Below are 71,018 nucleotides of genomic sequence, written 5' to 3' on the forward strand. Positions count from 1 at the left end.
GATGGAAGAATAAGGACTAATTTCTCAGTGTGTCCTTGGTCTGAGTTTTGTATTGTTCTATAAAGAACCAGCCTGAAAGTGTTTGGTGTCGTAGCGTGGCCACTTTAATGCTGAATTTGCAGGCAGCCTGTAAAGGAGTGTCTTCTTTCATTTTTATTTATTATTTTCTCCCAAAGCCTGTGTCCTGTCAGAACACTGCACCTGTACTTGCTTTTTGCTCCAAAGATAAGAGTATTCTGGCATCTTTCAGGTCTCTAAAATAGAAGTCTCCTAGAGAACCTGCTGCATGGGGTGATAAAATACAATCTGATTTTACCTTTCCACATTTCACATGCTGTCCCACACAATTCTCACTCCCAGAGTACCTCTTAGTTGTGGCTAGTTTGAGACATGCTGGGTAGCACTTTGCTAAATGAAAAGTCCCACTAATTGAGGATAGAAAGGGTACTTGTCAAGGTGTGGAAAGAGCCATGAAAAAGACCATTTATAAAGGGGGGAGAGCAATTAAGCGACCAGTCAGTTTGTGTCTCCTTATGTCTGTACACGGAGTGTGCTTTGACCGGTATCCTCCTGTGTGACCTTACGGAATGCCTGCGGAAGGTCACTGTGACATCCCTTCCCCTAAAGGGTGGGATGTCACAGCCACGTTGGTGGTTGAAGCAGGGGAGTGCTTTAGAAAAATCCTTAAGTCCTTCTGCTCAAATTCCTCCTCTGGAGATGACTTTGCTTTTATGACCTGCCATTTCTGTGCCTGTACCTGAAAGATGTGTTCAGAAGCTGAAATTTCCATGGTGTTTAACCCCCTTGTGCCCTTTGCTTTCCTGCGTCTCTTGAGCCTGGACTCCAGCATGGAGCAGGTTAAGAAAGAATGAGAGTGGAGCAGGTAGGGGTGGAGCAGGGTCTCTGGCCGGTGTACATAGGTGAGGCAGACAGGCAGTGGCTCTGTGGGGAGGCACAGGGAGTAGTGGGGTCAGCTGCTCAGGTGAGGGTCAGTGTTTGATGGGGAGCTGTCAGCCTGGAGATAGAAGACAAGGAGGAGAGTGTGTGGGTAGGTACTGGAAGAGGAGGGAGAGGGGTAGGAGTGGGGCGACATGCTAGAAGGGAAGGCGAGTGACAGAGAGGCGGCCAGGCAGGGCTGCAACGAGGGCTGAAGAGCCCGGACTGGGGGAGCGAGCCCAGGCGGGTTCGTGGCAGGGGAAGTGGGTCGGGATAAGGCGAGTAGCGAAGGCGTGTGGAGGGCAGGGGGTGTTTAGGAGGGGAAGTGGGCAGGTGGCCGGGCAGGGCTAGGCAGGTAGGTGTTCCCGAGGAAGTGGGCGCGGGGCCGGAGGAGGGTCAGCGGGCGGGGTGCGGTAGGGAAGCAGCTTTGGGGCTGGCGTGGGGCGGGCTGCGAGGGGCTGCGCCGGGGGCGGGAGGCGGCCGCATCCGAGCCGTGGGGCAGCCCAGGGGCCGCGGTTCCCGGCAGGGCGGCGAGGGGCGGGCGGCAGCCGGTCCGATAAAGGACCGGGCGGCGTCCGGCGCGGGCAGAGCAGAGCGGCTGCGGCGGCAGAGATGGGAATGCTCAGCCTGCCCGGCTTTCTGTCCTGCGGGAAGAAGAAGGTGAGGCGGCGGGGGGAGGCTGGCCAGAGGCACCCGGGCAGGTGTGCGAGAATATAGGCAAGTGTGGATGCACCTAAGCAGGTGGGTTGTGGAGGTGCCGAGGTGGGCGTAGAGGAAGGAACTCGGGCAAGCAGGGTGCAGGTACGTCGGCAGCTGTGGGCAGATATGAAGTTGTCTGGGCAGGTGAGATCCAGACAGGTAAAATGGGATGAGCACCTGGGCATGTGTGAAAGACACTAGGACAGGTGCTTTTTAAAGTGGGCATACAAGTATGTGCTGATGTAAACATCTGAACAAGTATGGGGGCATCTGGGCATGTGCAGGGGCAGAATAGGGGAGTATCCTGGAGCTGCCCCCGGGAGCTGACAGCACAAAGGACTAAGGCAGGAGTAGGGCAAAACTGTCTGTGGAGGTGTTTGGGCTTGCTGGTGGGACCCTCTCTCACAAATCTGTGCTGTCCTGCCAGGGATCAGCTGGACTGGCAGCCCAGCTGGTTATGCCCAGCCTGTCCAGCTGCCCAGCCATGTCAAGGTGCGTCTCTGGACAGAGAAATGAGGATAAGACTGCCTTGCTTGCCTGGTGGGTGATCACAAGCCTTCCTTCTTCTCTTCCAAGGACTTCAATTTGACAAATGAAAAAGATGCCCACTCCAGTGACAGCGATGAGAACTCAGAGCGTGGCAACTGGTCAAACAAAGGCGATTACCTGCTGTCCATGGTGGGCTATGCTGTGGGCCTGGGCAACGTCTGGCGCTTTCCCTACCTCACCTACCAGAATGGAGGAGGTACCTGTGCTTGAATGGCAGGGTTGGGTGGGCACACCTTGCTATCCTGAGGAGAGAGGAAGACAAGCTCCAAGGGCCAGCTGTGAGGTTGGGCATGTTCTGTCAAAGCTGGATGAGAGCCCATTCATGGGAAAGGGGAGTAAGAGGCATCTATGTGCTTTTTACATACCAACTGAGAGGGGAAATTGTATTTAGTTTTAATTGCAAATTTGTACCTGAGAATTCCAGAACTCTTCTTATTTACTCACAACCAACATGCACCTTTTTGTCCATGTGCCTATATCCTCTACTTGTCTAAATAGCTATTCTCCCTCCCCAGTGCTTACCTCCTGGTAAGTTTATATGTCAGGATATGTTTATAGAGAACAGTTGAATCCCCTCTGCACTTCTGTTTTTCCATGCAAACAATCTAAGCTGGCATAATTATCCCAGCTTAATAATTACCCAGATCGGATACTTGGGAAGTGTGAGGGAGAGAGCCTCTACCTGCTCACACAATGAACTAGTGGCAAAGCCAAGTGGAGGCACTGGCTTCCCTGGCTTGTATTACAGAACTTTATCTACTTGCCAGGTTACCACCGGTAATTAAAGAGAGTGTAAATAGTAACTGCAGAGAACATACTTATATGTACCTATTTTCTCTGCCTAGCAGTCTTTGAAGTCAAATTCGGGACTGTAAATGCAGCACAGCCCACACAGCTGCACATGGAACATAAGGAGGCATTCTCAGTACAGAAGTTTTATTGGCGCGAGCTTGACTGGTTTGCATTACTTACAGTTTTGTTGAAGAAAATTGTGAAAACAAAATAAGTTGTGGCGTCGGCCCTTGGACTAGATCTTTTTTCTTATCTGCTGCAGCAGAAACTTTGCATTTAAAGCACATTTGTGCTGCCCCTTGCCCATGATTGATAAAGACAATTGTTACATCCTTGTTTCGAAACACAGGAGTAATCCAGTTAATTCTCTGGGACAATTTGCTTCCTGAAATTACATCAGGTATTTGCAGTTCCTTGCAGAACTGGGTCCTTGATTGCTTGAAATTCACTGAACACGATGAGAACAGATTCCTGCAGGGATATTGGGTTGTGTTTATGAAACGTGCTCTTGCTTTCCCTGTCTTCTGTGCACACACAAAGAAGTGTTAGTCCCTTTCACATAACAGGGCACTCATTGATATCAGGTTAACACGCACTTTTAAATGGACTTGAACAAGAGCCATCCTCAGATGTTGTTTGACACAGGACTTGGCCAGCCATAGAAAATAATCTTCATGCTTTGATGTCCACTAGCTGCTTAACACGGCTGTTGCAAAACACAGCTAAGTACACAAAGGAATGGTTCTGTTCCTCTTTAAATTAAAAGCTGGAAGATTTAATAGAAAGTGGACAAGGCTGGTGGTACCTACAGCTGAGCAGTGTTCCTGCTTGTATTAGAGCACATCTTCAATAGAATTTGTAAAAATAATTTACTTTCTATAAGAGAAGCCATTCTTTTTAAATCAGCAGTTCTGACAGTCTGTTTCTCTTCCTTACAGGTACTATTTAGTCTTACAGAAAACAGGACTTAGAAACAAATCTCTCTATTTTGAAAAAAAAGCCCCTACAGTGGGGTATTTGATCAGGGGGAAAGGGGGGGGGTATAAAATGTGATAAAACTGTGGTGAATGCTGAAAGATGCATTGTTTTCTCTGTGTGTGTGATTGTGTTTTTTCCCCCATTTTTTGCCTCCTTCTCTCAGGTGCTTTTCTAATCCCCTACACCCTGATGTTGGCATTAGCTGGCTTACCCTTATTTTTCATGGAATGTTCCCTTGGGCAGTTTGCCAGTCTAGGGCCAGTTTCCATCTGGAGAATACTACCATTGTTTCAAGGTTGGTTTTGTTATGTTTCCTTAGATCTTTTTTATTCCAGTAATAAACTGTTGTGAATTAATAATTTCTTCATGAAGTTACTAATTCTGAGACACTGATAACCATGTAGCAACTGTTCCCAATTTTACAGGGTCACTGTTATGCTCCCAGGTACATACTTCCTCATTATTCAGTTAATAAACAGATGTTGATTAAAGATTTCCCCAGAAAGGTTCTTGGTTATGAAAGGTTTTATCAATGATTCTCCCAGTATTAAGCAGCACATCACCCTCACTCTAGCTGTCCAGGAAGAAGGAAATAACCCTGTTTTGCTGTGTGAGGGGAAAACCTCAGTAAAACAACTGGTGTTCTGTGTGCAACAGATAGAAAATAAATTCTAGAAGTTGACTTTATCACTGTTCCTTTGCTTCACATCCAGTGTAGCTTGCAAGGCAGTTCTGTGTTGGATGGACTAATTCTGTATTTGGCTGCCAGTGCTGGCATAGACACACGGGTCTGGGTGTTCAGTGCAATACTGTGCACAATCATCCAGCAGCTGTCTTGGGAGTCATCTGCTGGTGTGATAAAATAGCCTAGACTCTGGCTTTGTAAAGTGAGGTGCCTCTTGAGATAAGAGAAATCGTTGCACTCTGTAGTGGTCGTTTGTCTCTGTGAGGGTTTGCATTTCATAGGGAGATTTGTTTGGAAACAACTAACCATGTGCTTTACTCACTCCTGTACATCCTGGTGCTGTGCCATGGGTGTAAAGGACTATGCAATGGTTTTGTTTGTCTTAATCTACCAGAGGAGTTAATGTAGGAACAAGGAAGTTTCTTTCTGATGTAACAAGAATTTTGCTTGTCACCTACAGAAACTGGTTGCCCCAACATTTACTCTTTTTGCCAGTCTCTGTTCCGCAGCACAAAAACCTTTCATGAAAGCAGTGTGTTTATTTTTAAAGCAAAAGTCTTTAAGCACAGCATATCTTTTATTTGTCTCTGAAGACAGAAACTTAAATATCATTTCTAAAATGATTGGTACAGTTTGTCAGGCTTTCCCAAACTCACAGAACAAAACTCATTTTAACAAGGGGGAGAACAGTAATACTGGCACAGATTTACTGTAGTTAAAAGCATTAATTACAGTGGAATCTTTAAAATGGCTTGGGCAGTCCTAGTACAGTTTGTTTTATTTTACTAAGTTTCCCTCTGAACTGGGAGAGAACAAAATACTGAATTTCTCCTTTAGACTTTGCAAATAGTCCAATTTTTCTATGGGCCTGATTCAAATTCTGTTTCAAAACCATGTTTGAGAGGGTCAGTTTGGATCACATCCATCATTTAATGGGTTTAAGATTTCACTGTTTGTTTGCTGTTAAAAATATTTTAAAACCAAACAAAAACCAACTTCAACTTCTTCCCAAGTAGCCTTTTAAAAGTCAAGTGAAGGCTATTTGTTTTGCTGGGGTTTTTGTTGTTGTTGGGTGGGGTTTTTTTGAGTTTGGGATGGTTAAGACATTGTGGTTTTCTCTTTCCTAGGAGTGGGCATCACAATGGTCATCATCTCAACATTTGTGACTATCTACTACAACGTTATCATTGCTTATGCACTCTACTACTTATTTGCCTCATTTCAAAAAGTGCTGCCGTGGTCAGACTGCTTTTCCTGGGCAGATGAATTCTGCAGCAAGACACGAATAGGTACCATATTTACCAGATAGAGTTTAATATAACTGGTTTTGGTAATTGTACTGTTTTCTGGGTGAAGGTTTAGGAGCAAGACAGCTACCTGTGTCGTCAAAAGTCCTTCCTTCAGTTTTGCATCTGAACACACAGGAGTGATGCTTATCCACTTCCCTGCCAGTTCTGGGTGCTTGGGAAATCTACAGAGAACTGGGCTGAAATCACCTTATTGGATCCTTTTTTTCTCCTTTAAAACCTCAGTTTTTTTCTAGTACATACAGTCCCTGGAAATACTGCATTCCCATTTCATCAGGCTTCGTGGCAAAAAAATACCTTCCTCCCATGAGACAAGCTACTGCAGTTTTTATCGAGGTTTTTTCATTACCCCTTGCCTTCCCTGTGGCTATGGTAATCCTGAGCACCACTGAGCACTGGTTTCACACTTCATTAACTTTATAACATACCTCCACATTATTGTTGTGTTTGGTGGCAGATGTAAGGCCAACGCTTGTTATCTCACCGGTTTCCATATCAGACCAGTTTAAGGCAAAAGGTGAGGTTGGTGAGGTAATTGCCAGTTAGCAGCTGGAAATGTCTTGCCAGGTAACCGGTGATTATTAAAATAACAAGGACAAGATCAGAACGGATTACATTGTTTACAGTATTAATGTAAATGTATCTCAACTATATATCTGAAAATCTCTTCTAAGATGCTTTATGTAACAAAAAGTTGATGATTACTTATTGGCAAAACAAAAAATATTTCAGTCCATAATTTGTAAGTGCTGGAGGAATACAAAACTGGACTGAAGAAGCTGTCCTGAAATAGGCTTCAACAAGATTTTGCAGTAAATGCTGATATGTATGCTGATAAGGTGTTCTTTATTGTATGTTCTGGCAAAAAATTCCCAACCCCAGTTTCCATTCCTCCAACCCTGCTCAAAGGAAAATATTTAAAGCACTCTAATAACCCCTTTGCCACAATAAGATGAATACCAGATACTAGATGATCCATGTGTCACCTTGGTGTGGGACAAAGGTTTTCATAAAGTAACCAAGGCTACAATTTTAACTGTGCTTGGTTCTGATTTTTACAAGTATCCTTGAGGATAAGTAAAACGTGGTGAGCACACCAGATTCTTGGTGTTTTGATTTACAGTCAAGTAGTGAAGTCACAGCTGCAAGTGACATTTCAGGTTTGTTTCTAAATATTGTTAGCAGGCAAACTGAAGCTGTAATTGCTTAGGAAACATTTGCTGTAATAGTCTGTGGTTTTTTGGTTTTTGGTTTTTTTTTTAATAATAGTCATCCCAGTGTTATTGATTCCTTTTTCTTTATTTTAGTAAGCGACTGCAACATAACCTTGCATGGGGAAATCATTCATGCAAACTACTCGTTCATCACAAGCAACAATCTCACGTGTATAAATGGCACGATAAGCTACAAACCGGTGCAATTTCCCAGTGAGCAATATTGGAAGTAAGTAAATACTTTAAAGGAATTACTAAAAATACCTTTTTATGTATTGTGGTTTTGGATGTACCTTTTATTTTTGTCTTATCTTGCAGTCCAGAAAAAATGTAGTCAAGGGACATGGGCATGCAAATCACTAGAGAGGGGACTTAAACTTTAATTGATAAGTTTGGCCTTTATAAAAGATTATTATATATAGAAAGAGAAGCAAGTGAGTCAACCTTTTACCAACTGAAAAATACTCCAATTTAAAGAAGTCCTCTTCTCTGGAGTCCTGGTAGGCACTACTTAGCATCTTTACCTATAGCATATACTTTTATTTTTCTCAGGAGTTACTGTATAAAATATATTCACCTTATTCTGAATCTGGGCCTGTTGTGAAATTGCTGTTTCTTTATAGCCTCATGGTCTCAATTTGCCTCATGCTCCCTGGGTTCCTGGAAACTGATTCTTATGGGCTCTTCTCTTGCTGTCAGAATTTCATGATTAACACATAATATCTGAGGTGGGCCTTATGGGAGATGTATGGAGAGATGAGAGCTGGTAGGCTTCAAAAAGAGGGGAAAAATACAGTTAAATATACAGCTTTTCAATGCCAATCATGCAATTCCAACTGCATACTCTTGGAAGAGGCTGCAGAGTCTTGTAATAGCACCACACACCAGCTCCCTTTTTCCTGAGAAGTAGCTGAAGAGGAGGTGTGTGTATGCTGCTGTCACCTCTCCTCATGGGAGCATTGTGTGCTTTCAGCAAAGTGGCTCTTCAGCGCTCGAGTGGGCTGGACGAGACCGGCAGGATTGTGTGGTACCTGGCTCTCTGCCTCCTCTTGTCCTGGATGATTGTTGGAGCTGCACTGTTTAAAGGAATAAAATCTTCGGGAAAGGTATGTTAGGAAGAGCAAGGAGATGATTTTTGGCCTGATTCTGCCCTTCCAACGTTAGTTGGACGCAGAGAAGTTTAGCACAAGGTAGGATGCAGTCCTAACACACCCGCCTCTGCTGGGCTCAGCATTTGGCTTCACTTCTGCTCCTCAGCTTCATAACTGTTACATAAAATAAGAGTAAGGTGCTGATTACAGTCATTATGTAACACCTAGGCCTCAACTCCACCAGGCTGCCTGTATTTTGGGATCTTGCTGTCGTGCTGGTGATTCCAGCTGAGTTTTGGCAGTTAACCTGGGCTGTGTGATGGAACTGTGCATGTGATGGCACACATGGGCACACGCCCTGGAAACACCTAGTGAGATTATTTTGCACTTCCAGTCTGGTTGAGATGTTTGCACAATACAGGTCAGGTCCTGTGAACAGATGTGTGTGTGCAGGTTCCTGCCAGATTGTGAAATGTTGTTTGTTCCCAAGAGTTGAAACGATTTTTAGGGACAAGGTACTTAGATACTTGTTTTCAGAATCTGTCTCTGCTGAGCTTCCATTTCCACATGCTGCAGCATGGTTTTCTGGAGTTTTTCTTGGGCTAGGCTGACTTCAGGCAGGCTGACTTTCATCCTTCCTCACCTGAGACCCTTTTCTTGGTTTTATTCCTTCCTCCTCATACTCTTTTCTCGCCTTCATGTTGCATCACCATCATTTAGTTCTTCAGCCTCAGTTGCCTTTGTTCTTTCACCTTTTCTGCACAGATTTTTTCCCCCACCTTTCCTTCTGTCATTGTGCCTTTCTGTGGTTCCTTGCTGCCTGCCTTCCTCTGCTCAGTGTGACGTCTCCTCCTGTTTTGCTTTCTATTTGGAGCTTTCTGCCCTTGTTTCAGTGCTTTGGGGTGGAGCATCTGTGCTTTCCCAGCCTCAGTTATTTGGCTGTATGGCTCCTCTTAATCTCATGTTCTTTGGGTTCCCAGCAGTTGGCTCTTCCTGTTGTCACTTCATTTCTCACACAAAGGCAATCCTCTTTGGAGAATAAGGTAAGGCTTGGAAGAATCTAGCTGGGCAGGAACAAGACAGATGAAAAGCAGTGAGAATTGTCTATTCTAGGCATCCAAGCATGAAGGAGATCTTCAGAAATGTCAGACTCATCACATGATGGTGCAGTGCTCTGGCTTGGTGGAACCAGCAGTACTGGGTCAATTACCTGTCTGCGTAACACTGAAGCTAAGACTCAAGAAACCAGAGTATTGCTGAACATAGCCAGTGCGACAATAACTCTACCGCTGGCTTCAGTCCTACTGCGCTAGATCAAACAACAGACTAGGTCTGTGGTGTTGAGAGAACCTAAAAGTACTTGTTCCCAGTAAAGAAAGCTTCTAGAACAGTGACTTAAAAATTTTTTTTGGTTTTGTTTTGGCCTTTTTTTGCTGGGGCAGGGTGGGGGGGGGAGTAGCAGGGAGCTCATCAGGAAATAATTCCACCCTGGTTACCTAGTTTTTCCTGGCTTTCAGTTTGCAGTTGCTAGAAGCACTAGCTAGGAAGAGAGGAAGAGACATCTGGAGCAGCTGAGTGCAGGCCTCGCTACAGCAGTAAATCATGTTAGAAAAATGCATTTCTGAAACTGGTCAAGTGCTATCTGAAATGTGGATGTGTGGCTTGGGCTTTTTGCTTCTGCTGGAATGCAGCTCCAGAACTGGCTAAGCCAGATGGTTTGGTGGTTGGCATGTGTTCACTTCCCTGGCTGCCTGTTTTTCTTTTGTACTGGCAGATCTTAGCCTAAAGCCTGTCCAGTCTTCCTGCATGGAGGTCTATGGATCCCCTCACGCCTAATGTGTGTCCCTGCCCATCTTTCTGCAGGTTGTCTACTTTACTGCACTCTTCCCATATGTCATCCTGCTCATCTTGCTGGTGCGAGGTGCCACCCTGGAAGGTGCTTTGGATGGCATTGAATACTACATTGGGAGACAGTCCAACATCACGAAGCTGATGGAGGCAGAGGTGAGAAGTAGCATCAGCCCAAGAAGTGTGACACACTTCTGTGGTTCTGTGGGCTTGCTTCTTTTTTATTCAGTCAGGTGCTTCATGTCCTGCCCTGTATTTTGCATCAGCAGCTGGTTGTGTAAAAAGTCCAAGCCCCTATTCCAGCTACTCTCAAACTGAAAGATAGTCACCTTCTTCCCCCTCCCTGCCATACCAGTGATGACAACTGTGCTATTGCCTCTAAACAGTTCTTGGGGGTCATGCTGGAATTTCATCTTAGCAAGACCTGCTGAGAAAGTTCTTGCTGATAATTTTAAGGTACTTTATCAGAAGGCTGAAGGGATCCCTGAGTTTGAAATTCAGGCTGTGCCTTGCCTGGGAAATTAGCTTGGGTAATTAGGTGGACCAGGAAGGGTACCTTGTGCAAAGAAAGCTGGGACTTATTTTGTTCTGGCTTATGCCAATATTATTTCAGTTTTATCAAAAGCAAGAGTTAGTTGTGATATTTATTTGTGGTACTTACGTGAGTGCTTAGCACTAATTGAGGGGCTGCATCAGAGGCAGAAGTGGTTTGTCTGGGTCACACAAGTGGGAGGGTACGTGGAAATTCTCACTCCTGCAGCCAGCCCTGGTTGTCCTTATTTGTTGTCTCTGTGCCAAGATTCATATCTCAACAACCCACCTATGTGAACAAATTGAATCTCTTCTTCAGGGCTAGCCCAGTAAGATTTAAGTATTTGGCAACATGCTTGGGATGTGACCTTTGGAGATCATGGAGATATTATTTGTGATTGAGACTGCAAGGTCACCAGCATGCTATATTCTATCTTCCCTAAAATTTATATGAAATAAATTAGATATTCAGGCTGAATGAAAAAAAAAATACCCTTGGGCTTCAGTGGAGGGAAGACTTAAATGTTTATGATAAGTACTGCAAGTAATACAGTAATTCTCATGTTCTTATTTTTGGTAGGTTTGGAAAGATGCAGCTACCCAGATATTTTACTCCCTGTCTGTGGCATGGGGCGGGCTTGTTGCTTTGTCTTCATACAACAAGTTCCACAACAACTGCTACTCAGATGCCATTCTAGTTTGTGTAACCAACTGTGTCACCAGCATATTTGCTGGGTTTGCAATATTCTCCATCCTGGGACATATGGCATTTGTGTCTGAGAGACCTGTCTCAGAGGTCGTGGATTCAGGTAGGCTGATGGTCACGCTGTTGGTATTGGGACTTGCATTGACCAAGGCATGACAATAACATCATTCTTTTCACTGCATTTCAGGGTTTGATCTGGCCTTTGTAGCCTACCCAGAGGCTCTCTCCAAGTTACCAGTTTCTCCTCTGTGGTCCTTCTTATTTTTCTTCATGCTTCTGCTCCTGGGCCTTGACTCCCAGTTTGCCACCATAGGTCAGTGGGGTTTTAAGTGACTCATGGCTTTTCAAATGACTATTGCCTTTCTTAATTGTGCTGCTCAAACTCCCTACTTCTTCCTTTGCAGAAACACTTACAACCACCATTCAAGATATATATCCCAAAGTGATGAAAAAATTAAGAATCCCTGTAACCCTGGGTCTGTGTACACTGCTCTTTTTTCTCGGGCTTATCTGTGTTACTCAGGTAAGAAATTAAGATTTTTTGGTAGTGAGTTTAGTTATGCTGCAAGTGATGAACTCAAATCAAAATACCCTTTCCAACTGTTCCTGTCTGTGTGGATCAGTCTTAGAGACTCTTGAATTTTGACAGTGTGCCTGGACACGCGAGTAAAAAATTCCCAGGGGGAAGCTTGAAGAACCTAAGATTTTCTGTGATTATTGAACTGAGACATGCTTTTAAATAGAAGGCCTGTACAAAGCCTGTGAACTATCAGACTGATTTATCATTCCTCAGTTCAGGAATTTATTTGTGTAATCACAAGTACATGCATACAACATGTCCGCGGCACAGTGGGTACTGCTAATAAATGCTGATGGGATCTTTTTGTTCAGAACTCGCTACCAAACAGGACAGGAATTGAGAAATGGCCTACTCATGTAATAAAAACAAATAGAAACATTAGCTCATGAGCATCTGTAGATTGCATGGTTACTTCTCCTGTGTGTATATATATAAAAATAGTCATACGGAAAAGGAATTTTAAGTATACTGTGTAAAATTTCTTGAGGCAATTGCTTTTAAGGCTATAAAGGTTTACTGCAATTACTCCATCTAGAAATGCAGATTTATGTGTGTAATTAGACTGCGAATGTGAAGGAGGTAATTGTGGTGAGTAGTCAGTTGTATGGTCAAGCAAAGTACGTAAGTCATGAAACAGGATGGGGGGGAAGCTTGCAAGGGACTTAGTACACAAGAGTGTGAAATGGCTCAGAGATTGTTTCTTGCTCTGTGATCCTGCTATTGCATGCTTGTGTTTAAAGCTGAGCTTAACCCCATGGAGAAGTTGTGCATGTAGGAGGATAGAAGCATCCCAGAACTGATAACTGGTATAGCTACTGCTGTAGCTCAGTGTAAGGACTTCAGCACCAACTTTATTCCTGTAAGCTCCAAATTTAAATCTTGCTCTCAGCTGTTTATATATGCTCTGCATATACATAGATCTTGGTTTTAGCATCTATAGTATTTTGCTAGATGTGCTTTTCAACTTTACATAGAGGGATTTAAAGAAAATAATATTCACAAATCTTTACTTGACCTGGAGAACTGTGAACTTAAAAACTCAGAGTTGTGATTAGTTAAATTGTCTTGAACAAACGCATCTTATATTTTTGCGTAAGTATGTTACTACTCAAATTTTAACCTTTAATGTTTGTTCTGCAGGCAGGAATTTACTGGGTTAACCTAATAGATCATTTCTGTGCTGGATGGGGAATCCTTATTGCAGCTGTCCTGGAGATAATAGGCATCATCTACATTTATGGTAAATTATTTCCATTGAAAATACATAAATAAACTAAGCAATCCCAGGAACAGTGTATATCACAGAGTTACAGCATGGTTTTGGGTGGAAGGGACTTTAAAGATCATCCCATTCCAACCCCCTGCCAGGGGCAGGGACACCTTCCACTAGACCAGGTTTCTCAAAACCCCACCCAGCCTGGCCTTGAGCAGTGCCAGGGATATTAAATACTAATTAGTGCAATAAAGAATTTATAACTTAATTGTCTGAATAATAATATAATAATAAAAGCTTTAATAATTAATGCTGAACTGGAGAAACTTTCCTTGATCATTGCCTTTCTTTGATCACTTTTGAGTATGCCCACGTGCAAGGGAGGCACCTGCTTTACAGTGAGCCGCATAATTGTCTTCCAACAGGAGGAAACAGGTTCATTGAAGACATTGAAATGATGATTGGAAAGAAGAGCTGTTTATTCTGGCTGTGGTGGAGAATGTGCTGGTTTTTCATCACTCCTGTGCTGTTAATGGTGAGTGCACATGACTGGATTGTGTCAGTGTGACAGAACTCAGTAATTTAATATTGAAGAGGTTTCCGCGTGAAGATTCAGGGTTGACTGCCCAGGCTCTGTGTATAAAAATGGGGCATAGCTGTGCCAGTGAAGTGAACTATGGGCTGTCTCTGCTTTCTGATACATTCCCTCCTCCTTTGATCCTCTCCAGGACAGGCTGGAGCTTGAGATCAGTTACTAGTGAGCTGGGTCTACACTCCCAAGGACTAACACGGAGCAACTAGATCCTCTGTCTTGGCAGTTGGATTATCTTAATTTTAGACAGAGATTGGTTTGAAAACCTTTTGAGGGAAATCCCATTTTTGGATCAGATGTTCTGCTGTTCTCCTGTCTGAGCCCTTTTAATGTCCTGTTGCATGTCTGGTTTTTCTTACTCCTGTACTTACTAATTGTGAGTGTAGATGGTTGGATTATGTTACTGTGACAGAATTTATTAACATCCCCAGTCCAGGAACAGTGGCAAGTCACTCTGGCCAGCACATTACCTGTAATCTGTCCAGACTATAGTTTAGAAAATGCTGCTAAAACTATCAGATTTTCAAAGCAATATTTGCCAATTTCTAATCTTAGATTTGTTCCTGTATTCCTGTAAGTAGTGGAACACAGGAACACATAAAACATATAGAGAAAGGTACTGGGCCCAGCCAGCAACATATGTATTATCCAACATAACTTGATCTCTGGGTTCTCTTAAAATCTTATGCTTATACTTAGTGTTAAGGTGCATCTCAGTGTCATTTTTCAGTCCTGCCCTTCAGTCTTGCTGTTCGGTGGTGACTGAACACCAAATCTGCACGACTGTTCTCACAGTCAGAAAGCAAGATGGAACTGGTCAGAACTTGTAGACAGCCCTTCTTTTTATTAAACCAGCTTGGAAACAGTGCAAATTTAATGTTGCTGGAAACCTGCTTTTCTCTCTTATTGTTTTTGCCATTTTTTCCAGACTATTTTGGTCTGGTCTTTGGTCACATTTTCACGTCCCAGTTACGGCTCAGTGTTATACCCAACCTGGGGAACTGCTGTTGGCTGGTGCATGATCATCTTCTGCGTCATCTGGATTCCCATTGTTGCTATTGTAAAAATAGTTAAAGCTGAAGGAAATCTTGTTCAGGTAAGGGCAAAAAACCCACTGTCATAGCCTCAAATATTAATTTCTTTGGTATTATCAGGACCACTTGTGCTTTCTTCTCCAACACATTTACTATTTTGACATGTTTTTCAACTGGATTTTTAGACCAAAACATTATCTTTGGTAGTTGCATCAAAGGTGCATCTACCCTACCATGTTATGATAAGAAGAAAAAGTCTAATCCTCTGGGAGTGCACACACACCATTCAAGAGTGATTTTTTCATCAGTTCTGTGGCTGTTCCAGCTCCTTTAAATTCTCTGAAGAATTTCTATTGCTTTCTATCCCGATATAATTTTCTGGAGTTTTGCCTCACATTGCTCACAGAAACAAGCAAGTGACAGATCTGAGATATTCTGCTCTTGGTGAGCTTCCCCAAACAGTTGTGTTGGTCACAGCTTTTCCTGTTCTTTGACTTCCATGTCCAGAACCCACTGACCCCAAATATATCTGGAATGATTTTAAACAACTTTGGTGATTTGCCATTTGTTGAGCTGCAGTGCATATCTAGAGCTATAATTTTACTGAATTTTAAAAGTAGCTTGGATTAAAGTAAGACATTAAATATGTTTTGGTTTTGCTTTCCAGCGCATTGTCAGCTGCTGCCGGCCTGCAGCAAACTGGGGCCCCTACCTGGAATGTCACCGAGGGGAACGATACAGCCACATTGTAGATCCCAAGAAGAAAAAGGAGCACGAGATTCCCACCGTGTCTGCTGTTGTATACAAGCAACAATGAGATGGCTCTTTGGATGACAGTTTTTTAGCATATTATGTAGGTTTTGTCTTTTAACATTGGAAAGGGACAAGGCAAAAAAAAAAAAAAAAAAAAAAAAAAAAAAAAAAAAAAAAAAGGCAAATCAACCCTCCTGCCCTTTAAAATCCAGCCCCCAACTGAAAGCAAGTCATATTATTTATTTTTAGTGCTTTAGTCTTTGGGGAGGAACATGTCCATTAGGCACTGAGATCTCACCAGATATCTAGGTTGAGAGGGCAGGATAATACATTGCAGGATCCCCAGGCTGCTGGACTGGGTATGCTTAACCCCATCCAACTGGTATCCAGCTGGACTGCAGTTACTGGTGTGGAGGAGAGTAAAGACACATTCTGGTGCTCCCCGGCTGGAGGCCAAAGGTGCTCTGTGTGTGTGTGTGCCCTGAGGTGCAGTTGCTGCCTTCTGCTGTGCTCTGCCACCCCAGTGGCGTGCAGTCAGCAGGAAGCAATGAGTGTGCTGCTGCCTGGCACTGCAGCTCAGGGAACATGAATAATTCTTCTCTGTCTAAGCCTTGCTCAGTGTGCTGTGAGGCTGCTCAGGATTTGATGTTGAGTATGCTCTGTGTGTGTGTGTTGTCTAAATAAACATAAATATTGAGTGGCAAAAAATTGCCATCACAGGAAATGAGGCTTAAACATGGTGAAAAGCAGTCTCCTTTCTATTTCTCATTATTCCCCTTGGGATCCCTAAAGAGCTATCTTCTCTGTCATGCCCTCTGCTCAGTGCTCATCCGTCTTTAATTCAAAAAACCTCATGTTTCCATATTCTGTCATTAGGCTCTGCAGAATGAAAGCGTAACCATTGAATTCGGGTTTTTCTGCTCTCCTACTCTCATCAATGCTTTACCTATCAGGTTGTTTTCTGCTTTTTTCACTCAGATTTGGGTTTCTCCTTCCAAAGGAGACCCAAAGTGCTTTTTTTTTAAAGATTCAAACAGTGTTATGGTAGGGCCAAAAGAAGCAGAAGTTTACTTAAAGTGAAGGTTACAACAACGTTGTAGTGCTGTTATTCCAAAATTTGCTGAAATCATGAGATTAATGAAAAGTTACGAAGTTTGTAATGCAGTTGGGAACACAGACGTGAGCACCTCCATAGGAGGGGGCTGGGTGAAAAGAACCTGACTTCACTTGTAATACAAATGAATCCTGATAAACAGGGGGAAAAAGGACTATGGAGAGAATGAATACATTTGGTGTGCAGAGGAATGTCTCTCACTGTGATAATGGTTCCTTGGGAACAATGTAGCAGGGTGTTCAGTTGTCACACCTTCTCAGGGCTTTGTCACTTTTTCTGGACATGAAGGAGCGTGGATACTGGCTTTCGTGCCCAAGCTGCGTACCTTGGTCTATGTTTTATACTGTTTTGTTTTGGGGTTTTTTTGGTGACAAATCAACACTTTGTGGCAAACAAAATGTGATTTTTTTTTTTTTTTTTTTTTTTTTTTTTTTTTCCTGTTTTTAATGATTTTGGAACTGGCAAATAAAATGTGATTTTCTGTTTTCAATGGGTTTGGACCTGGAAACGTTTAATGTTGTGTGTGGAGTTGGTGACCAAAAATGTTTCTATGATCCTAAGCCTTTGAGAGCTTGAATGGGAAAGATTCAACCTCCAGGAAGTCTTGTCTTATAAAGTGCTAGAGTGCTGTTTTGGAGTGGGCTCAGAAAGTACAGAAAGTAATTAAATGGGAATTTATAAAAAGGACTGTGGGATTTGAGCCTGTACTAGAAGCTGGTAAAGAGGACCCTTTTCCTGCACTCCAGCTGCTCTAGAATCATGCTTTAGCCAGAAAAGAGTGCTGTCAGTAGCCTGGAGAGGCTGGGAGCAGGAGGGAGGCTGAATTGCAAAGCTGTGGTGCTCCATCCACTGGAGCTGACAGCAGTTCACACCTGGGAAGGGACAGACTTGGGGAAGGAGGGGGAAGTTAGTGAAGTAAGGAGTGAGAGTACTGAGATGGTAGGGAAGGAGATAGGACAAACCAGCTTCAGAAAGAATTTAGGAAACTTTTTGCAAAGGAGATGCTGAAGGCTCATATCAGCCATGTAATGCCCTGTACACAGGGCTCACTTGATGCTGCTTCTGCTCTGGACTTGTCTTATGGGCTTCTAGGAGTTGTTTTCATAATGCTGCCCTACCAAAGCCCCCCCGAATGACAAATGGAGTGGGAAATGGCAGCTTTACCTGGGCTGACTCTGCTTGGTCGAAGTTAGGCTGACTGATAGCAGTCACAGCTACTATAAAAGGTTTTTTCTTCCTCAATGAAACAATCTCAAGAAGGCTTGAGATAAATTTCTTGAACTAATTTATCAGTGCGTGACAACTCAGCCCATTATGAAAGAGTAAAACTGCATCTCAGAGAAGCATGGAGTCAGTGTGGAGGTGAAGTGTATGTGTGCATCTTGAATGTGATGTGCAGCAGACAAAGCACCAAAAGATGGCCTGAGTGTTAGAATATGCTCTGCTCAACAAACAAATAAAAGGAGCCAGACTTTTGCATAGCAAAAATCAATGCTGAAGAGCAGAGACAATCCTTAGAAATAATAAGTCATGATGAAAGGGACCAAGGGATGGCTATTCACTATTTCTAGCAATTTTAGAACCAGATAAATGATGGGAACTTAACTAGGTGTTAGCTTTGAAGTCACAGGAAGAATATTTTGCCCAATGCTCAGTCCAACTGTAGAGCTACTTCTCAAAAGGTTTTGGTTGCATGGCTTCAAAACCATTCAGAAAAAACTAATTAAAAAGACCAGCTTTCAACAAGATACTACTTACTCCTGCTTCAGGAGCCTTTGAGAATGTTATGCAAATGGTTCTGTAATGCTTCTATGGGTCTTATGCTCTTCCCTGGTGTCTAATCCAGGTTGGTGTCAGGGACAGGATACTGGCCTGCCCTGGACCTGTGGTTTAATCTCATATAACTGTCCTGGACAGTAAACTTCAAGCTATAAGATTCATATTTGCAAACTTTAACTCGTTTACAAGAAAATGAGGATTGTTGCCAAGAGAAATGCACTGAATTTTCTCTCGTGTGTCCTCTGCCAGACACAAACAGATTCACATTCAGTAGAGTTTGGATACAGTTTCATCTGGACATCTCCCTGTATTGCACAATCTCCTGAATTCCAGACTTGCATTATTTTCCTTCAAGCAATCAGTAAAGCAGAACTTCTGTGCAGACTTTCTTACTATAATTTTAAAAAGCATGGAAACCCATGACTGGCTTTGCTATGGCAGCCTGAGTTCCACTGGGTGAAACCAGCAGCAAGCGCCAATGATGCCAGCTTCCTTCTGCAGGAGGGATAATTGTTCTCTACCAGTGTAAATAAAAGTAAGGTAAAGAAAGACAATTCCCTTTAAAAGATGAATTGTGGAGTTTTCAAGAAAGCAGAGAGCTCATGTTCACCACTACCACCTAAACTGGATGCCTGCAAGGCAGCTTGTAGCCACACATATGTTAGTAAAATACTACCAGCATGAAGACATATAGAATTTCCCCAGCTGTTATGTGGCCAGAATGATTAAACTCGAAAAAATGACCACCAGGAATTTTGGTCCTTAGTTTTACTTTGCTGAGTATTGTTCAAGTACTTCAAAAGCAGAACAGGAAACTCCAGGTAAGAGCCCAAAGAAGAAAACACACGTTATGTGCCCAGGACAAACTGGGAAGACAGACGGCAATGTGGGAAGGAATAACAGAGTGGTGCAAGATGCAGCTGTTGATCAGAGAAAGGAGAATGCTTCAGGGAAAATCTAGAAATACGTAGATTACTGTGAATTAATGGTGGTTGTTTGACAAATACTAAAATAATGAGAGGAATCTGCCATATTCCATCTGCTCAGATAGAGCTACAGGGCTATGAGATCAAATTAAGGTGTCAGGCAAAAAGGCTGTAATGAGCGACTTTGCTGAGACATTAACCAGACTCTGGAGATGGTGACCTGGGAAAAACTAGTGTGAGGGTGAGTCACTGGAGGGATCCTGGGTTCAGCTGGAGGGTCTGAGGTTGGGCAGCCCTGAGTGCACTGCTTCTTGATCTTGGAAAGGATCATTTGGGATGTTTCCATGAAAATCAGTTTGGAAGGACTATTTTGAAAATTTTCATCTAGGAAACTAGGTAGCAATTAGATACAAAATTAATTTTGGCTTGCTTTTTCAACAAAACTATTAAAAATGTTCCCATGAGCATTTTTGTATAGCTCAAAAGGTTTCTGGCAAGCTTTGGCTAGCTTGTCTTCCTCAGGTGGGGATACAAGAGCCTGGATGTCAGTGTGGAGCTATGGGGCAGAAAACATCCAGCCTTGTTTTCATCACCTGCCTTCCAGGCTGGACAAAGCTTGTGGCTGTGCTATGCCTGTAGCCAACTCCAGGCTTTGTTTAGGTGAGAGCTGACCATGCTGCTGTGGGAGACCTGAAATCCAGACTCTGTGGTTGCTAGTAGACCCCTGCCCTGAGTTGCCAGAGAGTCTGTTTGTTGTCATCAAGCTGTCTGCTTGTGCTGGGATGATCTGGGATGGTGCTCCAGCCATTAAGATGTTGTGAAACTGTACACTCAATTTTGGAGATGCAGACTTTGATTAAATCTGGGATTTACAAAATAAAATCAAAAGGAATGGGAGTTAAGGGGGAAAGGGCACAAGCAAGAAGAGATGTCAGTAAACTGGGAACTAGGAGAGTTGGACTTTCCAGCCCCTGTCTTGGAGTTTCAGCAGGGCTAACTTCAATAAAAGAACGAAAAGGCACAGGCATTGGTGGAGAAGCACCTCCACCTGCTTTAAAAGCTGTGCTATTCTGAAGCTCTGAAATGCTACCAGATATATGCTGGGATCTGCACTTTCACCAGTCACAGCACTTTCTGAGAATGTGGGCTGGCCAATGGCATTGTCTCACTGAGGGAGGTTTAATAGAGGCTCCTTCTGCACCCCAAACCCTTACAGAACTGGCTAGTGCTATACTTTGTCTACTAGATGTATTTTTCCAGCTTTAAAGCTTATACTTTTATGAAATATGAATGTACATATGTTCATTTGCTCCTTCATTTCACCTTCCTGAGGGCCACTGATGGTGCTTCAACCATGCCTCCCCTGTATGTGTGTGTATGATGGATTTTTGCCAATGTGGCTGAAAGAGGCAAACCAGCCTGTTCTCTGTGCTTTCTGTAACAGTCTGGACTGCAGACATCCAGCGCCCCAAATCCCTGCCTGGTGCATGAGTGTGCAAATGGCTGCAGGAGCACGGGTTGCTCTGCTCTTGCTGAATCCCTCTGCTGACTCTCAGTATTCCTGTTCTCCTGGCATTAGGAATTTTTTTCTTTGTTTGGTTTTAATTTTACAAAGAATATACAAACTATTTTCTTCTTTTGGGTCTAGACACTGTCTCCAGTGTAGAGAATCAAGAAATTTCTACATTTAAACTCTGTTGCAGCAACATGGTCATACTGATTCCAGTTAACAACAGCAGCGTGGCTTAATGGCTTGAGTCCAGGCACGGACTTTGGAGCTGGTTGCAACAACAGAGTCACCTTTTCATCCTGGAAGTGATGAATGGCTTAGGCATACTGGACAGGAAAATAAAACCTGTCACTGGAAGACAGATGAGGGCAGTATTTCCCTGTAATGTCAGGACATGTGTGTTCCTCTCTGAATAGGTTTTCATCTTATGTTGGGTGTTAGTGTCTAAGCTCCTTCCAGAGGAGCCTTGCCAAATGTTCTGGTTCTTCATATAAAATTTGGGATCCACGTTGCTGGTGACACATGCAGAAAGTATAGGAAAAGCAGAGATTGTCTTCACAACTCTGAGAACTCGTTTATGTTAAGGAGGTTTGCTCTCCTTATCTGATATTTTCTTTAGCACTGTTTTTGTTTGTGTTTTGGGATTTTTTGGGGTGGGTTTTTTTAATAATTATCTACAGTGAATGGTGTATTTCCTGTTTCCCTGATTTTTAGGAGGAATAGCTACAGTAGGCAACAGGGAACTCTGTTAAAGAAATGACAGCGCCACAGAAGTGGACAAAGGTCCTACCTTTGTGTGTTGATGCTGTTGCCTCTATCTCTGTAGTTACCTTGTATCATGACCAGGCTGAGGATGATATTTAACAGTTGGGGCAGGGAAGGGACTGTCAGGACTGATACTATTGGTCCTGAAAGGCTTTTCCCAAAGATCTGGCTCTGGTCTTTGCACATATCACCAATGTATACAGACCCTCTATTATTCTTGGGATGTTCAGAGTTTGTTCCTCTGAGCCAGATAATAGCCACAGCATTCCCACAGCCAAGGTGACTGTAAGACCAAGCCAGGCATGGTTAAAATCTCTCCCTCCTCTCACTGCAGTGCTGCAATGGATGAGTTCATATTTTATCTCTTGGGCTTTCAGCTGACAGTTGGATCCCCCGGTCCTGTTCTGCATGTGGCAGATGCTTGTCCAAGCACAAAGATTCATTAGCCTGTATTTATCAGCTCTTGCCAGGGAAATGGTGAATAATGAGGCCTGGTTCAGGTAATGAAATGATCTTCTCACATCTGATTACATTGCTGCTTGTTATTTCCTCTATGTGTAATTTTGCTTCTCTGGAAACTTGTTTTGTAAACACTAATGACTGTGCAGTTGTGGCCCGAAGTTAAACCAGCGTTGTAGGAGCCTGGAGAGCTTTGTGGCCTGGCTATTGGCTTTACTGCCTGTGCTTCCTCAGCTAATGGGAGGGTGAAGACAGCTCCTGCCCCAGTGCTGGAAGGTACAAGGAACTCCACCAGAAAAGGTGCAGCCCTTGGTGTCCATCAGGAGCAGCTTATTCCCTTTGTTCAGGTACCAGTGCTGTGATTCAGCCTGACTGCCCTTCTTCTCTGGCACTGAGTTTCTCAGAGAGACATCTACCATGATGCCTCTCCATCAAGAGAAAAAGACACATTTCTCTAATTTCTTCCTTTATTCCTTTTCTTCTTGAGTAACTCTCTTAAACAAGCAGAGCACTGCAGGCTATTCCAGATGTTTTATATGAGAATACTGAAACTGTTTTCTCTCTATTGGAATGATTTTTCTTGTACATCTTAGAATTGTATCTGCTTTTTCCATGGCAGCATCCATTTGGCAGCTTGGCATCGCCCTGAGTTCATCAAATGCAAGTTACAAATCCTCATCCTTAGACCCGAAGACTTTGTCCTGTTTATACAACATAAAGGGGTCTTCCAGTTTTCCTAGGCAGTCTTCTCACTGACCTCTGTGTGAGCTTGGTGACACCACCCCCACTTTAGCTACTTCTCCAAATTGTCTTTGTTTGTGGAACCCCCAGTTCCCCAAGGATGGTATTTGTACCAGTGAGAGATGTTTTTTTGAAGGTTAAGCAAATGAGACGTGCCAATCTAATGTGGGTAGCACACTGGAAACATCTCATATATCAATGATCATATATCATATATCATACATCTCATAATCAACTCTATTCTTGAGTAAATCCCTCCTTCAGTAAGACAGCTCTTTGCCATGGGTTGTGTATGTGTTTCCATGACGTGCATAGTCCAAAAAATGCAGGACAGTTTTGAGTTACTGTTGAAGAAGTGAAGTCCTGTTTATGGAGGATGTAATTTATTTTTAAGCAGCTCCTGGCCCCCTGTAGTCATTATTCATCTCCTCAAGATGAGTCTCTCATTTCCCTCCTCCTCATTTTTGCTTTGCCAGACTACATGGGAGCAGCAGGAGCTGCCTGGGATTCCCTTGTACCAGGTGCTGCACGAGCAAGGAGCAAAGGAGTAACCAGCAAGAGTGAAGTCATCCCTGAGCATGCAGGCAGACACAGCCAATGGTTTAACAAGGCAACAAGACAACACTCCTTCACCAAAGTCCCCAGGCCACTATGCAGAGACTTGTGTGAGAGACTTTCACTCTCCTGCCCTCCATGCTCACTTGGGTGGCCATACATCTCTTAGGAGATCTGTTTCCCCGTTGTCACTTTGGACACATAAAAGTTGCTGGACGCAAACCTACATGTAGGTTGTGTTTCACCCAGGAGCATTTTATGGTCTCTTTAGGAGGATTGTCAAGAAACAGTTCGAATGTTTGTTATGGTTGCTGTGTTGTTCATTGCTGGTGCAAATTACGCCCACAGCAGTGCCTCCCACTGTGTTACCTCAGATACATTTGCTCCTGTATTGATTACATACCTGTTGAGCCAGTCACTGAAAGAGAAATTTAACCCCACAATGGAGGGGGTCCTCGTGATATCAGCCAATTTATTTGCCTCACTGACAGTATATGACTTCTCTGCAGGAGCAGAAAAAAATTTAAGTCATCCTTGTATTAATACAAGTGCAGGGAAAAGAAATTTCCACACAGAATGGTTCAATCCTTTTAAATTAGAAGGTTTTTTCCCCTCAACTATTGACTAATGGACTGAAAAATTCCTAAATGCATCTGTTTTTGAAGACAATGCCATTTTTCTTAGGAAAGAAAATCATTAAGTGACAAGGGAACAGCAAGTCTGTCCTTGTCAACGTGTTTCTCTGGATCAGCTGGGGAAACAGGTGCGGAAAATGTTTAAACAGTTCTCCAAACTCTGAGTCAAAATGTAAACTGTTAAGATTCTGATGGTTTTGTTTTCTTCACGGTTTCACACATTTTTGCTCCACAGTCCAATTGTGCATCATTCCAGAAATCAGTGACCTGGTACAAAGCTCATTAGTGCATTATTTTCCCTAGTAATAAAAGCTGTGATTGCATCACAATACCCCAAATATTTTGGATGATTTTCCATGGGTCCTGTGATCTTTGCTGGTCACATTTAGCTGCTCCCTCATGATGAAGTTGCGCTTGGGGCTACCCCATGTTTCAGCACATCCATAGGCAGATGCTGTACATGTCAAGTTGCCCTGTGCTGGACCAGCACGTTTGTATGATGTACTGGTTTGGCCAAATTTAGAAATATATCCTCTGAGAGAAGGCAGGTTACCACCCCTCCCCCACCAGGTTCGGGGAATATAAATTTTCCTCAAAGGGAAGTGAAAGAGATAAAAACTATTTATTTAACAAACACACGGGAAAAGGAAAATAATGCTAAATAACAAAATCTTTCCCTGTGGAGAAAAAACCTGGGAAAGTGTTGGAGTTCTCCCTCTGGTCTCCTTGGAGCTGGGGCTTGGCCCAGGGCCAGGCCCTCTGTGCCCAGTGGAAAGTCCTCCTGTTGTGTTCTGATATGGAAGCAGTCCAGTGGAAAAGGGGAAAATCTGGAATTCCAGGGAAAGGAAAAAAATTCAACTCTCAGTTTCTCTCCGGAGAAAAAGAAGCTAAACCACTGGCCAAAAAACTGACTCGGGAAACAGAAAGCCGGGTGCTTCCTCCCTCCCCTGCTGCAGCTATCTCTGTGTGACCTTGAACAAGCTGCAAACTGCTTTGAAAATGTTTTGCTCAGTTTTTCCTTCCCCCTCTCAGGCTCAGTTTAAAGGCATAGAAAGGCACAAAGTCAATTTCTGGGCACAGGGCAGCAACATGGGATACACATCACAAAGTCATCCCAGGACATATGATCATCCCAAACCCTGGGAAAGGTCAGACTGGGGCTTTGCCAGAGTAATGACTAATTTTTCTTTTGCTGCCATGAGCTTTGTCCTTCTGACATGAGCTGTTATAAACCCTGCACTCTGTACCCAGGACACTTCAGACCCATCCCAGGTTCCTTTACAGTGTTTGCTTGCAGAGATTAGTGACTCTAGCTGCAACTCACAAGCTCTGCTGAATTTGTCTCCTGTTAAGACAATTCTTCACTGCATTCCTGTGTCCAACAAATATTCTATTGAATCTTATCTAAAAACACAGAACAGATGGAAGGAAACAAAGCAAGTGTGGCTTACGGGTCCTCTTGTCTTACCTTTCCCTCTTAAGAGACTGATATCAAAAGGCTCATATGGTGTGAATTAGGCAAGATTTACCAGAGACAGTGGAGTTTGGGCTTGGTTTTGTTTGTTTATTTATTTAAATATTATGGTTTAGTATCTTATTTATGGTTTCTAGGCAAGATTTTTCAAATGGTAGTGGTATTATAAAATTAGGAGGAATAGGGACAACACTGGCAGAAAATGCAGGATCTCTCAGTAACTGGACAGAGGATTTTTTTTTTTTTTTAAAGCAAAGCTGAAGTTTAACACACAAAAAGGGTAAGGACTCCTTCATTGTTTTGTTTCATTGACAACACTCAAGATTATAAAAAATATGAATCCAAATGTCCAGAGTTGATTAAAGCCTCATGCTGGAGCTTGTGTAAAGAACCCTTTACAAATCCTCAAATTTTGGTTTAGTTGTAAGATGATGTAACTATTCCTTTGATTCGACTTGGCCATGGTGAAGAACAGTTAAGGCATTTTTAGTTCTTGGGACTTGCATTTGAGTTTCCTTAGGGTAGATTATTCCCTGATATGGGGAGGAGATGACTCATCTGGAGAGAACTGAAGCCCAGAGAGTGCCGCTCCCTGGGGACCCTGGAGAGGAGGGACAGCCCTTGGGCTGAGAGTCTGCAGGTGAATGAGACATTTCAAAGCAATTAGTTTCTCTGGTTGTGTTAAACTGCTGCTGGAGAACATCCAGTTGCATGGAAAAACATTTCCTGACTCACTTAGAATTTCATGAGCCACAAGCCCATCCACGATTGCTGTTTATCTTGTCTAGGAACCAAGACAGAGCTCTGCTTCGTATTTAATTAGATGGAGGAAGGCAAAGAATTTTAAGATAAGATTATCTTCGCCATCACAGCGCTCATGTAAGAAGTTTTCATGGCATGCAAACCAGAGTCTGATGGTAAGCCATTTGTTTTTGAGGACACTGAAAACAGCCTTGCAGAGTAATACTTTTTTTGTTTGAATACTCATATGAATTCTTTTCTGTATCTGAGTAAAAAGGTTAGTTATGTATTATTATGAAAACGAACAAGGAGGTGTAAAGAGATGTGTGGGAACCTGGGGCTCCTGGAGGAATAAACACATTCATTCCTATGGCTGTTGAAAGCAGCAGAAGAAAGACAAGTGAAGAGAACCTGAATCCAAGTTTCTTATTGCTGCAATAATTCTGACAATAATCAGAATTAAGGCACTGGGAATAACAGTATGAAGTCAGCCAAAAGCCAGAGCAATGGAGTTTTACAAACAACAATTGAGTTTATATTGTGGTCTCTCAGTTCCAGTTCTGCAAAGGTTTTTAAGCATGTTTAGGGACTGGCTGCTAGTCCTTGCTGTGGAGGCAGCTGAAATAGCAGAGTTTGAGGTGGCAGAAGGGGTGTGAAGACGATGCAGAACCAGGTTGGAGTCCTGTGAGGTTTTCTGTTTAGTTTAAATCTTCAGTGTTGACACCAGCGTGCAACAAGTGTTGCAGCCACATACCACTCTCACACAGAAACCAGAAATGTCACAAGTCTGCACCACCACAGCTGCAGACCATCCTCTGCTCTGTCTGAGCTAGTCTGATCCTTTGTGACTCAAAACCCTTCAGATCAGTGCTCTCCCCTTGCAGTGAGGTCAGAGGAAGCCTGGGCAATGTCTGTAGAGCTTGTCAGTGTTTACTGTACTGTCCAGGGCTTGCTCATGAGTTGGGGTCCTGCTCTTCTCCCAGCAGAAGGATGTGGAAGGCAGAGGAGATGGTGCTTTAGACTCAGTTTTGCTAATCCTGTATCGCTGAACAAGTTGTTACTCCTATTCAATAAACTCCCTACCCGTGATCTTAATGCCTATGAAATACTGGCTGCACTTTGGTAATGAGTCACGGATGGGTATCAAGTGATGGCTTGGTATGGGGAGTGACATCCTGGGGATGTGTTGTAACCTGGGCAGAGGGGATGTGCATGCACTGGGATAGGCACAAAACATCCCTAAGGAGAACTAAGGTCATCAGGCTGCACACAAATCTACCTTGGTCCAAGCGCATTCTGCATCTCTCTGCTGTTCAGAAAAGGATCCAAGTTGCTCTGGGCCGAAGGGAGATCCACAGTGCTCAAGGGAAAGCTGGAATTCCTAACACAGAGGTGTCTATAGCTTTCCTGCACACCAGTAAAACAGCTCATCATTAAGCATTCATGGTGCCAGACAAACAAGTAAAATTCAGGAACAAGTAACTGCCTTTGTGGCTTTGTGAGGATGTCTGTGTCTTTGCACTTCCAAATGCTGGCATAATAAATCCTGAAGTGCCTTTTTGCTCCCAGCCGACATGATTAGTACAGCTGTTAGCTGGTGTGTCTGCTAGAGAAAACAATTGGCAACCCCTAGGTGGATAAGCACCAGAGGCCTGCAACCCCCATGATTTTCTCCCCTTTTGAGAAACTAAGACATAAAATAAAAATGTTCTTTTTTTCCTCTTCAAATCCATAACCAGACATGATGTAAAGACAGTCACTTCTGCAATAGTATTTCGGAGAGTGCCTGTTAAAGTGAAGATGCTTTAATGTTCTGCACAGCTGGAGCCCCTATGGGGTCAGGCAGGTCCAAGTGTGACACAAGCACCAAGGCAGCACATCCCATCCACTGCCCACAGCCCCTCCTGCCTACCTGGCTTGGGGATCGAGGGATGTCCAGATGTACAATGCCTCTTTTCCACACAGCAGCTCTTCTACAAGGTGAGAAGGGGGGTTGTGGGAATGTTCAGGGGTGCTGACCATAAACTTCAGGCTATAATTGCATCTTTCCTCATACCTATTTTCCCACAGGGAAATCCTGAGCAGGAGACAAATATCCTCTCTGATTTTACCAGCTTTCCCTTCTGCTTTTTTCAACATAATCACATCCACTGATTTCTGCTTGTTTGCAGGTCTTGTTTGCAGCTGGAAGCTCAAAAACATTATTTATTTTCTGTATGGATTCCTAATCTGGAAATGGATCTAATTTGTTTTACCAAATTACAAGTGAATTAAGATGAACACATTGTGTTACATCCGGATACATCATGGTGCTTTCATGACAGAGGAAAAACCACGTTTGTCACTGCTGTTATTTTCTTCTTTCCTCAGTATCATTAACTCCATGGTTTTTCTTGGGGCAGGAGTTGAGGAGCCAGAGCTCCTGCTCTGTTCCACAGAACAGCTCCTGCAGCTGTTCCACATCTTTCATCATTTCAGCCCTTTAAGAATATCCCTGCCAACACTGGAAGTGCTCTTCCCTTGTAGTCCCTCCCCTTGCTCTTAGACACACTTTGATTATCTGCAATATTGCAATTGATAGTATTACTAAATAGTTCTGAAAATTTTCCTTTCGGCAACTTCTTCCCTTTTGAATGGAATTTTTTTCCCTACCTGTAAATTAGCTTTAGGGCCTTGTATGACTAAGGAGAGTAAATACCCCACAGTTCCAAATGAGACAAGTATTTTGCCTTTCCATTTCCTCACCCATCAGGAAGAATTTTGTGCAAAATGCAGGAGAAATGTCAAAGTGATAAAATAGCATTTGTTGTGGTTCAGTCTCTGGTTAGATCAGCTGGTGTTATGGAAAACATTCAGCACTATCCTGACTTTGTGGAGGGCAAATATTTTATAGGTACCACTACTTCAATGACAATTTTACTGACTGACAAATACTACATCAGCTGAGGTTTTTGTTATAGTTTCTTAGTTTACTGTTTTAAACCTGAAGCATATCTGAAGTATATTTCTTTGCTAGGAAAGTTTGCAGTCTGGATGTGAGATGGACTCCCCATACTGCATTTATAGGTAAAGACATCAACTTTAGTTTCTTGCCGCCAAACCACATTTATTCTGAGATGCAGTAAACACTGCTCCTTTTCAGAAAATTTGTCTAAAGCAACTGATTTGCAAGATTATTTTGTGAGAATAGTTAAGATCTCAGCTTAACCAGCTGTGGTAATTAGCACTCACTAAGCCTGTCTTTGGAGAAATACAGCACACTGTCTTATTTTAGTTCTTCCATAATAAGGACTGAGAAAATAATGTAAATAACCATTTATTTACATGCTCTCCTGAGCAGCTCCTTGGGATGGGGAGCCTGGGGCAGTCTGGGCTGGGTGTGAGCTGCCACAGTGGTGATTTCTGCCCGCCCAACTCCCAAGGTGTGTCATTTTGGTAAACACGGGTGATAAATTTAACTCGTCATCATGACGTAAGCAAAACCTGTTGTCAGTCAAGGTGGAAGTGTATGCTACTCCCTTCTTACAGGAAGGGCTATTTTTACTTTAATAACTCATAGAGCAGCCTCCTGGGCTCCTGCCCAGGCTGATGGGGCAGTGGTGGTCCAGGGTAGGATGCTGGGGAAGCTGCTTGGGCACGCCTTGCACTGTGGCAGCAGGTGGCTTGGCTGGTCCTGCGCCCTGCCAGAGCTGCTGGCAGCAAGGCAAAGGATGCCCAGGACATGGCTTTGCAGATAGCTGACCCAGGTGGGTAGAAAGCCTTTGGTCACTGTTTCGTGCTGCAGCATGGAGGGAAAGGGTATTTGCAGGAAAGGGTGAGAAAATGACCCTCATTCTCATCGTGGCTGAGCTACTGTGGTGCTTTATCTCCTGGGGCTACAAATGTTCCTGAGACAGGGAACACACCCAGAGCTCTCACCAGCACAGTGCACAGCGGTAAAGTTTTTTTTGTGTTATATGGTTGTCCTCCTATGGCAGCAAATACCAACGGATATTTCATGTCAGGGAATATGTCAATAAAAACAAATAAATGTTCCTCCTCTTACCCAGCTGCCAGGTCCAATGCTGACCATTGCATGTCCCTGCATGTGCAGGGCTGGTGCAAGCAAAGGACTTACTCCCCTCCACTTCCTTCTCTGCTCCTTGCCAGGTTACAGCCACAGTTGTGTGTGCTTGATTCAGGCAGTGCTCTGGATTACAAGGCAGGGAGCAGGCATGGGCTGCTCCCAGATGGACAAGCTTCCTGGTATTGACACAGTTTCTCATCTTAACCTGCACAACCACTGTCTTGGTTGTGCCTTTGAAGACCCCTCACCCTAGGAAAGTTGGGCTACATGAGCCTGCCTGTGCTCCTATGGGATGGCTGGGGGTCTCCAGTATGGGGCTGTGCCGTTGCCTTCCTTGGGATGGAGCCTGTGCTTTTTGCAATCCAGTATACTGCTTGCTGCAGATTTGATTCTGGCACTTGCTGATGTAGCTCTCCTGGTCTCACTGCACTTTGTGAGAGAAATAGGAGAAAAAAGAGACTAAATTTACCTGGGCCAAGATTTACAACTGGAATTTTTCAGCCATTCACAAGTCCTGGCATGCATGAGCAGGTCTGGGGCCAAGGCACTTACTGTAATTTCACCATCTCAACATAGGCAGGAGGAGATGTTCCCCATGCCCTGTTCTGTAGCAGCAGTGATTTCCTTCCAGGTGAGTAACAGCAATGCAGCAACAGGCAGGGAGTACAGGATGCTGAGAGTGGGGACATCTTCATGTCCGTCTCTTCCTGCCTGTCCTGGTCACCACTGGACATTTCTCAACCCAAGTCCCACATTTGCAAGCACAGGGCACTGTAGTGTGACTTCTTGGGTGCATGTTGGGGTTTTAGGAGTTCTCCCTCCATTTTCTTTTTCTCTTAAAGAATTTTCCCTATATATTTGTCCCAGGGGGACAAATTACTGGGTGCTTAAGAAAAACAAAAGACCTGGCCATGGAGAGAGGGGTCCAACTGGCTACTCTCTTTCACCTGGGGTTTTCTTGTGTAGGGTGCAGGGATGCTGCAAGGTTTGAACTGGGAAAAAGAGTTGGGTACAGCCCCTGGTGGGCGGGTTTTTCTCAGCGTTCGGAGGGAGAGGAGGGTGGCCACAGTTGTGGAGGGAGTTTGTCGCTGCTGCAGGCTTCTGCTTTCGGCTGCCTTCCTTCTACCATGAGTGGAGCTTGCTCACTGGAGCGACTGTTACACTGGGGCGCTAACACCCTACCTCACTAAAAGAGGGACCTTTTCACCATCTGCTCAGGTGCCTCAGGGAAAAGCCCGGGATTCCCAAGCTCGCCTTTCCCTGCCCCACTGGGACCCAGGCTGCAGCCACCCTGCCCCCACCATTGGTTTGAGTCTTTGCTACTCTGTAGCCCCGCACACCTGGCCTGCCAAGACCTCCCGGGGTTCCGGTCGCAGGTCCAGAGTTTGATACATCTTGTCCACCACCCAGGATTTGTGCTCGTCCCTGCTGTTCCAGCCTGCTGTTCCCGAGGGTCTGGCCAGACACTGGGATGGGCTACCCAGGGGGTTTGTGAAGCCTTTGTTCCATCCCTTCCCAGGATCCCAGGCCGCCATTACCGTGTGCTCCCTGAGCTTGCTCCAGAGTGCCCCCTACAGCCGCGGGGGAACCATTGCACCTGCCCTGCTCACCGGGAGCCGCCAGCGCCCCTTCCAGCTGCGAGCGGAACTGCACCCGAGCGGAAAGGGCCGGACAGCCGAGAAGGCTGGGACTGGGTTTGTAGTTTTGTTTGTTGTTACTGCCAGAGTTATTGTTGTTTGTTTGCCTGTTTATCCATATATATATATTAGTAAAAAACTGTTGTTCCTATTCCTCGTATCTTTGCCTGAAAGCCCCTTAATTTCAAAATTATAATAATTCAGAAGGAAGGGGGTTGCATTTTCCATTTCAAGAGAGATTCCTGCCTTCCTTAGGAGACACTTGTCTTTCAAACCAAGGCAACCTTTCAAACCTCCCTGGGTGTAAGTACTGGGTGAGTAGTCTCAGCTACCTTGCAAAGGCCACTTGTAACAGGTGTGCACTGCAAAAGCCACTGTTTGAGCTAGCCATCGCTTACCTTGTTTTTCAGGGTGTCTCTGCCACTGTCCTTGTTGTTGTCTGTTATTGGGCTTGTTTCCATCAAGAGGAGCCAGAGTCCTTTTCTCATTGTGCTGTTGGTGACAGCATGCAAATGGCATCACCATGGTAGCATGATGGGGTGTAATGTATCATCATTAGAGTAGTGTGGTGCCCAGTAATGTGGTACCCAGCTTGCATGAGAACAACTGCCAGTCTCTCACCAGGCTGCATTTTAGCAGACCTCATCTCTCCATCAGTGATTTTAAGAGAAACTGTTGAGGAGTTAGCTACTTGTGCTGCTGGCAGTTTGCTTAACTCACTAGTTGGGCCATTTAAAAGCAAGATGCTCACAGGGTAAGAGGATGCTGTGGGCATGGGGACTTCAGCCCCACATCATTTACCCCCTTAATCAGGAAGTTTAGAAGAGATTTTTAGTTTAAAACCTACCAAAATTAAAGAAAAAAAAAGTCAAATTAAATAAGCTGCAAGTGTAACAAAGCAGCTCACACCAGCTGCTGAGTCTTTTTGACGTTAGAAAGCACATTTGGCTCTCACAGAAGAGAAGAGTGTAATTTTGAACTTCCAGTCCTTTTCCCTCTGTAACAACAGCTCTTTTCCCTTCTTGAAACTTAGCTCACTGCTTTTTACAAAATCTCTTACAGGTAAGGAAGCTTTCAGGAATGAAAGAAGGCCTACAGATTTTGATTAAAAGGTCCTGGTATGGTCAGGATGCTTTAAAAAGGAGGACATTCCCAGGCACATATCGTAAGTGGATCTGTCAGAATGATTCCTTTGGCTGCGAACACACAGATTGAGACCCCAGTCTACATCACCCAGAACTGAACTCATGTGGTGGGGGTTAGTGCTTCCCCATGCTGGTGTCCAAAAATAACTGTAAATAATTGTAACATTGCTAGCCTGAGCTCAGCAGTTTCTGTGCCAGAGCGCGAGGTGCTGTGATCTTCCAAGAGTGTCTCGTAAGCAAAGCTGCTCACCAGGATCAGCCACACACTCACACACGCGTGCACACACAAACGCATGGGTAGCTTCAGTAATATGGGTTGATGGCAAAGAGCCAGGAAGGATCGTTGCATAGAGTTCCACAGGTGGAGGTTTATTGCATCCACACCAAGGAGTCCAGAGGCAAAGACAGAGAACAATGGAGAGTCCAGGTTTATGTACAAGAGTGGGGCGAGCACCAGAGACCAATGATCTGAGGGCACGGGGGCGGTACAAAGGTGGGACTAGGAGATGGGAGCCAATGGGGAAGCTCTGGGGGAGTGGCGAGGGACAAGGGCCAATGGGGGGAACCTGGAGTGGAGAACTTTCTAGGACATGAAACGTATAAGGTAGCAAGGGGGTGGAGTGGCGAACGGCCAACCAGGAATGCTGAACTGGGGTACATTACCGTGACAAAATAAAGCCTTCTGGGAGAGGCTTCTCTTCTCACCCTAACCTAGACTGAAGTCTCTGGTACTAGTGATACCATGATGATGTTTTTGCCTTTTCTTTTATACCCCTTTTATGCCTTTTTACAACTTCTATATTCTTAGCGCTTTTTGCCTACATTCTTCGACTTGTTTGTCAAGCTAGGAGACTAAACATTTTAGAAGCTTTGTAATTAGGGATCAGTGTGCCCCAGACCCCAAGGTCCTCTCCAGAACACATTCTGTAAACTAAGATAGAACCATCCAGGGGAAGAGTGCTTGTGGAGGGGGGCTCATTCAAGCCGCTCACTGGGGAATTTTTGATAGATATAATTAGTAAGACCTATAATGTTAGACCAGGTCTTTTGGGGGTGTGCACTGTGGTGTGCACTGAGGTGTATTTGACCTGGACGTGTGCACCTAAGGATCCTTAAAATACATAAAAAGGTAAAATCCCTTTTTCCCTTCTAACCATGTTTGCCTCTTGATTTTAAGACCAGGAAAAGGCATCACTAGGGACTGTCTTACCCGAGAACTCTCTTTGTCCCTTGTACCACAGGCTAACCGGTCACCACAGTAACTCTTGTAACTTTTTGTCATTCCCTGTGAAGTAAACTGGATTAGCTTAATTTAGTTATCATAAATTTCAGACTAAGCTGAAATGTCTTTTGCAAGTCAAGTGGTTTCGTAACTCAGAAGCCACCATGGTAAGATATCATTTACTGTCAGTTTTCACATGCTTTGATAGGTTTTATTGATTAGTGATTAATAATGCTGCATAAATTTTAATAAGAAGTTGGGGCTATATATAGTTGTGGTGACAGACATGTGCAATGAGTTCCTCCTTTATGGGTTGTGGTTTCACCTCCTTGTAGAGATATTTCATTAAAAGATTGTCACTTAAATTTGGAGCCCTAATGTTTCTGCCTTGTGACATCCTGGGTCTTCTCCAGCCATCCTTCCCCTTGCAGGTGTGAGTAAATCCATGGCTGGATATGATTTCATGGATGGCTCACTGTCATGCTGCAGTTTCTTGCAAACATGAATTGTTGGTTATATGCCAGGAGTTACTCATGAAAGGTGGTGGAGATTTTCCAGTGATGGATGGGGCTGTTCAGCTGCTTGGGAAGAAAACTCCTGGATGGTGCAGTTGTATGCTCTGACCCAGTCAGCCTCCCACCACAGGCAGATGCTCATGGGGCTGGTGCCGACTGCCTGGCAGAGGCCGTGCTGTGGTGGGCTTTTAATTCCCTGAGGGTGGCATTGCCTGGTCCTGGTGGCACAGTCCCAGTGTCTCCTAGGGCTGCACAGCGCCCCATGGTCTGCCCTGCAGCACCCAAATGTCGGTCTTTCATTATTACAATGGAAAGACTTTCCTGTCCCTGTCATTTTACAGGCATTCACTCTCACATGCAATAAAAGAATACAGGAGAGCAGGATTTTTTAATCCTGTTATTACTGATGACTTTTGGGAGTAGCAATACCCCACCTAAATATTTTCCCCACAGGCTAATTTTTTCAGTCCTCTAAGCAGCTGCGGAAAGAGAAGGCTGAACTCCATTGTACATTGACAGGAAGTTGCTGTAAGACTTGAGCATTCATTACCCTTCTCCCCATGATCCCATTTCACACATGCTGCTGCAGAATGGAAACCCTGCTCTGTCCTCCACAGGTCTGAGGTCATCAACACCGCAAGGAACATTGTCAGGATAAAGGTTTGCTACATCATGATTGCACTGACTGTGCTGGGTTGTGTGACCATGATCATCACAGGCAAAGAAGTGAGTTTTGTTTCTGAGGGAACTGGTTCACCTAATGTATGGTCTATGTATGTTCTTTGGAAATAAGCACGTGGGTGACAGGTGTATGTATGCACAGGATCTGTATCACCCCTTCTCCAGAGGAGACATTGGCATTGGGAAGCACAACCTACTGATTAATGTGTTCCTTCTGACCCACTCTGCCATAAACCTATGCAGTGCTCTATATGATGGTGTCTCAACAAGAGGTTGGGCCAAAGGTGATGGAGTAGCTCAGACAGTGTCAATGGCACCTGGTTCTGTCTGGCATCTGTCAGTCATGAGGTTCCTGTGGTCCTGCCTGCCTAGCCTGGATGCCACCATGGTTACCAAGAGCTGTGACCCTTCTCCCTATCCCATCCCACTGCTGGGTCTCCAGTTTGACTTGCAAGTCCCAGTGCACCTGTAAACAATTTACAGTACAATTCTCCTGCTAATCAGAGCTGCAAATGCTGAAAATGTGGGATAACAAGGAAACAGATTAACTTCTATCACTGCAAAATATCAAAAAGGACAGTGAGGTGTCAAAGGAAGTGGTGCAAATGTGGGGAAATTTAGTGGTGGCAACTGTGCGCATGCAATGATTTCCACCAAACTGTTTCCAGGCTGTGAAGAAGGATCAGACACTGCTAAGGGTGAACACAGAAAAGAAGGCCAAATGGAGGGCTGAAGTGGAGAAAGATCAGGAGGCAGCTGTCAGGAAGTCACAATGACTTGGAACAGATTAATTTTAACAGAAGGAGACAAATGATTTGCACATGTGGCATATGGACCTGTCTTTGTTTAACTCTATAGAGCTTTTTCACTGGCACTCTCTCAGAGCAAAGACTCCACTGCTTAAAAACTGCTCCATGTGAACTGGGAACCCCCTGTGGAAACTCCAACTGCTTTCTGTGGCTTCTGGTCTTTGGCACCAGGTTCATCTGATGTACAAAAATCTCTCTAAACTGGAAAATGTGGGAAGGACAAATGCAGGACTCCCCAGCTCAGGATCAGCTTTTCAGGGTGCTGCTGGTACTCAGGTCTCCTCACAGTCAGGAAGGACATGGCCCCACATCAGGGAGGATCACATTCTGTGCAATGCCTCCAGGGCAAACAGCCTTGGCCAAAGTGACCTAGAGCAGTGGGAAAAGCAGTCTGAAATATGTTTTGCAACCACAAAGACATCAATTATCTCTCTGTCTCAATTGTTTTTAAGCCTGCTGCCATCACTGTCCCCTCTCCCTTCCACCAGCACCTCGTGGGATGCTGTGGCAAGGGGAGAGGGGGGGCATGAGCATGAAGAGGGTCTGGGAAGATGGAAGAATGTGAACAGACCCTGATGACTGATTTGGGCCAAAAGGGGCTTTAGGCCAGAGGAGATGGTGGTGGTGTGAAGTGCTTCCTGTGGGGCAGCCCAGGGAATCCATGCCTGATGCAGGGAGCCTGGTCTGGAGACATCTCTTGTCCTATAGCACCTCACTGTCTTTCATCTTCTGCTTCCAGTCATTATCATGAAAGTTGTCTAGCACTTGCTTAGCTGTGATTTTAGTCCAGAGTAATTGTTAATACATGGTTTGCTAAAACTGAATTCTTTTAAATCATCATAGTTCATTAACTCATAATAAAACAGCTGTCCAATTACATCTAAAACAAACACATCTCTTCACAGCTTCATTTAGAGTGTCGCCAAACTCTCTGGGACGATGCTTAACAGATGAGAAAAATCCTAATGAAATATTCAAAATTACATTTTCATGGAGTGACTTAACTTCAAGACAGGCCCCAGTTCATGCCTATGGGTGCTGATGCTCTGATTCCCCAAGTGTCACCTGTAACCCTTCAAGACCTGTAACGCTGGCTGGTGGAGCTGGATGTGCTGCATGGAGTACCAAGGGACACAGCGTGGCAAAACCCAGCCAGTCTTACCCCAACTGCTACAGGAGATGCTGTAGCCGTGCTCAGCCTTAGTGCAATGTCCTGAGCATCACACTGGTGCTTGGCCCTTCCAAGGTTTATTACTTGGAGCAGTCGCACTCCAGGGGAGTCTGGAAGCTCCTGCTCAGGTCTCTGAGGTTTATTGTGTCAAAAATCATGTCAATTTATTGCTGAAGTGTCACTGCAGAAACAAGCTGCTGGCAAAGTTGGGCTGGGGCACTGGCAGGTGGTCAGCAGTTGTTGGGCTCTGGGACTCCATCTTCTGTGCCTGTGGTCTTTGGGCATTTTTTTTCCCTCTGGTGCTCCTTAGGTGTCGCTGTTATCCCCAGAGAGATGGCAAAAATCACTACATAAGTCCAGGTCAGATGGTATGGCCGAAGCAGAGCTAAGACCATGTTTAATGGAAAGCTTTATGGAAACTTTTATAGTGTCGTTTGCAATAAAGAAATTACATGATTGGCCTATTCACCCACCACCTCTCAAGGTGATAGGTTGAGCAGTATAATGCCCATCTGTAAATATTGTTTTTCCATGTACCCAAAACAATATGCAGTTCTCATAACAATTATGCAGCTGCCAAGAGTTTATTTTTCTCTAACTGCTTTCTCATGAGAGACTGTGTGAGAATGAAAGCTTCTCACAGGAAAGCTGTGAGAAGATTGTGAGAAGCTGCAAGAAGCTCTCTACTAGCTTTTAGTATCCATACTTAGGAGCACTTCTCTCCATGCTGCACACTTGTTTAGGGTGGGGCAGATGTCCCAGCTTGCAGTCCTTGTTTATGACTCACAGCCCCATGCAGTACAGTTCACCAAAAGTGATGTCTGGTCCCTGTAGTATTCCTCACAAAGCACATCTCAGGGAAGTGAAATAGTGGTCTAGGACAAGTACAGAGTGAACAAGTCTCTGCTGAGAAAGCACTTTTGCTTCACAGGTAATACGGGCTCTTTCATTTTATATGACCTGGTTTCCTTGGTTAGTGCAATAAACTGCAAGAATTACCTCAAAGTTAGTGTTCATTTGGAGATAAACTAGAAGAGCTTTCTCAGTCTCTTAGATGTTATTTTTTTTAATTCTAAAATGACTTTCATGTGCCCTTTTCAGAAGGTACATGTAGCAATTAAAAGAACCATTTTCATGCTTGTAAACAAATCCACATCCATGTTCTGAGCTTCCCTGCCTTAAGCAGGAATGGAGATGACCATAGCAATATCTAAACAACAAGAAAATTAATTGTGACTTGTTCCACTCTCTGCTCTGCACTCCCTTCTGCCTAGGAAAAAAACCTGCTTCAGTTGTGAGCTATTATCAGATCCTCCTAAACAGCTGTGGTCTCTGCCTACAGTGCATAAAGCTGCCACATTACACACAGTCATTAAGAAAAAATCAATTCCTCCTCCATGAGCCACTGGTAGTGCATCATCTGAGTGACCAGATGACCCAGGTGCTTTTGGGCTCTTATAAAGAGCTGTGTAGGGAAAGACCCTTTACCAGTGCCTACATGATTATTCATTTTAATATCATAATACTCCCCAAAAAATCAATTGGATTGATCTCTGGCTTGCACTTGGTCAGCGGTGGGTGGCTGCCGGTGTAGCATAGCCTCAGCTGGAGTCTCCCCTGTATGAACAGGACATGCCTCTCCAACACTGGGACTTACCACTGCTTGTTAAAATCTGTTTCCATCTGTGTCTGCAAAGTCCTTTGACTCTTCTCTTGAAAAGCCTCTAATTAACATAGACTCCTGAATGTATAATTGGCTGATCCTCAGCACCTTACAATTGTGGGTTTCTTTATTTCCCCTCCCATCTATACTGCTTCAGTCTCACACCTGATCGTCCAGGCATTTAAAAAGGGGATGGGAGGTGTTATTGGGTAGGAGCTATTCTTCCCTTTTTAATAAGGTGCCTTGTGTTTTGCCAGCCTGGCCCTGAGGAGAGGGGCTGGCTCCCTTCTGAGGCAGGGGATAGAGCTGAGAATGTGCTGGTTTGCTATGGTGCTCAGAGAGACCAAGAGTGAATACTTTCAACTCTCATGCCTTGTTTACTGCTCTATTGGGGGGAAAGGATGCTTCTTCCCTTGCAGAATTTTTTCTCTTTTAATGAACTCTTATATGGCAATGGTTCACAACATACTGGTAGTTGGTGCCACAGAGATTTGCATTACAGTAACAATTATTGAGAAAGCTTTTCTGTAGTAGCTGGAGATCTAATTCTACTTCCATTAAAACCAGTGCTGCAGTTCCTCCTGGCTGTGGATTAAGGTTATCATCCATGACTTTTTGAAGTTTCAGTGATTTCCAGAGACTCAGCTTCCCCAGGGAGTCAGGCTGCTGCAGGGCAGAGCTGGGTGCGCTGAGCTTTCTTCCTCCAATGTGGTGAGATCAAATTTTTATGAGGCTCTGCATCATGAGCATCCCAGTATGCCAGAGGAAAAAAGTCTGAGCTCAGGAGATCTCAGTCCCTTCTTTATTCATTTTACCTCTTGTTTTGACCTTCTCAGGGTGTTTCTAGTGACACTTCATTTATTTCCATCTGCTGTGGGCATGTCTTCTCCAGACTGGTATGTTCCTCCACTTGAGAAGGATTTTTTTCTGTTTTTTCTTGCCATTCAGAAAAACCTAATTTTAAAGACTGCCCTGTTCTTTCAGTGCTTAGTCTCCCACTAAGCTGAGAAGCTGCTGCTTGTTTTAAGTCTAAATGCGCCCAGCTTCAGCTTCCAGGCATTGAATATTGTCTTCAACATGGAGTATAAAGCTTTCAACCCAACTCTTCCCTGTGTGTTACCAGTCACCCCTCAGCTGTTGTTTGCAGTTGTATGGCTGCTATGTTCAAAACACCTGGAGTTTCTAACCATTGCCTGGTGGGTATCATTGGCTTACTGGCCATTTAAGTGATTGACACTATAGTGAATTTATTCCTGTATCAAGTGATTTACTACATTAGCAGCCTCTTCATAAACAATCCAAATGGATTGCTTTTGATGGTTTTAGCATAGAATCAATAATCTAGTACTCTTTGCAGAAAGAAAGGATGTAAAAGCTTTCTAGACTTTACTGACTGCCCTGGAAAATTAAAAAACACAATGGCTATGCATCCGACAGTGGCTCTCCTCTGCCTGTGCCCAAGGCATCAGCACCTGCGTGAGCAGCATGGCCAGATATGCCTGCAAATCTGCTTTTATTTCTGGGACTGCCAAGGATCAGTTCAAAACAGCTTCAAGGCTAAAGGTCTCCTCTGGGTGAGATGCAGTGATAGGTTGGATCTGTACAGGGACCTGCTCCCTCTTTGTCTTGGGGTGACTTTATGATGTTGTATCCCCTATTGCTGCTCTATGCCTAGACATGATTCCTGTGCCTCTTTGTGTCTTTAAAAGTGGGTGTGAGAGAAAGGAAAAAAAAAAAGCCAGATGAACTTTGCAAAGCAGTTTTGTGCTCAAGGACAAAACTGGCTGCTGGAGAGCAGAGGAAGCATCCTTTTGCTGCTTTTCAGCCAGCTTTCAGCTTGGTTTTCTCCAGAGAGAGAGACGGAGATTTAAATAACTTTTTTTCCTGGGACTTCAGTTTCTTCTTCTCTTCTGGAACTGTTGAGAACACCGGAACTCACTGGGAGAGCTTTCCACCAAGGCCTGGAGGGGCCTACATTGAACCCAGCTCCAGGGAAAAGAGAAAGAGAGACCACACCCACAGAAAGGACTGAAATCTTCCCAGGTTTCTCTTCACAGCAAGAGGTTTTATTTTTTAGCATTATTCTGTTCCAGTGTGTTTGTTAAATAAATAGGTTTTTTTTCCCCTTCACTTTCCTCTGAGGAAAATTTTTTTTCTTGAACCTGGTGGGGGAGGGATGGTTGTAACCTGCCTTTTATCAGAGGACATTTTCCTCCAAATTTGTCTCAAATCGGCACACAAAGAGCTTTCCAGCTTGGAGCAGCCTCCTGCTTTCTCCCTTGCTCAGCATCTTTGCAGCAAGTTAAGTGGTGGCTGCTGCCACCACTGGCACTGGGATCCTCATGACTACCATGATGTCAGAGCTGGCTTAAACACCACTATCCTGCTTGGATTTGGTATGAAGTCGTTCCAGCCCAGCAGGAAAGCCAGGCCAGGGTTCAATAATTTGAACTAATTAATGAATCATTCATTAATGCATTGAGATAACATTAAAGCAATTTTCTGTAGGTTACGGGTGTTCTGGGGTCCTGTCGGGACGGCCGGACGTAGACGGTGATGGATGGAGACGAGAGATCTCTATAGACAGGTCTTGGGACACAGCCGGTTTATTGTAAAGGGCGTGGGTATTGGGGCACTGCTCAGAGCTAGTAGACTCAGCTCTGAGCAGGCCCAAGAGAGCAAGAGAGTGAACGGGTGAGAGAGAGAGAGAGAGAGAGTAGGAGCAAGAGTAGAAGTGGAAGAGAGGAATGAATAGAAGAGAGAATGAATAGAAGTGAGAATGAGAATGAGAATGAGAATGAGAATGTCTGAAGTCCTGGTTACAATACAATAAATCATCTTCTGCACTGAATATTCTAATTGTCACTAACCAATCTAATACAAGATACAAATCCTATAGCATTTACATACAGCCTATAAGAGTTCTTATATTACCATAGAGTGTTACATCTTAACTTCTAAAAACTACTCTTTGGACCCCTTCTGCTGAGCTAGTAGGGTCTGCTCTGACCCTTGGACCTGTTTGCAAGCAGAGGGTATTGTTCCATCAAGAGGGGATTACTTCAGTCGGCCATACCATTGTTTTCTAGTTGTTCAGTAACTAAGACCTGGTATTTCAAAAGTGGCTTTCATTTCGATGTTGCCTGTAGTTTTCATATTCCCAAAATCTTTTGTCAGGCAATCATATTTCCAAGGCTTTCCTGTTTCATCTTCCCCAACAATTTTCCATGGTTTAAGTAGCTTGATGATCGTTAGTGCTGTGTGATGTATTGCAAAACCTCTCTTGTTGCCTTTTTCCCAACCTGGAAATGAAACTTGAGATAATTTTAGTAAGGACATAATATAAAAGTAGATCTTTATTAGGAGACCTCCAGGGGCAGTTATGGAGAAGGTCCACAAAAGCCCATCCACATGGGGTAAATGCAGTTTTTATAGGTTTTAGGAAATTAGCATAAATTGATAAAAAGCACCAATTACAGGACAAGTGGTGGTGCTATTCCCCCCCAGGTCAAGCCCCTTCTCTGGAGTCCCCCTTTTGGTGCTAGCTGTACTTTTTATCTCAAAGAGTTGGTCTCAACCTTGGTAGCCAGGAAGAACCACGATAGTGAAGTAAAGAAATTCAGCCAAATTAAGTTTAATAAGGAAATAGATTTTATTCCGTGGCCGAAAGATCGGTCACACAGAAAGCCACGATCGGGAAAAGGTCAGCCCCAAGCCCAGGATCGGTGCTGGGTGAACACAGATCTGACCTCTATCATGTCAGATCCCCAAGTTCACGAATGTCGATTTAGCTGGTTCCTTCTTATACAGTTCTTGGGCAGAGTCCGAATTAATTCTATTCTTCTCGCAATTTAGCATATTCATGATGTTTTCTTGTCCCGAAGTTGGACTGCACAAAGCATTTCCTGGGTCTGATGAACTGTCCATCTTGGATGACAAATGGTCCGTCTCCGATTCCTGGAGCAGTTATTCTTAGTTCCCGGAATGGGATACTCCTTTAACGACTCGATGTTAATCAGTTTCATCATCATCCAGATCATCACCCAGGTGTGGTGTTAATGGCTCCTTCGTATGCTGATTAGTTCTTGGCCGTATTGTCTTCTCTGCTGCTGCCAAGGCTTGCAAAATTTTCTCCTCCCCGGCCTGGGGTTTGGGCTTAGGTGTTTTTATTTGTACAATTAATATATACATTTATGTACACAAGCACAAATTACCAATTTCATTTATAACAATAGGATAGGGGCCTTGTACCCCCTGGGGCTTGAAGCTCTGGAATTTGTTTTGTCTTTCTGTCTAGGGAAAGGCCATGGAAAATCACTGGGAAAACTAGCCAGTAATAAAATAAACTACAAATATATGTGTAAAGAATACAGACAATATATAAGGAAAAAAAGGCGAAAACCAAAACAGCATTACTGTGACAGTCATATAATGAGTAAGTAGCCCCTGAAGGGCTCTGAAAGGACCTGAGCATTTAATTTCTGTGCCTTGTATAGGATCCAGACACAACTTTCACCACTGCATTAGTCGAGCTGGCTCCGCACCTTCTCTGTGCGTGCAAGAGCTTTCTACCTGGAAACCTAAACCTGGCACTTGACTCTTCCTCTGCAGGAGTGTTCCTCAGTGAAGGACCCAAACCTTGAGCTATTTGGGCAGGAACTGCTGTTTCCTGGGTGTGTGTGGGGGCTCACCATAGGAAGGAGGTCAGTTTGGAACAGGGTTTCATAGTGTTATAAATAAAGCATGTAATTCGTGCTATTATGTATAAAACTGAAATGTAGTAAGACCATGCAGAGACAGAGTTTCAAAATCTCTCCACCAGCCTGGCTGAGAGAAAAATTTCACAACACTAAAAGAAGTTCTCTCACAGATGTAATCAATAAGTGAGGATTCCACCCAGGTGGGGTTGGATTTTACCACCAGGACATTGACACCATGATGACTTGATAACCACCTTCTGATATCTACATCTCATCTGATAAGGAATCGGACATTCCGGGAACTAAAAATATCTGTTCCAGGAACCAGAGATGGATGGCCCATTCATCATCAGAGATGGCCCATTCATCACCCAGGATGGACAATTCATCAGACCCAGGAAAGGCTTTGTGCAGCCCAACTTCGGGACAAGAAAACATCCTGAATATGCTAAATTGCGAGAAAAATAGAATTAATTCAGACTCTGCCCAAGAACTCTGTAAGAAGGAACCAGCCGAAGCAGCATTCGTGAACTTGGGAGGTCTGATGCGATAGAGGGCAGATCTATGCGTGTTCACCCAGCTCCAACCCCGGGCTTGGTGCTGTTTTTCTCGATCATGGCTTTTGAGACCGATATTTCGGCCACAGAATAAATGTTATTTCTTTATAAATTTTGATTGGGCAATTCTGTTTATCTTAATAGGAAAGACTTGGGCTCACTCATGGCTTGTGTATGTTCTGCAGCATGAGCAATTATCGGAAATTGCTGGTGAAACCACCAAAACATGGAGGGATTTTCATGCTGGTCTGTAATACACATCTCAGAGACGACATGTGGTCCTGCAACTTTTTCTAAATGAAATTGGAACCAAAATAGCCTAATGAATGACAATTATTCCTAATGGTTCATTTTTCTCTGTATGAAGAATATGTGAACACAAGCACAGCTCACACGAAGCTCTATGAACTGCACCCCTTTGCACTCAACTTCTTGTCTCCCACAAGGAATTTTATCAGTCTAAACATTGTCCTGCAACAAATTTCTACCAGCAAGGCTATAATCAGTACCAAGGACATCCACTAGGACTGTAAAGACGTCATTAAAGCAATGGTGCTGCAGGGGGAATGGAACAATCTCCAGAACGGTCCCAAGTTGCGCTAAGAAGCAGAAAAAAACCGTGAAAGGCAGGCAGTTAAATATCCCAATATTTCAGGACTCTAGGCCCCAGGAGAGGGCAGTTTTACTTGACAAGCATTAATGCAAAGCAAAAATACAGCTGTTGTATGTTGTTCTTTCCCACCAATTTCTTTTTTTCTTCTCCTGGGAGCCCTTGTGCAGGTGGCACAGGGGATGCTGTGAGCTGGGGACTGCTGGGCACCCACTCCTGTGGTGTGAGTGCATACATATTGAGTGGGATGCTGTGGGGCTGCCAAGGATTGCACAGTGAAACTCTGCAAAAATGGGCAGAGAGCTGTAGTATCCCATGTACCAACTCCCACAGTGTTGGGGGTTAGGACTTTTCCTTTTGTTTCTTTCTCTCAGGGAATTTTTTCCCATTTGTTGCTAAGAGACAATAATGACGGGTACTTAAGAGAGACAAAAAATATAGCTAAGGAGAAAGGGGAAGCGTGCAGCTGGCTGCACTATCCTAGCTGAGGGGGTATTCTCTCGGGAAGGGCAGATACCACGAGATTTGGGCTGAGGGGAAAGGGGTGGGGCGCAGCTCCTCTCTGTCTCTTGCTCTCAACATCGGAGAGGAGACAGGCTGCAATCACTGTGGGGAGAATTCACCACTCCTGCAAGGCTCCGTCTCCTGCTGTCTTCTACCGTGAGTGAAGCTCTGCTCATAAGAGCGGTCGTTGCACTGGGACCTTATTAACACCCTACCTCACTAGAAAGGACCCTCACCATGTACTCGAGTGCTTCAGGGAAAACCTGGAAGCCCGAGCCCCTCTGAAAGAGCCTCTCCCTGGCATGTTTGGGAGCTGGGCTGCTGCTGCCCAGCCCCACTGCTTCTCTGCCGCTGCTCTGGGTTATTCGCTACACTGTAACCCCACAGCCCCTGCCTGCTGGGACACCCCGCGGTTCCAGCTACAGCTGCGGAGTTTCTGATACATTTCCTTTGCTACTCCAGAGTCTGCTTGTCCCTGGCGTCCCAGCTGCTGCTCCGAGGTTCCTGCTGCAGCCCATTTCACCATCCAGCCTGCCCGCCATTACCACGTGAGGGAGGTGTAGCCGAGCTTACGCCACAGCGCCCCCTGCAGGCGCGGGGGAACCATCGCACCCACCCTGCCTGGCCGGGAGCCGCCAGCGCCCCTGCCGGCTGTGAACGGAACTGCACCCGAGGGGAAGGTGCCGGGAGCCGAGAGAGGCTGGCGCTGGGTTCTGGCTCTGTTTGTTGTTGCTGCCGGTGTTGTTGTTTGTTTGCCTTGTTATACATATACATACTGTCCCATATCTTTGCCTGAAAGCCCCATAATTTTGGAGTTATAATAATTTGGATGGAAGGGGGTCATATGTTTTCCGTTCCAAGGAAGGTTCCCACCTTCCTTGGCAGATACCTGTCTTTCAAACCAAGACACACAACCTCTGGTATCTCACGGTTAGGTTTTGTGGACTTTTTAATCTACTTTCCTCTCATTTCCTTTGCTGAATGCAGCAGGGAGAGATTTTGAGCTTATTGCAGGTGAAGTCCAGGTGTCTGTAGACTTCTATGCATGACAGCTAGGTATCTCCTGCTGCTGGGAGGACACAGATGTCCTGTCAACATACAGCTCCCCAAAGGCAGCTGATTCGCTTCCAGTGCCCTTTGCTCTGGGCCATATTCTGGCCTGGTACCTGAGTGCTCTGCAGCAGATGGTGTCATTCTCCCAGAAGCCAGGCTGTGAGAGCCCAACTGCGCTGGGGCTCCCAGCGCAGCAGCAGCAGCACAGCCACCACACGAGAGTTGCAGTCCCAGTTGCTTCCACCTGCCCATGGGGTGACAGGGCTGGGAACAGAGTCTGTGGGGTCAGTGAAATGTCACATCCTTCCTCTGCCCAACCCACCAGCACAGGCAGTCACTGTGGTTCATCACCCTCCAGACTTCCCACAACACATGGACTCTGCAGTGTTCATCAGGTGGGACACTGGCCTTCTTTTTGAGAAGTTCTTAATGTGCATTCCTAGGGATGCTCTTCTTTTGGAAGAACTAGGACAGAGTGTTCAGCAGAGCAGCTTGAGTCCAAATATTTTGTTTTGCTATAATTAGAGAGAAAAAATAATAACAATGCCTTCCTCAGCAGCTTCCAAAGTGCATCACAAAGGTAGTCAGTGCCATGCCATACCTTTTCAAGGTGGGGAAATTGTATCCCTGGGAGCAGCATTGCTCTGAGAGGGCGTAAGGGCAAGTGTGGACTGGCATAAGCATCACCCCTTTATGTGCTCTAAAAAGACCTGAAGACTTAGAATGAATGAGGTTTAAGGCCTGAGGTTTGAGATGCTGGGAAGGGGTCCCCCATCACCCAGACACCTGGAGATGCTGCTGAACTCTGCCTAAGACTCTGCTGCAGTGGCCAGCCCCTGTAGGGCTCCCCTGGGAGTGTACCAGAAAGGGTATCACTAATGAAAGGTGATATTTACTGTAGAAAGCAGCTAAGTGCAGAAATATTCAGAAACCTGGAAAGGAGACAGATGAAACAGCCCAAGTGTGGCACAGAGAAGGGATGGCCTTGCCTCCTCTTCATCTGACTCCCTTTTCCCTGTTAAGAATGTTTTCATCAAGAAGGAGATGTGTTTTGAGTTGCTTTTACACATCAGCCAGGGATCTGAGGCAGCTTGCCTTACGCACTTACCAGTCTTCTCACTGAGGCTGGGTTGGCGTCTGGATGCTCTCACACAGCAGCTTGTGCAAGCTCAGTGCTTCCCTGCTCATGTGCTCCCTTGCTGCTCAGAATGCAGGCATACTTCTATAAACACCAATAAAGCCATGTACTTAACCAATAAAACAGACATAGGAGCTCTGATACCCAGACATCACAGCTGAGATAATGGCTCTCCTGGAATCTAACCTCTGCATAGCTTGAGCTGTTATGATTTCTTGCTCCACAGCTATTATCCTCCATTATCCTGCCCGCCATCCCACTACTCTCTGTAGTGTGTGCTGTGTCATACAGCAGCTCCCAGGCTGTGATTGGCGTCCCTGAGTCCCCAGCACCGATCCCCTGCATGTTACGGGGTTGGGGCAATGTTGGTGCTAGCCAGCTTGTGGTGTTTGCTGAGCGATGCTGTTCTTCACTCAGGTTTCATTGAGCACAGGATGAGCTGTGTTTGCAGCCAGGCAAACCCAGTTCCTTCAGAGAAGGGCACAGCACTGTGTGTGCTGTTTGTCACACACGTTGTGTGTCCTGACTAACAATATCCTTGCACATTTTACCTACTCACTTGCATACTAGTTGGGAAGTTGTGTTGCTGACCAGTGACAGGGAAACCCATCTGCCTGATGTAAAATTGTGTGTTTAGATCAGCTGTGTGTTGGTTGTCTCGTTCCATAAACCCAGGAGCAGTTTTACAGTGCTGGTTTTACCAAAACATTGGCTTTGTTCTGGAGAGGCGAAGGAACAAGTATGGCTTGTGGTCTGAGACGAGGGAGTTGGAAACACAAGCTCCTGTAAACTCCCCTGCTAAAAAGTGCAAACCTCTGCAGTATTGTACCATGAAGTGTTTGATGTTTCATTTTAGACCAAGTGCCTTAAAAAAGTGGAGGTTTGTGTGGTATATGGGATATGGGGAAGGCTGAGGTACTCAGTGACTTTTTGCCTTATGAGCAAGTGCTCCAGCCACGCTGCCCAAGCCACAGAAGGCAAAGGGAGGGACTGGGAGAAGGAAGAACTACCCACTGTAGGAGAAGATCAGGTTAAAGAACATCTGCGGAAACTAAAGGTGCACAAGTCCATGGGACATGAGATACATCCATGGGTCCTGAGGGAACTGGCAGATGAAGTGGCTGAGTGACTACCATCAAATTTGAGAAGTCATGGCAGTCTGCTTCACCATAGCAGCCAGCTGTTCTTGTCCTCTGGTTTGGGGTACTGCTCTGAGGTAGCATCTTGCCACAAAAACAGGAATCGTTCCAAGGTCATGTCTGATCCATTGCTCTGACACATCTCAGTCTACCCATGTCAACCTGACAAAAGCTTTTCTCTTAGACAGGTGGCATCCATGCAGATCACCAGCCCTTATTCCAAGTGGGATCTTCTGGTGGACCTGGCTGGAGTGGCCAGTTCAGGGTAAGCTCAGTTCTCTGGTGCACTTGAACTGTGTATTTGTCCCCCAGATCTCTTGTGAAAGGGGAATGGGGCTCCCAGCTACATTTTAAAATGCAAAACCACATCTTGATATCCATGGAAAATTAAGTTTTGTGCAATAACCACTTTAAAGACTCTGATTTTAAGTGACTGGAGAACAGCTTTTTACCTAGGTGGAATCTAGAGGTAGATTTACATAACAATTGATCTAAAAACTCCCTACTGCCCACAAACCTGTTTCTGCTCTGTTTTGTGTGTTAAGTGCTTCTAACAACGCAGTAATTCTGTGTTTCCGTACAATTTGCAAGTTCCACGATAGTCTGCTCCAGAGAAAACTCCTTCGTAGCATTTCTGCATGTCTCAAGTTCTGCTCAGAGGCCTGAGTGCATTTTAGTACAAACTTTCTCCTTTGGCTTTCCATATTTAGTTGTTTGTTTAAGACTTAAGCAGTTTCAGAATATACTGATTAATTTTTTTTTCCTTCTTGTGGCAGAAAAGCCATTAAGCCCAGATTCAACTTTATGCACAAGAGCAAAATAGTTTTTATTAATGCCTTTAGCTGTGATGAGTGTGAACTCCAAGCTGTCAGCTCTAACTCTAGGGAGAGTCCCAGTGCTGTGCTCAGACTTTATATTAAAAAAGGATGAGAAACTGCATGTCAATATATCAGTGAAAAGCCCATGAAAGTGAGAACACACAATACATTGTTTATTAATATTATGGTTCAGTAAAGAGGTGAAAGCTGTCAAATAGGGAGGAGAAAGTTGGCCTGAATTTCTATCCAGTCAGGCTTTACAGTCCCTGTTTGACCATATTTTCTCCATCTTTCACCTTTCTAAGTAGGAAGCTCCGGATCCAGCCAAATGGATATTTATTTACCTTTGAACGCCAGCAGATATTGCTTCTTCCTGCAGCCTTTTCAATACTGAGTTATTACTCTGCATCTGGGCAGAGGCTGAATCAGGCCCAGGTTTGATGAGGGACCCAGGAGGACAGCACGCTCACACCTTGCAGAAGCTTCTGTATCCTCTGCCAGAAACCCAGCACTTCTTTATTTTTAAAGTAAATCTCTGGTTGCCATGGTTTCCAGGAAGCACAGGTCTCACATTGCTGTGAGTCTCAAGCAACAGTACAGGAGGTAAGAGGCTCCCCAGCCCTGTCATGGGGATGATTTGTTTTCCAGGCCAGAGTTGCCACCTGGGCCACCTCCAGCTGCAGGGGTGCAGGGAGCTGGGTCCTCTGGCTCAGACATCACAGTACCTCCTTGGCTGTAGGGATTTTTCCAAAATCACACCCACCCCATATTGTGGCAACACATGGGTACAGACCCGGTCATTTAGGCCTTCAGAGAAATACGATAATTTGATTTAAGGAAGCCTTCCTGTGCCAACATTCTGACCACAAGTTTCAGCAGGATGTGTGAAACCTACCCTCAGAGCTCAAAGATTTTCCCAGTGCTGTGGGTTTAGTGTTATAATCTCTTTTTTTCAGCCTATTTAGCATCTAGGCTGTCAATCAATACCTCTTGTCTCAAAAAGAGGAGTTTGACCTTGGTTTATTTTAAACCTGCAGGTGAAATCTTGTAGCTGTTAGAGGCAGATTATCTGTTACATACCCAAGGAACAGGCAGGTATTATTAGTAATACTCTCACTTATCCATGAGGATGGTGAGAAGCAGCAGTGCACCTGGGTGGGTTTCAAGGGAGGTTGTCAGTCAGGAAATGCCATCAGAACCGCTCCTGCCTTTGCTGATGGCCAGCACTGTGCTGATTAATCACTTTTTCAGTTCAGTGAATCCATAATCTTGTTGGGAAATGTTGAGAAAGCAAATTTTCTCTGAGCAGAAGGCAGGCTCTGAGGGTGCAAAACTGAGTTCATGTAGGATCCACTAAGCACCTCTATTTTTCCTTCCCTTGGTCTTTTCCCTTTTGATGGAAAAAAATTTCTTCCGTTTCTCACTGCTCTTCCCTTTCAATGAGAGTTTTGGAAATGATGATGATTTCTTCCTCCTCTTTCCAGCAGGAACATGCATGAGGTGAAGACAGAAGAAGACCTTAGGAGGACAGGGGGGCTCTGCTCCCCCTCATCTCCCTGCCCTGCCTAATCCACACTGGTCACAGGCATCGGTTTTATAAGGGATCACCTACCCTTCAACTGGAGCAATGTTTTGAGAGCAGGAATGACACAAACCAGAGCTGTAGTTGTGATGAAGAACAGATAAAAAGGAAGAATTTGCCACTTTCTTCTACGAGTAAATGGCAACACTCTAGACCCAGTATCATTAAACTGTTCAGGAAAAACTGGAGCTCATAGAAAAAGAGGTCATTTCCTCCTTCTGTGAGGACTGGAGTCACCACAATTACTCTATAGTATCAGCAACTCCATCATCACCAGAGTGAGTCCAAGAGGAAAAATAGACATGGAAACAGGAAAAAAACAATCCACCTCTATTTTTCTTTTTTTACCAAATTAAATGACCTGCACTGGGGAGTCTCTAACACTTCTAAATGGTTGACTGAAGCTCCAGTTTATTTCCTGTCAGATTCTCACATGATCCAGTCTGATGAGGACTGCCCTACAAGCACTGAGCAGCCTCTCTCCTTCCTTGGAGTCTCTGTGCCTGGTGCACCACACATGCAGCTCCCATCTGCTCAGGCAGATGGCAGTCTTTGTTTTGTTTTGTTGCCATGATTTTTAAGGGGCCACTGTGTTTGGAAGGGAAGTTTGGACAGAAATAGAGGTGGTTTTCATGGTGTTGGGGTGAGGCTCCTTGCAGCTTGCACTGTAGCTCTGGCCAGAGGGAAGGCAGCCAGAAGGCAGCTTTATTACTGACAAAAGCCATTTCTGAAGCACTTGGTGATTTTAATAGCTTTCAGTTAATGTGAGCAGATGAGGCTGAGCCAAGAAGAGCAGCCCAAAATGTGAGGCTTGGGAAAGCAGCCTAGTGCCAGGCCCTAGGGGGCAACGGAGGTGCTGCAAACCAGCCCTGCTCTGCCAAATGCAATGGCTGAGGAGCCACACTGGCTGGTGGGATAGGCAGTGTAGGCAACAAGAGATAATGGATGTGAAGAGAAAACCACCTCCCAGGATGTCCCAGCTGTTTCTGCTCCTTGGCTGGCTCAGATGGGCCAGGAAGTGGCTGTCCCAGAGCCTGGCAGGTAGCCTTTGCCCATCTACCCTCCCATGCCCCACATGGTTTGTGGGTGTTTAAAATGCTCCATGGTGTGACTGGATAATCCCAGTTGTCCTGGACCTCCCATCCCAAAGCTGGATAAAGCTTGTAGAAAGGATAGGTCTGTAGAGACCCTGCTTCTGCAGCTCCCAGCCTCCATACAAGACTTCTGTACCTCATGGCAGGAGCAAGAGAATGAGCCTGAAAGTCTACATCAGCTTTTTGAATGTGTCTGTGCCCTAAATTCTGAAATTTGGCCTATACAGGACTCTCCAAAGGGCTGTGTAGAAGCTGAAGAACTCATATTGGTAAAAACAGCATCCCTCTCCTGCACTGCACTGCACTGCTGAGAGCGGAACAGCACTCTATGAGATTCATAAAATTAGTGACACTGTGGTTTTGTTTCCTCCTTTATTAGCAATGCTTGTTGCAAGTGGTGGGTTTAAACAGATATTATGCAGGATGGCAATAACCAGTTTTAAGTCATTATACAAGCAGTTTAATTTGATGTTGCTCTATAAATAATCTATTTGCATGCATATTTTGTTGACAAGAAGATAAAAACCATAATTCCTACAAGCAACATAACAATGTTTTATCAGTGGCAAAAATAGAGGAAAAATCTGCCTTTCAAAATGCAGTGGTCCAATCACTAAAAAATAGCACTTCATCACATCCAGTCATATTAAAAAAAAAGATACAGCTCCATCCATAACCTCCCTGAAAGGAGAGAAGAGACTAAACCATGTAAGTTTGGAACAGTATCTTTTGTTTCCTAGCTGAGAACGTTGGCTGATGTCAGTATTCTCTGGGTCTGATTGCTGCGTTGTTAATAGAGGGTGCTGTGTCCCAGTGCACCACTTAGATACACAAAGTAAATTTTATGGGGTTTGACTGTTGTTTGTAAGAATATCACATGCTTACAAAAGAAGAAAAGAAAGTTTCATAGTTCAGTCAAGCAGCTTTTCAAAAATACTTCTTTGTGTTGTGAGTCCAAATGCAAATCTCCCAGCCCACTGCTGTGGCTCGTGAGGCTCAGGGGTCAAGTTGCCCCAGCACAGCTCCCAGCACTGGCAAAGATCTACTGCCAGAGAGTGCCCTGCTCGCACAGGAGGTGGGCAAAGCTCACAGGGAGTAGAAATAAGAGCCTAGCTTTTATAGATGACAAATAAAATATTTTATTTGGGAGTTTTTCAGTACCTGGTTTGAAACATCTACATCATAAAGCCTCTAAAAATTTCATCCCTGTTTCTGCTGTTCTGTGAGCAAAGCTTGGTAGATGTAAACTTGTGCCAAATAGGGTGAAATTAGGCTCTACTGGGAGTCCTATATGTGTTCAAAGCTGACAAATGTGCAGATCTTTGATATTGCTGCCTTGTGCAAGTTGCACCCAGAGTCAACCTTCCTGGACAGCAGAGTGCAGATAAGTGCATCCATTTCTTTCCAGGCCAAACAAGAAAAAAAATTATTTTTCCTGAATTTTTTTCACAACATTTCACTCAACTGTCTGCTCCAGATATTCATCCCCCTAGCAACTGCAGGAGCACCTGGGCATCTCCTCAAATCTCTCCCCATGCATAAAGATGAGTTTTTTGAGCTCACACAGTGTTTGCTGCCTTGCAGTGAAGTTTTCTCATCAAATTCTCCCACCAGAGTCTCTCAGTTGGTGCCAAACGCAGGATCCCCAGGATAGGACATCCTGATCTTGAGGGGTGGCTGGGAGCACTCATTATCCATGTTTTGTGTGAAGGTGTTTCCAAGCTTGGAAGGAAATCTGGGATGAGGTTTAGCTGCGCCCAGCTGTGCTCACCTCAGGGTCACCTAACCTGGCCAACACTACAGTGATGAATTCTGTAGAAAAGAGCAAATTTATCCTGCAGATCCGTCTGCCAGAATTCAAAAGCTTCATAAAGAAATGACAGCAAATCAGGCTCTTTTTTCTCGTCAATGGTGAGGAAGAGATGCTGTCAGCAATCTTTTAACTTGCTTCTACCTTTTACTTACTAAGAGTTAAGTGGTGTTTGGAAAGAGTGTAGCCTTTTTCATATTTTTGCTAACTCAGTTTCTTCTGAATCAAACAAAGTTTGCAGCTGGTGCTGGCAGTTTGGAAGGAAGACTCTGCTTTTAGTGTTGGTCCGTTAGGTCTGTTTGTTCACTATTTAATACTCCTTAAGACTTTGCTTTAATTTGCCAAACAATTTCATCTGTCTGCAATAAATAAATAAAATATAATATTTCTTTTCCAAAGCCATATTTGCCAAGTCAGGGATGTCTTACAATTTTGTTGAGGCACAGCACTGGTAGAGAAAGTAATTGTGTCTTTGGAGAACACACTTCATCCATTTCGCAGTGGGTGGTTCGTGATTATCCAAGTTGAGCTCCTTAATAAAAGATGCCTGTTGGAAATAAGCTGTAGTTTAGCAAATAGTCTTAGTGCAGAAGTTAATAACATGACCATTTTAGAGGCAGCACTTTCCAGATTTTAAATCTCAGTTTTGAGGCAATGAGAAAGTCTCTGGTGGGGTACAGAGGTGGGGTCTCTCATCAGCTCCAAAAAGACAAACCTAAGAATTATTGTTTTGATTTGGACAGAGCTTCCATTTTGTGTTATCTTGAACAGATGAAAGTTTTCCCAGTTGCACACAACTTCAGCTTTTTGTTGTTTTTAAAATAAGAAATTTCAAAGAAGAATTGGTTCCTAATAAAGAACAAAAGGAATCAAGAATGAACAGCACAGAAGTTCAACCCAGCTCCAGAGAGTTGCCTAAGCAAAGAAGTCAGCAGGAACACCAGGAGGTGAATTTTTAGCCTGCTTGTAGCTTTTGCAAGGAAAGGAACAATCTTAGAAACGTGAAATTGCTAAGAATTAACTCAGCTGAAAGTTCATGTCCCAGTCAATTTATTGCCAGTCTTCCATAAGAAAAAAACAGCTGCCCATCTTACTAGTACCTGGTGCCTCTGTGTGTTCAACGCTCAGAACAAGGTGGCAGGTGGGACTGGCTGGTGGTGCTGTGGCTTATGTGAGAGAATTTGCCTTAAATTTATTAAACCAGATTTTTCCAAAGAGAAGCTCATGCAGCAGCTGGCAGCAGACCTGGATGAAGGACATTCTCCCAGACTGGTAAACAATGACACTGTCTCTGTGCTTTGCTGAACACATTTGAGTGTAGTACTATTAAGAAAATGCTCTTGGATTCAGGATGAGGAAGAGCAAGTAGCTCTCTCTGGGTTTACCAGACAGCATGGGATGTAAGACAACTAATAATTTATCAGCAGAAAAAATGTATTTATTGTACATCAGGACTTAGACTAAATTTGTCCCAAATCTGAAATTAAACATGAAAAGCAAACAGATGAAAATAAAAACTGTTGCAGCCAGGATTACTGTAACATGCATATATCAAACCAGGAGTCCCGTGGAAAAGAAGTATATATGGACAGATTCGTGGTAGATGTTTCAGAGAGATGTTTATTTCTCCAGCCGCATGGCCGGGCTCTGCTCAGGAACTCCTCCAGTCACCGGACCCGAGGGACCTTGGCCACACAGGGGAACACAAACCAACCAATGGGAAATGAGACTGACCAGGGGCAGGGAAACCCCATGCCTCCCCCCCAGGGCCCATCTCCCAGGGCTCCATGGCAGGGGAGGAGACCCCAGCAAAAAACAGTTCTAGTATGAGCCTCCTACTCCCACAGGCACAAAGATGGAAGATGTTAAGAACTATCTATTTCTGTGCCCATCCACTTGGGAATTTTTCACTGACCCAGACAGCCCAGGAGGTGTCTGACTCTGCTATTTTAGCAAATGGATAATTGATGGGTTATTTATAAATGACATTCTCATGGTTGGTTGGAGTGCCAAGGAAGTCTGTCTGAAGTGATGGCTGGAGGTACTGGAGGGCTCTGGTCCCTTTGCAGAGTTGCTGTGGTAGATAGAGCAGAAGTGCACGCAGCCTCCTTGGGGTGCCTGGGCAGACACAACATGAGGGGTGGCTTCTTGGGCCAGTTTTACTGTTCTGGCAAGAAGAGGTTTTTACACAGCCAGGACAGAAACCTGCTGAGCGCAGACTAGCCAGCTCCAGTGTGCTGATCTCCCTGCCCTGTGGTATCCCCCAGCTGGCAAGTATTTGCTCTGCTGCACTCTCTCACTTCCATCACCAGCATTTTTCACTTCCTTTCCTGCTTTTTCAGCTGCTTATAACTTGTCCTTTTTTTCAGGGCGCTGCTTTGTTATTGCTGTGTCTTTTCTCTGGTGCACAAAATTCCCTCATACTGTTTGTGTTTGCCTTTCTATCTGCAGCATTATTGTGCTTGAAAGGACTGTTATGAAATCCTGCCGTTTTCATGAATTAAACGAAGCAGTGGGAAAACAAAAAGATCCAGGAGTCTCAGAGCATTTGCCTGGCTTACAGCATCGCTTGGGCTTTTCAGTTCACGGTGTGCTGGACATGGAGAGAGGCAAGCTCCCTAGGAGAGCAAAGACAGCAAAACCCACTCTCACCCTTGTTTTTGGGGAACTCACATGGAATAAAGTGTGGAAGGCTGCAGGGTATGGATATCAAGGACTTGAGAAGCCTCCAAAACATACAAAGGCAGAAATAAAAGGGAAGGGGATGGAAGCGAGGTGATGTGGAGTAACACAAGCACAGTGTGGGAAGGATTTATCCCACCTTTGAAAATGGCAAAGAATGAAACGCAGGGACATTGCCTCTGTACAGCACTCTTCACCTGAAACCACAGTCCAGAGAGGCTTTTATGTGCTTTACCCCATCCCAGGATTTTCTGATGATTCTAACAGATGGTCCACATGGCAACTTCCTGAAAACCACAGATTATCAGTGCAAATCAAGTTGGCTCAAATTCTTCATGTCAGATGCAGATTTTTTTGATCAGAAAGTAGAATTTCACATCAGAGAGAACTGTAACTTCCAATTTGGCATGCAGACAGGCAAGTAACTGCTTTGCTGAAGGACTAGATCCTGTGAAATAATATCATCTGCTTTAATTTTCATGCAGCTGGGTTAAGCCTTGCCTCCTTGTGTTGCCATTAGGTGCATTAATATTTTTTGAGAAAAGGACATTAAAATTGTAGATTGATCTTGGTGTGCTGCAGAGACCATGCTGGCTTTCTAAAGTGCCTGGAAATATTTTGTGTTTTGATGTGAAAGAAGATGAAAGGAGTGAAAGTCTATTAGACAGGTATCCTGTGTGGTACTATGACATTTGGTATATCATGTTTTCAGAGCAAGATTTAACATGGAGCATTTCTAGTCAGAAAAACTCAGGATACAGTAACAATAAGAAAAATTATATATAAAATGAAAAGATGCAAGTTCAAGTGACTAAAATTTTTTAATGGAAGATCTTTTATTTGTGGAAAGCCCAAAATCAAGAAACGAAGGGTGTGGATATCATTAATTTCGGCAGCTGTTTGTTCTCCTGCATCCATACGGCTAATATTGAGACTGAAGATCTGTTTCTCTGAAATAACTGAATACCAGAAATGTTCTGTTGTAATGTTTTATATTGGGATGCCCTTACTGCCTGGATTTTAGCAAACAGAACAGTAAGCTTTTCCTAGGACAGAGCAGCCTGGGTGCCGGGTAGGCCTGGAAATCAGGGGAAGTTCAGCCTTGCAGAAAGCTCAGCTCTGCCTTGTAGTTATGGAGATAAAAATCTGAAGTCACATTGAGGAAAGAATTACTATTTCTAAATGTGTGGTTTTGAAGAGCGAGGGCAGATTAGTTGTAAACTTTTTTTATTTAACTTTCAATTAGAAAAATATGAGCTTGAGATCAGCCTGATTGCAACCATGGGGAATTTGAGACAGGCTCCTTGAATTCTTGACTCTGAGATGTTTTGTTCCTGGCTCTGCTGTACAAACAGCAGTGACTGAACTTTAAGAGTACTTGTGAGTGGGTTTTAGCTCTCTTGACTTAGCCAAGGGAAGCCAACAAGGACTCAGCCTGCATTTGAATTACCATTTCATGGTAAGTGTGCAGCAGAAATCAAGTGGTTTCAGAGGAGATGAGGCTGGTCTTCCATGGGAGTCCATGGCTGCTTCCTCGCTGTCCTGTGCAGAGCGACTCTCCTCTCTCATGCTGAGGACATGACTGTACCCTCACTTCATCTCTGGTTTCACTAATCATCTGGAAGCACTTCGTTAGCTGTATTTAGGGATGTAACTAAATATGGATCCAGCCTCTCATCTTCATGCAGTGACTATAACGATGTCCTTTAAAGTGCAATTTTTCATTGCAAAAACTCCTTGTCTGGTGGAGTCCTTGTCCTCTGTACCAGCTCAGAGCATCATTTGGGTTTCCTCCTGTTATGATTGTGAACTCCAGTTCTGGTGCCTTCAGTACGTTATTTACAATATCACTGAGCACTCTGTTCAGTCTGAGGGGAAAAACCACAAAAGTCTACTTCCTAACATAATCTTTGCTCTACGTCATCTTTTAAAAATTTGCCTGACCAGCTGGAATCAAGGCTACAATATTTCTAACCTCTCTTTCTCCTATCAAGCAAAATCAAAGCTGTTGATCTTCACAGGGCTGGCTGCTGATTGAAGTGCAGTCACTCCTCATCACTGCAACCTGCAGGCCATTAAATTCTGGGCTTTTGCAAGCCAAGACCCAAAGATGACCACAGGGCAGGATGGAACAGCCTCATGGAGATGAGCACCAGGTGGCTTTGTCCCTCTGGCTCCAGCAGATTAGTATGAAAATACAAGCAGGAGCTGATGGACTGAGGGAAGAGCTGTGAGGAATTAATATGAGCCTCAGGTGTGGAGAGAAATGTCAGCTTTGGTATTGCTGGTGACTGGGGGGGAAAACGTAAGTGACAAACAAGGGTGAAAAGAGAGGGATGTAACAGGAGCCTCTTTCCGCCGGAGGTGAAGGGGCCCAGCTCTTCGTAATGTTATTTGCTGTGTATGAATCACCAGTTAACAGAGGTCCTGCTCGGTTTGTTCCATGCCTTTACTTTCAGGGTGAGATTGAAGCACCCTTGCTTTAGGTAGGAGGAACCTTTTCTTGAGGCAGTAGTTGAACTCTCCAGCCCCAAAAGCATGGTACCTTCTGGCATCCACTCAGGCAATGGGGACCAGCCTCTGCTGCTGGACGCCCTTCTCTCCAGCTCTGTGCCATGCAGGGGCTTCTGGCTTGAACTCCAGAGCCCTCAGATTCCAGAGGGGCTGAAGCTTGGAAAAGCAGTGTCCAGTCTGTGGCAATGCAGTGGGTGTGGTGAGATAGGTGAATTTGTGTAGCAGTGGGGTCTGGCAGGGTGCAAAGTGGACACTGCCCAGATGGCGCTGGAGGGCAGCCTCCCCTGGAGGAGAATTAGCTCCTATTAGAACTAAGCTTCAACTTAATTATTTTAGCTACACTGGGATAACTTCAATTAGCTCTTCACATCTGATGCTATGTCTGCTGTTCTGCTTCATCAGCATTTGCTCTGAATTTTTTTGCTCTTGAGCTGGAGTTTGCCATGATTAAAAGTCTCACCTGTTCTCTAGGTGCTTTGTATTTATGCTCTGAGTCTCATTGTTTATCAGATTGTTCAGAATATTGAAACAACTTATTGGAAGCAGTTTCTTTTTGATTAAATTGCATCTGTGGTGCAGAGGTTGGACTCATTTCTCTGCCTCTCTTACCTCACCAGCATCAACTCTCAGCTGGATGCATCCTCTCAGATGATTATAAACTTTCTCAGAATCCTGTTGCCCCCTTCCTCCTTGGTGCTCCTTTATCAGCTGCAGATCTGCAGTGTCACGTGCAATGAAGCTAATGTGCAGGCATCTCTTAATTTGCGGGAAAGAGTGCTTTGAAAAGGAGGGAGATTAAGTAAAGAAATTTTCTGTGAACTGTGGTGGAAGTTTCTCTGGGATAAGACATATTTTAAAACTTTACCCAAAAATATTTGCTTGCACTCAGGGTCATCTCATGGTGCAAGTGATGGGAGAAGTAGCCTTCCCTTGAGAAGCTGATAGTGGCAGAAGGGCCTGTGGCAGGACATCCTCCTGTCTCTCATGGCTGGGGCGTTTGGAAGAGATAAGTCAGGCCAGATTATCTCTGGCCCAGCAAGGGGTCAGAGAACCCAGCAAGGGTTATCTTGTAGGAGCTTGGGTGGGTCGGACGGTTGGGACGGACAGAGACGAGAGATCTCTGAAGTCAGATCTTGGAACATGCGGTTTATTGCAAAGGGCGTGGGCACAGGGGCACTGCTTAGAGCTGCCAGCCGCAGCTCGGAGCAGGCCCAAGAGAGAAAGAGTGTAAAAGTAAGAGCAAGTAGGTAAGCGAAGAGGAGGTAAGTAAGAGAGTAAGCGGGTAAGGGAGTAAGTAGAGTGGATTGTGAAGTCCTGGTTACAATACAATAAATCATCTTCTGTACTGAATATTCTAATTGTCACTAACCAATCTAATACAAGATACAAATCCTATAGCATTTACCTACAGCCTGTAAGAGTTCTTATATTACCATAGAGTGTTACATCTTAACTCCTAAAAGCTACTCTTTGGACCCCTTCTGCTGAGCTAGTAGGGTCTGCTCTGACCCTTGGACCTGCCTGCAAGCAGAGGGTATTGTTCCATCAAGAGGGGATTACCTTCAGTCGGCCATACCATTGTTTTCCAGTTGTTCAGTAACTAAGACTTGGTATCTCAAAGGTGGCCTTCATTTCGATGTCGCTTATAGTTTTCATATTCCCAAAATCTTTTGTCAGGCAATCATATTTATAAGGCTTTCCTGTTTCATCTTCCCCAACATATCTCCAGGCGCTTGAGAGTCTGAGCCCAAGCCCCGAGTACATATGCTGGTATGGGAGCAGATGCAGAAAGAGATAAAAGAAAATAAATATCAGTGACCAAAGGACATGGTTCCTATGTCTATAAAAGTCCACACGAATTATCACAGAGGCAGAAGTCTCTTACACACTCCTTGGGAACGTGTGAGATGATTTCTTCCTGAAGCTTGGATGCAACTTCGTGGTTACTTTTCCAGAAATTGAGGGAAAGGATTTTGATGTGTGCCTCTTCTTTGGTGGTAAGAGACATTGGATCCTAAGTTATACTATTTCTTCACTGGGAGTAAATTTTATGGTACCTTTAACCCCATGTATATAATACTAGTATTCCCCTTTTTGTCGTATTCCTGTGTAGTAATAGTCTGCTTTAAGTCTTATGTCTGTTAGTTTTGTGTCTATTAAATAAATAATTCATTCTATAATAGACTGAATAGCCATTATTAAAGAACTTATGCATGAGAGTGGATCTTGGGGTGCTAGCCACATCAATAATGGGACTGCCTGCTGCCAGAGGCCTGGGCAAAAGGCAGGAACTTATTTAAACCCACATCATCCATTCATAACAGGGCCTTGTGGATGTGTTCTCTGTTCAGGAATGGTGCTGCTGACTGCCCAAACCCTGGTTTGTACTAGGGTTGAAAGAAAAAACAAACTCCCACTATATTTTGTTTCCCTTCTCCACACCATTTACAAATCTGGGCTGACTGTATACACACACCCACACCCACCTCCCCCCCCCCCCCCCCCCCCCTTTTAATTCTAGAGCGATGCTTAAAGATGTAATTTTAAAAATTTTTTTAAAAAATTTTTAATACGTGTTAGCTATATAACTACAGGAATTAAGCCACTCTGCCATTCCTGTCCTGCTCCAAGGGGCCAGTTTTCACACAGATGGCTATGACTTATTTACCCCACAGAAGGGTGCTCTGTAGGAGCATCTGTTTGGATTTCATCAAGGACAGGAGCTCTGCCCACATCAGGCTGGAGACCTCTGCTCACTTGTAGTTATCTTCTCTTGGTTTTAGCTTAAGCAATCTCCCAAGTGATTGGAAGTGTCAGAGAGATGTGATAGTGTGATCTGAAGGATTGTCTCTGTTCAATATCAAAGCAAATTTGTGGTTGTCTTGTAATAATTAAAACCGTTAGCTCAGCTAATCAATATGTCTCAGTTTAGCTAAGTCTTGCTCTAGTTCAGACTTTCTCTTTAATTAAACTTGCTTCAGTGACCTTTTATCCCCTTGCTTGCATCAATAACGCCATCTGTTTGTATGTGTTAATGTAATAGGAAGGATGCACTCAAGCCAGCTGTATGGAAATCTTGATTGAATAATTTTATGAGGAAATGACAGGAAGGTTCATGCTGCATTTGCAAGAGAAAGGCAGACTCAGCTAGGAGAAACTAGTTCAATTCCTTCATAGGAACTAGAAGGTTGTTGACAGTGAGTGTCCAGATTCCTGATACTGTGATTCCTGATACCCTGATTCTGTGGGGTTTCAACTGGTTTGCTCCTTTGTTATGGGTCAGCAGGGATTCCACCACAGTAAGTCATGTTCTGGCTGTGCAGAATCCAAAACCCATGACTGATTACAGTGAACTATGTCTGTATCCAAAACCACAGAGTAGTTTCAGTACCATATGGAAGGTGATCTACCAGATCACCAGTCTGCTCTGACATGTCCCTTCTCTTCTGCTGCTTCTGGAAACTGCGCAGATTTACAGACTGGGAATTTACCACTTTTTAATTCTTTGCTCTGTATGAAACTGGATCAATCAGGAAACCCTTTGCTCTGACTGTAGCAAATTTACATGGTAAATGCTCCTATAGTCAGAGGCTGAGTATTACAGGTGACATTTTGTCTGGCTGTGGGTTTGCAGCCTTTGTTGGTACAGGCCACCTGAGATCTCTTGGCATCAGGCAGAGACATCCATTTGTCTGTCTTATTTCCTCTACCTAGTAAATGTTGGGGTCTCCTCCCCCACCGTGTAGCCCTGGGGGAGGGGCCCTGGGGGGAGGCACGGGGTTTCCCTGCCCCTGGTCAGTCTCATTCCCCATTGGTTGGTTTGTGTTCCCCTGCGCGGGCAAAGGACCCTTGGTCCCGTGACTGTAGCAGTTCCTCGGCAGAGCTCTGGCCATGCGGCTGGAGAAATAAACATCTCTGAAACATCTATCAAGAATCCGTCCATATATATTTCTTTTCCACGGGACTCCTGGTTTCATATATGCATGTTACAGTAATCCCCGCTGCAACAAGTAAACACAGGTTAACCTTTCTTGAATGCATGGCTGGAGAATTTCCAATGGAAATAAGTCTGCTTTGTGGGAGCCAGCACAAAAATCCCAGCCCTGCATCCTGACTCAGTTCAGATGGTCTTAATAAAGCTGGTGGGGTTAAGGGCAGAGCTTAGAGCCAGCCAGCCCAGTGCTGGATTGTGCCCTTAGCTGGTAGGCAAAATCACCACCCTGTGATGCATCCTGAAATGGGGAAAGCACCTGAACTTTCATATGACAGGAGAGTGGGCAGCTTTGAATTGTTAAAAATCGTTGTTGCATAGACAGCACGTGAAGCAAAGTGAATGTCCTCACTTCATACACCCTTGGCCAGTTTGTTCCCCAGCCTGGTGCTGCTAAAGGTCACTGGGTGTTCTGCAAAACTTGCAAAAATCTTGCTACACTATATTTTTCTTTCAATCTACTCTACTGTCATTGCAAAGCCCAGCTGGGGGAGCCTGCCTAGGAGGTGGTTATAATTTCTCTGTGCCATCTGTCTCCTCATGGTGTAGGGAAGCATGAATGGAACTGTGCATGGAGCTGGCTGGCTCTGCTTTATGGGCACAGCCAGGGCTTTAGAAGCCACTTCAGCCCTATGATGGAACAAAAAGAGAAATACACAGATGTTTCTTAGAGCCAGGCAGAGGGGCTGGCCAACTCCAGAATGGCCAAGAGGCTGGTGAGTGGGATGTGTACCCAAAATGAGCAACATCTATTGACTCCTTTAAAGCAGGATGTTTTTGCTTGGAGTAAAGTAGGATGTGGTGCTTCTCTCTTCCTTCCTTTCTTCTGCTGCTGCCCATCCTGCCTGACAGCAACCACCAAGGTCAATGGAGAAGACCCTATTCTAGTGGCTTTTTTGCAAAGATGATTTTGCAAAACGTTAATTTTATTGCAGTTTTGATGAGGTGAGAGTGGGAGGCTGTCTTGTTTTGTCTGTACCTGACTTGCCATCCAGGGTGTTCTAGTCCCTCTATGTTAAGATGCTGCTGAATGCTCCATTATATGTTTTTCTGCTGTTTAGAGCTGACCTTCTCCACTTAAAGGCACAGCCACCCATGGACTGTGTTCCTCTTTCTGGAGGCTCTTGCTGTGAGCTGTGCTAAAGATTTAAGAGTGTTTAAAGCTAAGGATAAAACTTAGACTTTCAGAAAACGTTCTGAAGATATGATTATTATTTATTTCTTATTAGAAGTCCAGAAAGCATGTAAGCTAGCAATTAGTTAGCATGCAATTAGTAAGTATTAGTACTTATTAATATTAATTACCATTACTAACTAATTAGGAAGCAATTAATTAATTGCCCCTTATAAGCAGCAGTGGATTTGATATTGAGCAGTGACCCACTAGCATTCCTGCCTTTCCCAGAGCATCTCCACCTCTCAAAAAGCAAAAGTATTTTCCTTTTTGTAGAGTGTGGCAAAATGCTCATCTGTAAGAGTTTAGCAATGTTGCTGATATTTTTGACAGAATATGAAACCTTGATGTTCCCACCTATAGAAAATAATTTCCAGCTAATGGTGGCAGGTGTAAATAGGATGCAGAATTTTTCCCAGGTTATTTCATGCCACAACTAAATGTTTTCGAACCATGAAAAATCTGCATTCAGCTGGAAAGAGTACTGCATGCTCCCCTGAGACAGCACAGACTGTGACCATCTCTATTCCTTGTTGGAACAAGCCTCCTTCACCCCTCTGAGCCAAGGGCTCACCTCACCCAGGCTGTGTCAGCAAAGAAACTCAGAGGTACAGCGTTGCTCCCTCCCTGCCAGGCTGAGCAGGCACAGGGAGATCACCACAGGCACTGAGGGTGTGTTGCAGAGCTTGGATCAGCCATGGCTGTGCCCCTCTGGAGTTGGGGTTTGACAGCAGCAAGGTCACCCTCTGTTGGCAGCTCTGCACTGAGCAATATCCTGTGCTGTTGAGGCGAGATGAAATTCAGGGCTGCTCCATTCTGCTTTCAGCTCATTGAAATGAAGCCTGAAGAGTGAAAGCCAAATGAAGCAAACACAAACAAAACATTTTGCATAAATATTTTTGCAAGCTCTTAGGGGGCTGAGGCCAGCATGTCCCATATCCCTAGATAATGGGGCCCTGAGCAATTACAGTGTAGGCACAATCTTAAAACAGCGCTGGGTTAGCTCAGCTGAAATATAAAACAAGGAGAGATGGGTATGGCTGCTCTGAAAGCAAAAGGGATGCTCATATTTGCATTGGTTTGGGTGGATGTGTGCTCCCTGCTGCTGTTATCTTGCCCTCATAAATATCTACATACAGAAGCTGGTGTTTTGGGGAAACACTGTGAGCCTTTTCCTGAAACTTCTTTGTGATGATGGTAGAGTAGGCAAAACTGAAATCTGCTAGCGTGATTCTGCTTGATCTCCCATGTCTCCTGAACTTGTGCTCAGGTAGTCTGTAACTGCAGACACAGTTCACAGAGGAGCCTGCACAGCTCAAAGCAAAAGCCCTTTTGCCACCAAAGGAAGCAGAGTGGGGACCACAGCCGCTGTGTGTGTGGGAGGAGATGAAATGCAAAATTCCCACGGTGGCATGTGGAAAGGCAGGTAAAGGCCCTGGCAAACAAGCTGGGTATTGACTGCTGGAAGGAAATGGGCTTCCCATTTGCATGAAGTATCTTCTTTTCTATGTGTGCCAGTTGGGGGCTGGTAAAGCCATGGACTATATTTAGCAAAATTGTATGCTGCCTACCTGGGTGTCTTTTCATTCTCTACCTCCCCTTTTTGACATTAAAGCAGAGTAGGATCTTTTGTATTACTTAATAGGAAAGCTGTAATTAACTAGTCCATCATGATTACTTTTATACCTGAGATCGTTAAAGGTAAGGCAAAGTCGCAGCTGCTCCTGTCATATACTGCCATGCTATTGAGAGTGTAGATACATTTTGAACATTTTCTTATGAGAGTGCCAGTTTCACTGAAAGTTCCTGCAGCCACAGAGCTGCCTTCTAAGCCGGGAGCTTCTTTGCTCTCTCTCCTTAATTATTCAACTCTACATCAGTAGTTTGGTATTTAATTATAGGGGCTTTTTTGTTTTGGATCTTGCCTTTTTGCCCTGGATCACCACAAAAATTTATTTGGTGCAATATTACTTCTGCTAATTACAGACTTTAAAAAAACCCCTTTGTTTGTGTTCCTACAGAGTTAAATGCCCTCTGGTTAGAAGAGAGTCTTGGCATTTCTGTTCAGTAAAGGCTGTTTGGATTTATTAAGTCATGCAAAACTAACAAACAAGAAAGCCCCGCCAGTCCTACAAGAAGCGAGAGAATTCATAGGGTGTGTGGTTAATTTTAGAAGATGGCAGTTTTGAGATCTTAATTATGATCCCTGGAGCTCTTGTGTATGTGTCTTTCAGCTGTTTTCTTAATATTAAAAAAAGCTCACCTCCAAAGAGCACCAGAGTTCTCTCTTTGGCTCAGGGCTATGTTTTTAGGGCAGCAGGGACAGGATCAGCATGGGCTCAGCAGTGCACAAAGATGGGCACCACTGAGGTTCTCCAACACAGGCACCTGCATTTGCTAATATTGGCCATCAAATGTTAACTAGGTCATAAAAATGTCTGTGAGTTGGCCATAATTAGTCTCCTAATGATCTGCTGTTTCAGTTGCTTCTCCAGCGGCTTCACAAAGGTTGTGTTTATGAACACGTGTCAGGGTTAGCAATCATTTTGTTCTGAGTGATGGTAATGGCTGTGGGCTGTGAAACTGTTCTTCAGTTTTTTAGGGGTTGTTTTGGTCAAACAGTTCCCCATCATTTGGCATGAAGTGATGGTGTGCAGAATGGTTTAGGCTGCACACAGACAACTACACTGTTCCTCTTGGAGCTAGACAGCAGTAGGATAGTAGTCAGATATATTTTTACAGCTCTTTCTTACATCCCTTCCCCCGGATTTTTAAATCATAGCATTTGCTTTTGAACACTTGCAGCTAAATAAAACCCAACACAACAGCTTTCCTGTGCTGTGGAATACTGTTCTGAGATTTTTGCAACTTGGCTTACAATTCTCAGCAACCAAAAAACCCAAGTGAATGTGGAACAGACAGCATTTCCTGGGCATAAGGTGGTATGGGAATGTCTACAGAGTCAAAGGCAAGGAGCTTCTTATTTAGGGAGGCATTGCACATTAATAAATATTTGCTAAACAAGCCTTTCCCTGGGCATTACCCTCCTGCCTTCCAGCAGGGAGTGTTGTGTGGTGATGTAGGGGAGCACAGGTGACACTGTGTGCCTGTTTGCACAGCTCCCTGGGTCATTGGAGCTCTCCAATCCTCCCTGTGAAGCCATGGCCCTGTAGGCTGATTTGCCGTGTGGGATTTGCTGTAGCAATGCAGAACAGCTGCCTGAAGCACTGCCCCATCTCCCTGCTCCCACCTGAGCAAACAGATTTTGTGTTGCCAGAAGGGAAGGAGCGGTCATATGGTGACACCTCTCATGAGGTTTGCTATGGAGCTGACTGTCCCCGGACAGAGTGGCTAAACCCCATTGTGGGGCAGCCTGAATTGGAGCACCTGGGCCCAATTTGCTCCTGCAATTTGGCAGGAGCCCAAGAGGTGGAATTGAAGCTCCCTAACTACCTGTTATGAGAGGAGCTCTGCAACTTTCACAAAGGGTAGCTGAGGAAAAGCTGTTGCCCTATGGTAGATCACTGTTGTACAAAACATTTTGTTGTTTTGCCAAGTTTTCATATATATCAAATGCTTTTCCAGATGTAAAGTAAGATGTGACAACTCATCCCTCCACTGCTGTTCCTGCTCCCTGGCTTGGGGCAGCATTGCTCTTGAGCAATTTGAGCCATGCGAGATGCTGCCCCAAAATCCAGCCTTCTGCACACAGCATGCTCCTGGGTATCTGTGCATGGCTTGGCCATGCTGCTCTCCTGTTGGGAACCGTGCTGTCCCATAGGCAGTGAGTGCCCAAGCAAAGCCAGGCTCTCTTCCTTCCCTCCCTCCCTCCCACCTTGCCCTACAGAGGGTGACTTCTGCAAATTAAAATAGCTGGAGATCAAATTGAAGCCCAGTGAAAGCACTGCGGGGTCTTTCTGCTGACTGCCTGACTCCTGCCTGCTTTGGGTTGCTCCAGGGAACTCTTGGTTTCCACCCTCACTGCACCTTTCTTGGCTTGGCCTGTGCAGGGCTGCTGTAACCAGACTACAATGAAGCATGAGCTTGATTTAGGCAGGGACCATGTCCCTCTGCACTGGAGCAAGGAGAGGAAGATGTGCTGTGACTGCTTATGCAGCCCAGCTGAAATGAGCTCCAGGCAGAGCACAAAGTACCACCTATCCTGCAGCGGAGGGAGAATTAAAAACAAACAAACAAACAAACTCCTTGGCTCATTGAATTCAGTAGATTTTTGTTCTCATGATTGTCTAGATTTGGAGCATGTGGAGATTTCTGAGGGAAGGTAAATTAAACTCCAAAAAAAAAAAAACCCATTCTTTAGAATGGCTCATAAAAATATCTTCTAACAGGAGTGCAATTTCTGCCTTTGTGTCCTCCAGAGCTAAATGATCAGCCATATTACGTGTTGCGCTTCATTACCCAAGAACATTGCAGCAATGAGCTAGAATAATGAGTGCAAAGCTTTGTTCAGAGGGTAGCTGAGATCCTCAGAACTTCAAAAGACCAGGTTTATTAATGAGAAATACTGAAACATCGTTATTTAAGAAACTTACATCTTCTAGGATGGTTCTGAAAATTGTAGCTAAATCAGCTGAGATGTCAGACATAAAAAGAGACTGTGTGATTCCCACTAATACCCTCTGAACTGTGTCTGTCTTGGCTGCCCTTCCTGGCAGTCAGCATTTCGCAGTTCTCATTTCCAAACAGCCAGCTTTGGCTTTATATAGGAGATCTCTCCACTAGCAGTGGGAACAGAAATAACTGACATTCTAGCAGCAAAATGTAAAGAATGTAATCAGATTTGCAAGCTTTAAAATCCTTTCTGGATGGGTGAAATGGTAGTATCCATCAAGTTATTCTCATCTCTCTTAGCTTGTTAACGTTGGTATTCAAGCACCACGTAATCCACAAGAACAATATCCATTTCCACTGCACAAGGCTGCCAGGCTGCTTTGTTCACATGAGCTATTGTGTACAGAAAGATTCAGTTGCCCTTATCTCCTTCGTCTTCTCTGAGCCAAAATATTGGCATCGGTTTTCAAACATACATTTTATCTTTGCAGAAATGAATTTATATGTATCTTTAAATGAATTTTTGTAAGTTGTCATTCATGAAAGACTTTGAAGCATATCATGAGCCAACTGGCTTTGTTCTCTTTCTTCAGACAAAGTGACATTAAGAAACTTCAGGCTTCATCCTGACAGATCTTGTGACATTTGTGCTCTCTCACTGAGCATTGTGGACATAATTTTGTTCCTTCTGGGATTAGTTCTACTTTACCAAATCACTCAAAGATTATCACTTGTAACTTGTGTCCAGTATGACTTCTAACTCCCTGGTCTATAATTCCCACAAAGTACTTGATTAACTTCTGAGGTATTCTGTCTAACGTTTTTCTAAGTCCTCAAACCAATTTAACAAGCCTTGCTGCCTTTACAGTATTAATGTTCTCTCAATGTTGCATTCTGATGATAAACCCTATTTTACACAAATAAGCCCACAACACTGGGTATGCATTTTGATTGGACTAATACTGATCTCCCATGCATTAATATGAATGAGCTGGATTAGCGTGGCAAAATTTGCAATTTCTCTAAGTGCTGGAAATCTGAGTCAGACTAACAGTGTTAAAATTTTGCCTTGGCTTGTTCATACTTAAAGGGTTTTTTTCTAAGTTATAGCCGAGCATATAAATGCAGTCAAAGGCCAAGAGCATGAAATGTACTTAGTGTGGAGAGAGATAAGATAGACTTGAGCTACAGGCTCTGGGACGTGCCTGCAGAACGCCATGGCAGCACAGAGAAGCTTGTCTCTGCCTGACCTTGGAGGGGAGATGTGATGTGGCAGACACCCTACGGAGAGGAGCCTGCTGGAAGCTGCCAGGCACTTGAAGAGCTCGTGATCTCCCCCATATAACGACATTAAGAAAGTGTGTTACTGACGTGGCAATGTGTGATAGGTCTCTTAGTGAAAAATACCATATAAGGAAATATTGTGTCTTGAAGAAGTGTATAAAACCAGCTCATTTCTTTCAATAAACGTCTCAGTATCCCTGCCGGTCTGAGTCTGTGCCTTGGTCACACTTTAGAAGTTGAAATTTTCATTATATAAGTCAGAGATGTAATAATTTGCAGGCATTTTATATTCTTATTTTCCTACAAGGTTGGATTTGGGGTTGTTGGTGGGGGAGTTGTATACCTTTTGTATATTTTGTTCCTGATGGTGTTGTTTTGTTTTGGTTTTTGGGGGGGGTGGGCTTTTTTGGTTGTGGGTTTTTTTTTTTAATTGAAACACGTGTTCAATAAAAGCTGGCAGGATTTGGAGTGTGGGATGTGTGTGGATCATTCAGCCTGGAGATAAGGAGATGGAGCAGAAACTAATTTCCACCTTTACCTACCTGAAGTGTTGGGCATAAGGAAAGAGGAGCAAGATTCATCTGGAAGATACAAACTGAAGGGCCATGAGGCACCTTCTCACCTCATTCATTTAGTGGTTCTATGAATTAAGCAAGTATTTGTGTGCAATGCAGTGGCTC

General features: G+C 44.3%; 2 protein-coding genes across 4 annotated transcripts; both read left to right on the forward strand.

Moving 5' to 3' along the window:
* Positions 1–973: 973 nt before the first annotated feature.
* On the forward strand, positions 974–19,136 carry SLC6A14 (solute carrier family 6 member 14). Of its 3 annotated transcripts, XM_048319274.1 has the most exons (15): positions 1,465–1,596; positions 2,212–2,380; positions 4,118–4,249; positions 5,767–5,928; positions 7,254–7,389; positions 8,134–8,266; positions 10,115–10,255; positions 11,211–11,439; positions 11,524–11,649; positions 11,741–11,859; positions 13,057–13,156; positions 13,555–13,664; positions 14,650–14,817; positions 15,423–15,608; positions 18,651–19,136. In XM_048319274.1, exons 1-14 carry the CDS (start codon positions 1,549–1,551, stop codon positions 15,570–15,572), a joined length of 1,923 nt encoding a protein of 640 aa, XP_048175231.1. In that variant the 5' UTR covers positions 1,465–1,548; the 3' UTR covers positions 15,573–15,608; positions 18,651–19,136. The 3 variants fall into 3 exon arrangements, with proteins under 3 accessions (XP_048175233.1, XP_048175231.1, XP_048175230.1); XM_048319276.1 differs by lacking the exons at positions 1,465–1,596; positions 18,651–19,136 and adding an exon at positions 974–1,048 and having other exon boundaries at positions 15,423–16,813; XM_048319273.1 differs by lacking the exon at positions 18,651–19,136 and having other exon boundaries at positions 1,466–1,596; positions 15,423–16,813.
* A 10,685-nt stretch (positions 19,137–29,821) lies between these two features.
* LOC125333021 (protein FAM162B-like) lies at positions 29,822–36,249 on the forward strand. The gene is given in 5 exon segments (XM_048318487.1): positions 29,822–29,846; positions 29,849–29,953; positions 32,973–33,075; positions 35,410–35,518; positions 36,142–36,249. Coding segments are annotated over 5 exon segments (450 nt in total).
* The last annotated feature ends 34,769 nt before the right edge of the window (positions 36,250–71,018 follow it).

Source organism: Corvus hawaiiensis, chromosome 14 (genome assembly GCF_020740725.1).
Source record: "Corvus hawaiiensis isolate bCorHaw1 chromosome 14, bCorHaw1.pri.cur, whole genome shotgun sequence".
Taxonomy (NCBI): Eukaryota; Metazoa; Chordata; class Aves; order Passeriformes; family Corvidae; genus Corvus; species Corvus hawaiiensis.

What these genes read in the sequence shown, in the direction of transcription:
- SLC6A14 (XM_048319274.1), top strand. Translation starts at nt 1,549, where the DNA reads ATGGGAATGCTCAGCCTGCCCGGCTTTCTGTCCTGCGGGAAGAAGAAG. An exon ending in TGTCCTGCGGGAAGAAGAAG is followed by an intron (nt 1,597 to 2,211) that starts GTGAGGCGGCGG and finishes TTCTCTTCCAAG; the next exon opens with GACTTCAATTTGACAAATGA. An exon ending in CTGCAGCAAGACACGAATAG is followed by an intron (nt 5,929 to 7,253) that starts GTACCATATTTA and finishes TCTTTATTTTAG; the next exon opens with TAAGCGACTGCAACATAACC.